This window comes from Homarus americanus, unplaced genomic scaffold (genome assembly GCF_018991925.1).
Source record: "Homarus americanus isolate GMGI-L3 unplaced genomic scaffold, GMGI_Hamer_2.0 scaffold20465, whole genome shotgun sequence".
In the NCBI taxonomy this organism is placed as follows: domain Eukaryota; kingdom Metazoa; phylum Arthropoda; class Malacostraca; order Decapoda; family Nephropidae; genus Homarus; species Homarus americanus.
The window spans coordinates 5,726,138-5,798,226 of NW_024756914.1; the positions used below are offsets into that span (position 1 = coordinate 5,726,138).

Consider the following 72,089-nt stretch of genomic DNA (forward strand, 5'->3'; position numbering starts at 1 on the left):
TGAACATGTAAAAAAGGTCCATAAGACACTTTACATTGGTGTTGCACAGCGACGTAAACTGAACCTTCCTGACACTGCTCCTCCCCCGCCTCCTGGTATCCTAACCAATGTTTTTGCCAAAACCAAACCAAAGACCAGAACCAAGAACATGAAGCAACAGTTCCCATCTTCCCAGAAAACAAAATGTATTAATAAAGCAAACATTGTTCCTGTAGTTAATATCTTGCCAAGTGAAGCAATGGTGCAGTCACATGTTCCAACTTACCAATCATCAGTAGAACCTGTTGCTGACCCCACAGGACCTTCACTCACTTCCAATGTCCATTCTACAATTCAGTCATTTACACCAGTTGTTGCTTCTTCACTTAAAAGTAACTCATTAATACCTAATTCAGTCCTTGGGACAACCTCCTGTATGCTCTCCAGTGACTTTTCTTTGCACAATAACACTGTCATTCAAAACAATTCACTTAATCAAGCTACTGGTGCCCCTCTGAGAAATGAAGGTGTCCATAGTGATCCAGCCCTTCAAAACACCTCTACCCTCCATGATAATGACCCTGCTGTTATATGTCATCAAGGAGTGACTGACATTAATTCTTTCATGAACTTACAATTTCCTCCTACAAACCAGACTGCTCCACAAACACCAGTGCCTATGATTATTCGACTCCTGCAAGAACGACGGTATCAGTGATTTAGGAAAAGACAGTTATTTTAGTGATGAGCAATGTGTCAGTACTGAAACTGTCAAATAGTGAACCCCAAATCCGTATCAGATTTGATAGCTATTGGACTACTGTACTGGATGCACATGAATGAGAAAGTGATGAAGCTAAATGCTTAGTGTATGTCTTAAATTTTATTCTGTAAAGATTTTTAAAAAGAAACTTATCTCATTTGGACATTGCTGTTCTTTATATATACGTACAGTATATATAATATTTTTTAAGCCTTCTGTGTTAATCTAGGCGAGACCCTAAGCCAGGCAGTTCTTATAATACTGTACTGAGGGACTTCCTGGTGGCCAACAAATTCTCGGAAAGGATCTTTTGATGTCAACCTGGTTAATCTATTGATCCTTTGGATAGATCAAATGCCCTTTCCTTCACCCTCTGCTGTCAGCCTCAAATGGGGGGTACACGACACAAGGGTTGAGTCAGATGTACTGGACAGGGATGGATGAGGAGACCATCATTGTTGGCAAAAGGTGGTCTGTCATCCTTTGACTGTTATTAATGCAGGGGGTCCCCGGGTTAAGAACGGGTTCCGTTTCTGAGGATGTTCTTAAGTCGGATTTGTACATAAATTAGAAACGTACATACCGTACTTACAGAACAAAGTTTAAAATCCCACTATATCATAGCCTAAGTCCTTATATACATCTAAAATCACTTAATTTAAGACAAAAGAAGAAATTGAATGACAAAATGCAGTAAATGATATTAAAAAATAAGCCATCAGCTAAATAAAATACTACACTGTTTGACAAACAAATGTCTTGTAAACAGCACCAAGTGTGGGCTACTGCTGATGATATTGGCATTGTTTAGAGTTACCGCATCTGAAAGTGCAGTGGTACTTTCAGATGATGGAAAAATTATCACATAGCAGATGGAGGTAAGAGTACCTGACTTAGTTTGGAATTACCCGATGGCTGTTGTCTTGAGTTCGTTAAACAGGGTCGAACTGTACCAGTTTTTAAATCTCAATAATTTTGGCATGAAGGTATCTTGGAGAATCTTTACATGAAAGTCCAGTCCTGTAGTAGTTTATTTGTTAATACAATAAGGAGGACATTAAAATACCTATTTTATACAGTATAAGTGAGAGTTATGAGAAAGGGTGTTCATGTTTGGAAATCTGAAGATTGTAGACATTTCTTCCTTTTCCATGAATACAAGAAAAGAAATACTTTCCTCCTAAAGACTTTATCTAAAGCCTCTGCCATTACCTTTCACTACTCAGGAACCCCATGTCTCATAATTTCACTTGGCTGCAGAGTGAGTGGGGGACCTCATTGGCTCCCTGTTCTGTTGCTGTCTCTTCTCATCCTACACAGCACAGTATGTGTCTGGTTTAATAAGTAAGGAGAAGATTTGCCAGAAAATTGTTTCTATAGAAGAGAGGCATCTTTCAGAATAAACACTAACATAAGACCTGCTATTTAGTAATTATTGGGGCTCTGCTTTTGATGGCAACTTGTTGTACAGTGCTATAACCATTTTGATAAAAGTAAAAGTGACTCCAAGTATGGTTGAAAAATTTGTTGCTTCAAGACTATCAAATCATGACACTGGGTAGCTCTGTTTTTAGGATTACCCGGTAGCAAGTCCAGTAAATCACAAGCCATCTGCTCACCTAAATGGGACTACATCACCCAATCCTCCATTTTTCTTTCATTCTCTTTTCAAAGATTATGCATTTAATATATTGTAGTTTTCTCCTCTGAAAAATTATACATTTCCTTAACGTTTTCCTGTTGTCAAAATGATGGCGCTTACAATATTGTTCCGTTTGGTCGATTGTTTGTCATAAATCTACAGTGGCAGAAAGTTTTTTAACAGACAGTACAAATTATTACTATTAATTCCTGTACCTGTAACTCATTTTGCATGAAAAAAAAAATGAGATTGAAAATGAAAATAAAATACTTTCTTTATTATGAGTTTCTATAACATTTTATCACATTATTTTGAGTTTATTATGACAGTTTGTTGTGTTGATAAACATGCTCATGAAGATTTCACTCCTGTAGAAGAACAGAGGAGCAAAAATAAACTCTTTTTACCCTTGAGCAGAGTTGTAAAGTCGCTAAATAAATATACTTGAGTACAGTACTTTACTCGAGTAACATTTTTTTTTGTAATCACTATTTAAAAAGTACCCGGTACTCAAATTCTTAGTACTTTTACTTTTTTTCCTGTTTCTTTTATTTACAGGGAATGGCCCACCAGGGCACAGGTCATCGACCCACAACGGGGTTGAAATTAGAAATAGAAAAGAAAAAGATTGAATTAATATACACCACGAAGATGCTGGAAAACCAGCTTTTTTAAGTGAGACAGATTGTAATACTGTAGTATGGAAACACAGAAGAAGGCAGAGCATTCCACAGTTTGGCTGTGTGACGAAAGGGGGGTGTATTACAACGGGTTATTCTAGTGTGACCGACATCTTCACAGAAACGGTGGGTACCGCATACAAGACGAGTGTTTCGTGCCCATGGCCTTGCCAGTGGTACACAGGATGGCAAATCCACTGAACATTTTCCGTTAAAGTACCAGTAAAAGAGAGAGAGTGGAGCAACATTGCAGTGAAGAGAAAGGGAAGAAGAAGAGCCACTCCAAATATGAGAGCAGTACAGGTACTCCAAGTTAGGATGGATGAATCCCTTATATAGCAACTGCTCAGGAGTGAAGTAGCTACGGCATCTGTACAGCATTCCCAGCTTTAGGGAGGCAGCTTTAGCAATGTTGAGGATGTGTGGCTTCCATGGTATATTATATTAGAGGAAATGGTGAGGCCTAGCCTATCTATTTTAGAATTTGCCAGAATGATTGCGTCCTGAAATGTGATTGGCGAGAGATCATCTAATTTGGAAAGTGTAATTGGTAAATACCGAGTTTTCTTACTATTGAATTTAACCAAGTTTCTATCTCCCCATTCGGAGATGCTGCACAGATCCGCATTGATAGATGAAATGATATCAGCTCTAGAAACAGATCTAGGTTGAGAATTAGGGGGAAGGGAAAATGTGAAGAAGAGTTAAGAATAGAATCATCAGCGTTAGAATGGACAGAATTTATAGTAGTGTGGAGTAAATTATTGATAAAAAGAAGGAAGAGATTAGGTGAAAGAACAGAACCCTGTGGAGCACCATTATTGTTCAAGAAAGGCAAGAGATTGATCCTTCGACAACACCTGCCATGGTTCGGCTCTCAAGGAAGCTAGAAATTAGAGAACAAAGTGGGGGAGATAAACCATAAGAGGGAAGTTTAGAAAGACAAGACTTGTGCCATACCCTGTCAAATGCTTTGGGCCACGACAAAAGTTTCCCCCATAATTCCTAAATGTGGTTTTCCAATGCTTTTACTCCAATACAGTAATATCTTTGTTAGCCAGAATGCCTCAAACCTGGAACTCTCCAATAGCCAGGCCAAGGTGCAAATATTACAGGGGAAATTACAATGTGATGAGGGAAGAGATGAGGGGTATCCACTGGCCTGATTCATTAAGGCACAAGAACGCAGACACTACGCTGAATATCATAACTAGTAAAGTGACCCATTTGATCGATAAATACATACACAAGAACAAACCCAGTGCCTCTAGGAATACGAGGGGATCCCTACGTGGGTTGAGTCAAATGATGAGCAGGACAGGAGGATGTATGCAAGAGCCAGAAACCAACAAAAGATAGAATGTAGAAGGGCTGAAAAGGAGTTCCAGAGGCTGGTTGCAAGCGAAGTCAAGTCAAACCCAAAGGCGTTTTACTGATATGCAAAGTTGAAATTAAAAATGCGAGTAGAAGTATCAGACCTGAGGCTTGAAGATGGTAGTTACGCAGATTCTGACCAGGATAAAGCTGAGGCATTGAACAGCTTCTTTTTCTCAGTGTTCACAAGAGAGGATGCGATTAACCTGCCTGCGTTTGAGGACAGATGGTTCGACACAGCACTGACCCACATTGTGTTCACAAAAGAGGGTATTAGAAATAATCTGTCAAAGCTAAAGGTCCATAAGAGTCCCGGCCCTGACATGGTGCATCCTAGAGTGCTAAGAGAGTTGAGCAACGAGCTTGCCGAGCCCCTGAAGATCCTGTTTTGTAAATACCTGGATGAACGAAAGGTCCCCAGTGAATGGAAAGTGGCTTATGTGAGTCCTATCTTCAAGAAGGGCGATCGTCACTCCATGAACAACTATAGACCGGTGAGCCTGACCAGCATAATATGTAAAGTACTTGAGAGTATTATCAGAGATGCCGCGATGGAACATCTACTACGAAACAACCTTGTAAAGGATTGCCAACACGGTTTATGCCGGGGCGCTCCTGCTTAACACAATTGCTCAAGGTATAGGATATTTGGACCCAAATTCTGGAACGGGGTGGTAATATCGACAATATTTACCTAGATTTTGCCAAGGCTTTCGACAGTGTACCCAACAAAAGGCTGAAAATCAAGCTGGAAGGGTACGGAATTCGGGGAAATGTCCTAGCGTGGATAGAGGACTTTCTACATGACCGCAAGCAGTGTGTGGTGATTAATGGCACGAAATCATCATCCGTACCTGTCACAAGTGGGGTACCACAGTGTGAGTATTGGGCCCGCTGTTGTTTGGTTGTTTCACAAATGACATGCCTGACGTTGTACAATCCTCCATACAAATGTTTGCCGATGACGCCAAGTAATTTCGGGAAATCAAGAGCCAAGCGGACTGTGAAGAGCTGCAGAAGGACCTCTGTGGGCTCCAAGAATAGTTGAAGAAATGGCTGCTGAGATTCAATGTCACGAAGTGTAGGATGCACCTGGGGTGTACTAACAGTAAGGAGGCGTATCATATGTCCCAACGGGATGAAGAAACTTCACTATTTGAGACTGAATGTGAGAAGGACCTAGGTGTGTATGTTGACAATGAGCTGAAGTTCTCGGGCCATAGCGAGAAGAAGGTAAATCAGGCAAATATATTATTGGGTCTCGTAATGATCTTTAAGAGTGAAGTGCTTCCCCCATCTGGAGTACTGTCACCCCGTCTGGTCCCCGAGATATGCTAGGGACTGTCAGTTGGTTGAAAATGTTCAAAGGAGGGCCACCAGACTGTTGCCTACACTTCGGCACCTCAGCTACCCTGAGAGATTGGAGCACCTGAACTTGCCTAGCTTATACTACAGACAGACAAGGGGTGACCTAATTGAGGTGTATAAGCATCTGAAGGGGCACTACTCAGTCGAGTGTCCTTACTTGGAGCTGGCAGACGCTCGCCCCACAAGGGGTCACAGCTCAAGATTGAAGAAGCCACAAGTTCAGAAAACTGTGAGGGCAACTTTTTCGGAGTGAGAGTTGTGAACTCTTGGAATAATCTGTCAGAAAGTGTTGTGATGGCACCAAGTGTGAGCTCTTTCAAGACAAGATTTGACCAACATTGGAGCGGGTTCAGGTACATTCAGGAGCCAGTGCATGCCCAGTACTTGCCAACAGTGCGTAACAGAGACCTGACCGATCGCCCAAGCAGCTAACAGGCCGATCAGTGGTGAAGAGGATAAAAGTAAGTAAAAAGTAACTATGAAACCCAATGCCATGGGTCAGGTGAATTTCTTATGCTTTTTTTTATAATCTAATCAGCGATTGAGCTTGCCAGGAAAAAGTGGAATTGACGTCAAATACACACGCTGTTAATACTAGTTTCACAAACTCAGCATGGCTGCGAACAAGGAACTATTCACAGGGAGACGTTAGATTTTGTTGATTATACAGGTTGACAGAATAGTTCAGGAGATTGATGACTTTCTTAAATAGACAACTGACACTAACTAAACTACAAATATCAGATTCTCTGATGTTTGGGCATCAAAATAATCTAACTTCAGTAGCAATTGGAATTATATATAAATAATTAACAAAAAATAAACTAAAAAAATAATAAATAAAATTAATAAATATTGAAGTGATAACCGTGGTAACATTATGAAATGTTCTTATTACCATCATGCTATTATACTATTCCAGATGATACTAAATGTTACATAATACTTCCTTGAGATAAAAGAGAGCTCAGGTTCTCAACTGGCTCCGCCATGTTAATATTGTTATTATTATCCACTCTGTATCTGTGTTTTTCTGGCTAAATAAACTGTTTAAATTCAATTCAATTCAATTCCCAGGGACAATACTGTGGGGTACGCGTGTTGTTTGGGTTCACACTCAGGATGGGATGGAGAAAGGAAACTCACAATGTGCTCTCTGTATACATGTTGTATTGGATATATAATACAGCTTGGTGCTGGGAAGTGGCAGCGTGGTTACAAGCGTGATGTAGAGAGAGCTGGTTGGTGAGGGTGCTCAGAGGAGGACCAGCCTGTGGGTCGCCATGCTCGCCGGCGGGAGCGAGGGCCGCCAGGCAGCGGCGGAGGTGGTGTAGCTTGCTGCGGCTGTAGCTAGAAGAAGAGAGAGATAGGTCACCACGAGGTCAGGTCTTAAATAGCGGAGGTAGGCGTGGCTTAATAGTTGACCTCCGTCATGTAAGGCGGCGCTGGTTGACCTAGACCACGAAGCATACACTGGGGAATTCGCGGGGTCGGCTACTCAGCGACAAACAGCGTTTGTAGGGGAGAAATCCTCTACAATACAATGGGATGCCATTCGTACTGGCAGACTCGACACTCACTTAACAAGTGTTACTAACAATAAAGACAGTTAAAGCTTTCAACATCACTCACAAATGATCTTGTACGCTTTAACTGTAATCAGACATCTTTAAGTTGACTCAAAACAATGCTGTTCTCTCTCACATTCAAATTCATTTTATTGAGAGGTTGGTTTCAGGAAGTCAGAGAAAATGGACGTCACCCAAGCTTGGGAGCGATGAGAAAACGGACGCCTTAGATGGGCAACTCAATAAAGAATGCATAGCTACATGTTTTGTGGGCTATTGGGCGTAATATGAATCCTATGATTTTAAATTTACTGACGTGCACGACCGTGGTCATTACAGCCGTAGAGCAGTCAACAGTCTGATGGCCATCCTTTGGACATTTTCAATCAATTGACAGTCTCTAGCATACCTCGCCCGACTATTGTCACCCCGACAATAGTCGGGCGAGGTTGGACTTAATTGAGGTGTACTCAGTCGAGTGTTCTTACTTGGAGCTGACGGACGCTCGCCCCACAAGGGATCACAGCTCAAGGTTGAAGAAACCAAAATTCCAGAAAACTGTGAGGGCTAACTTTTTCGGAGTGAGAGTTGTGAACTCTTGGAACAAACTGCCAGCGAGTGTTGTGAAGGCACCGAGTGTGAGCTGTTTCAAGGCCAGACTTCACCAACACTGGAAGCAGCAGGTTCAGTTACATTCAGGAGCCAGTGCATGCTCAGCACTTGCCAATAGTACGTAACAGAGACGTGACCGATCGGTGATCGCCCAAGCGGCAAGCGAGCCGACCAGTGGTGAAGAGGATAAAAAAGTAAAAATATTTTTTCAGTGTCCCTACAGAAGTAGCACTGTTTTTAGCTCTCTCTGCATATACAGTGATCCCCTCACATAATTTTCCAATCTTCTTCTGTATTTTACAGTTAAAGTCTTAATCACCCAACAACATGCACTGGGGCTCGACATTTAGCAAGAACATTTGCATTTTGTGATTTTTTTTACCTTCAAATTACTTTAATTCTTCCATCATTCTCTAATTCCGTTAGTGAGGGGCTAGTCCTTTCCTGTAATGAAAGACTCCACTGTTTACAAGGTTTACAAGGGTGTGCGTGTACTTAGGTGTCGGGGAGAGGGACTAGCGTCGTCTGGTCCCCAAGATATGCTAGGGACTGTCAGTTGGTTGGAAATGTTCAAAGGAGGGCCACCAGACTGGTGCCTGCACTTCAGCACCTCAGCTACCCGAGAGATTGGAGCCCCTGAAATTGCCTAGCTTATACTACAGACGGGCAAGGGGTGACCTAATTGAGGTGTATAAGCATCTCAAGGGGCACTACTCAGTTGAGTGTCCTTACTTGGAGCTGGCGGACGCTCGCCCCACAAGGGGTCACAGCTCAAGATTGAAGAAGCAGCAAGTCCAGAAAACTGTGAGGGCAACTTTTTCGGAGTGAGAGTTGTGAACTCTTGGAACAATTTACCAGGTTCAGGTACATTCAGGAGCCGGTGCATGCCCAGTACTTGCCAACAGTGCGTAACAGAGATGTGACCAATCGCCCAAGCGGCTAACGAGCCGATCAGTGGTAAAGAGGATAAAAGAAAAGAAAGAAGAAAATAGAAAATTTAGATTCAAGTAAATTACCTTCAGATTTTTAAGGGGTAGGTTTAATAATATGAATTATCATTCCAATTAACGTTCTTGTATGCAGATGTTGAGTACAGGAACCTCCTTACAATAAGAGCGAGGGCCTCAATTACAGCTACACAGTAGTGTCAATGACGTTCATCAACTTGACACAAAATAAATATCCGATATTTTACTACTTATTGGTATAGTCTTATGATTTATTATCAAACATTTGTCTTTGGAATATTACTTTCAAGATATTGAAAGTATCTTTAGCAATGTGTATTATATGTAATAATTCAAATGTATCATTATAAATCAGTAACCGGTTCAAATTATCTGGCACATCTAGCTAGAGCATGTTTAAGAACATTCCTATTAAGACAATTACATACCTATTCTTTGTCATACAAAATCTGTAAGAACATGAATATAAAATTACTTGGAATAAATTTTCATTTGAATAAATATTTTATGTATATTCATCTTTATATTTTTTTTAGATATAAGATAAAATTATCGAATCGGAATGCCTACCGTTCATCCTACTCAGAAGTGAAAAGACAGACGAGTGGTCCTCGACTGCCGGGTTCTGTGTAGCGTGTGTAATATTATTTGATAATACATACATGTTGTTAGGTGAATTGTCAAGAAAATATGGGAGCGTATCTATCAGAGCCAGTGACGGAGAAACTGAGTAGTGATGAAGATGGAGACTGGCTGAAATATGGCGCCAGTTCGATGCAAGGATGGCGGGTGTCGCAGGAGGTGAGTGGCGCTGGGCGGGTTGGCGCGCCTTTGTGTCACGCTTCCTCCCCCTACACCTTATACTCTCTCCTCTGTACCTAGTGTTAGCTGTACCTCGCTGTTTTGAGCATGAACCGTGTCTAGGAGTGTTAATTTAGTGGGAGTTTGATGTTAGTATTAGTTATTAAGGTGATAAGTGTAGTGTGGAGGAATGTCACGCAGGCGAATCAATTGTAAAGGTTTATCCCTCATCTCTTTATTCGACATTTCATTTAATTATCCAGAGTGAATAGTTAACTAAAATTAGTGATGAATCTTTTAAGACTTACTAGAGGTAATGTTTTAGGAGAGGGTAGTGGGTATTGTAAGAGCTTCAACACTGTAGAGCCAAGTGAACAAAGATTCATCAATATTGCTCTAAGGTCCAACTAAGTTCACCTGTTATTTACGGAAACCAGATGGATTAAATGTTATTAAAGTTGTAATAAATTGTTGATTATTATTGTAGATGTGTTAAATTTAAAGAAGGACTTCGTCTGGTCGGAATTTGATTTTTAGAAATTATTGAATAGATAGCTTGTATTATGGTTATGGCGGTCAGACTAATTACCCAAATATAGCCGCAATGAAGTCAAATAATGGTCCTAGATGAATAAATCGGACTGCTAATCACTTCTCGACTAGTATTTGGTGTCAGAAAGTCACAAAAAATTGGAAAACTTACTTTAATCTGAGTTAATAGATCGCGTGCATGTACCGACGGAGCGAGGAATTAGCCAAATGTAGCCGCAATGAAGTCAAATGATGGTCGTACAAGCGTAATTCGGGCTGTGAATCACTTCTCGATTATTATTTGGTGTCATAAAGTCAAAAAGAAAATTGGTAAACTTAATTTAATCTGAGTTGTGTTAGGTTAGATTAGATTAGATTAGGTTAGGTACATGCACTTGATCTATTAACTCAGATTAAATTAAGTTTACCAATGTTTTGTGACTTTGTGACACCAAATACTAGTCGAGAAGTGATTAGCAGTCCGATTTATTCATGTAGGACCATTATTTGACTTCATTGCGGCTACATTTGGGTACATTTGGGTAATTAGTCGGACCCGAAGGAAACTGCAGTGTTAAAAGGGTAACTATTTAACCCCTTTGTCAACATGTGACTTGCTAGGGAATTATACTCGAGTCACTGAATGAGAGGTGCTGTACACGTGCCACTACCTTATCACTTCATACTGATTCACGAGTTATATATATATTCTAAATGTGTTAGTAAAGTTAGCGGTCATTTGGTAAAACTCCAGAAAAGCTGCCAGTAAATATGGTCGTAAATTTATGAGAAACTTAACATAGGAGGAGGAGGGCGATAGTTTACTTAAACTCCAGCTGCTACCGGTACTGCTGTAGGTGAATTTTTTTTATTCGTACAAATAATAATTGGAAAATTTGATATATCCGGTACCCATTCTTTTACACCTAAACTACATAGTATTAGTACTGAATTTTTAACTTGTTTTGTAATGAAAACCACTATCACAAATTAGGTATAGGGATTGTAATTTGTATATGTTACAATTATGGCAGTGGATATTTTGCCGTTACCAACTAAGTTCCTACAAATGTTATTTTACTGTGAGGTGCGTTAGAAATATAATAGACTTGCTGAGAGCTGTTGTATGTACCAAGATGTAGACGTCATAGCAATCACCGAAACTTGGAGGAATCTGGCGAGCAAGAACTCTTTATCAGAATACCACATAGAAGGGTACAACCTTTTTCACAAGGACAGGGGAGGTAGGAAGGGGGGTTGGATCGCACTCTTTATCAGGGATACATTAATATGTATTAATAATTCAAAAAGGGTGAAATAGGAACCGAGTCTGTATGGGTAGAAATTGCGGAAGGAAGAGAAAAACTAATAATGGGAATGATTACAGGCCCCCAACTCTTGGGAAAGAAGCAGCTCAGCCCATATGGCAGGAAATGAGTGGGGCAGCAAAATACAACAACCTGTGAATTATGGGGGATTTCAACTTCAGAAATAGTGATTGGAACAACTTTGCAGGTGACTATGTATCTGAAGACTTCCTAGACACAGTACAGGACAATTTTTTAAAACAACTACAGTAATTACAGAGCCTACTTGAGGTGACAATATATTAGACCTAGTATTAACAAATAAAGAAAATATTATCAGAGATATCACAATAGGGGAAGAACTAGGGAACAGTAATCACAAAGAAGTCAGGTTCACCCTAAATTGGGAAATGAAAAACAATGACAATATGGTCAGAGTCCCAAACTTTCGATAGGTGGATTATGGGGGGGTTAAGAAGGTACCTGGGAACAGTCAGGTCAGTCCCCGGTAGGAACGGGTGAGGTCACAAGCGACACAACCATTGATCATAACTATAATATATTCACAAGTATATTACGTAAAGCACAAGAACAAAATATACCATACAGAAAAATTAGATCAAATAAGAATGAGCCAAGGTGGATGACCAAAAAACTTAAACATGACAGGAAGGGGAGGAGCAGCTCAGAAATAGGTATAATGAACTATCTAGGAATGTTAAGAAAAATGTAAGGAAGGCAAAGAGGGACTACGAAATCAGGATTGCAAGAGAATCCAAGGCGAATCCCAGAGGCTTTTTCCAGGTACAGTAGAAGTCCAAAAATCCGGACTGCTTGGGGATTAGGTCGGTCCGGATTTTCGGATTTTCCGGATTCTCAGGCAGTACTTTTAAAATTCAAATTTAAGGAAGAATAAAGAAGAGATGAACAGGTACATTTTGATAGTTTATTCATTAGCAAATATAGCATGCTTCATTTATCAAAACGAGCAGTTTTAAAGAAAAAGCTGTGAATTCAAATTTTATTCTTTGCCTTTTTTATATCATAAATTGTAGACTTTCCAATGTCGTATGTTTCCATTAGAACAGTATTGCTCACACCACGTTCTAGTTTCTTAATTATTTCAAGTTTGTCACTCAATTTCCACGTGTTCTTTCTCTTCACACAACGAAGTGGGACAAAGTGGGACCTTTAAAGTCAGAGAGAGGAGAAGTGATCGATGATACTGAGAAAATAAGCAAAGCATTAAACAGCTACTTCTTATCAGTTTTCACAGAAGAAACTCACGAGGAAATTCCAGAGGTGGAACTGATATTTAAGGGAAATGAAGAAGAGAAATTAAAGAATAATACTATCAGAAAAGAGGATGTTATTAAGAAGAGAGATAAATTAAAGAAAACAAAATCCCCATGGCTGTATTAAATTTTCCCTCGAGCGAACCCCTCGTAAATTTATTTATAAAATCATTAACCACTGGAGTTGTGCCTGATTTGTGTAAACAGGCAAATGTAGTACAGGTTGTACCTCTCTAGTCCGGCAACCTCGGGACCTGACCGGTGCCGGACCATGGAAATTCACCCTTTTCCTGGATAGATAGTGACTTGTGCTTATGCCTGGAAGCACTAGCACCACTTTCTCTGCGTTATGGTCTCTTTGAAGACATATTGAAGGGTTAAATGTCGTATAGTAGCTTCTCAAATTTCGCGAGTTTTTAATTCTTAACGTATTTTATTGGAACACAAAAAAATAAATAAATAACAATTTTGACGGCTGAAACTTGAATTTCGACGGGTTTGAACGGCCCGCCAACGTGCAGACGACGTGCATAATCGTGTAAACAGTGTCATTTCTCTTATGTACAAAAGATTCATTATTGTTTATTACTGGATGTCTTTTTTATTGAATTAATGTTTATGTGTGCAAAATGAGCAATACAATTCATTAATAATACGTCGAAAATTAAAACACATGAGGAAATGACACAGCATTGTTTTCGTTGATTACAAAACCAGTGACTGACTGGTTCTACATATAAAACTGAAGAAAATAAGACCTTGGTTGAAGGTGTAGTAAAATTAATATGGTTGTTTTAAGTAATGTTATTTAATGTTAATAAATGGAACAATAGAAGTAGCTTACGATAATGGTAAAGAAAAAGAGAGATCGCATATGTAAGTGCGCATGCGCACACGTGAAAACATATCGTCATTACTTTACATAAGAATATGAAAGCAACACTTATTTACTGTTCATATATATTTTAATTAATGTTTCTGAATGTGTTTTTATTGAATTAATGTACGTGTGTGCAAAATTAACAATACAATTTATTAATAATACGTGGAATATTAGAGGAGACGAGACGGCTGCCGGCATTGTTTATGTTAAAGCTTACGAAACCAGTGACTGATTGGTTCTACATATAAAACTGAAGAAAATAAGACCCTGAGTTTAGCTGTAGTAAAATTAATGTAAAAAATGAATATGGTTGCTTGAAGTACCTGTAATGTTATTTAATGTTAATAAATGGAACAATATAAGTAGCTAACCATTAATGGTAAAAAAAAAGTGAGACTGCTCGTATGTAAGTGCGCACATGTGAAAATATATCGTCATTACTCTACATAAGAATATGAAAGCAACACTTATTTACTGCTCATATATATTGAAGGGTTAAATGTTGTACTCTGTATAGACAAGCAGAGAGAGAGAGCAGCCGAACTGCCGGATGTAAACAAACCTTAATTTCCCGCGGCTTTTTTTTTTTTTTAAGGGGATTAGCCCACCCGGGCATAGGTCACTGACCCACATTGGGGCCTGAGGGGCAAAAATTTAATACTCCTGTAATAATAATAATAATTCAGAAAAAAAAAAAAAAAGCTGCCTATCTACCTATTGGACAAACTAAAATCGTTCCGGACCACAGAATGCCGGACTAGAGAGGTACAACCTGTACCCATATTCAAAAAGGGAGACAGAGCATCACCGTCAAATTACCGGCCGATTAGTTTGACGTCAGTAGTGGGGAAATTTCTTGAATCAATTATAGCAAATAGCATCCGACGCATTTAGAGAAAACAAATTAATCTATGACTCTCAACATGGGTTTACAAAGGGAAAATCTTGTCTAACAAATCTGCTGACGTTCTTTAGGAAAGTCTTTGAGGTAGTAGATAATGACGAAAATTATGATGTTATTTACTTACTTTAGCAAAGCGTTTGACAGAGTACCGCATCAGAGGCTTCTGAGAAAAGTTAAGGCTCATGGTATCGAGGGGAAAGTTTTAAATTGGATAAAATCATGGCTCACCGATAGCACACAGAGGGTCAGCATAGATGGTGTTAAATCTGAGTGGGGCTGTGTAACCAGTGGGGTTCCCCAGGGGTCAGTACTGGGCCCACTCTTTTCATAATCTACATAAACGATCTAGATACTGAGATAAGCAGTGACATAAGCAAGTTTGCGGATGACACCAAAATAGGGCGGCAGGTTAATTCAGGGCAGGATGCAAATGCACTACAGGAGGATCTAAATAAACTGCAGGGGTGGTCTGAAAAATGGCAAATGAAATTCTATGCCAGCAAGTGCAGTGTACTTAATATTGGAAGAACTAATACTGTCAATGTATACAGCCTTAACAACATCAACCTAGAGAAGTCGACTTGTGAAAGAGACTTAGGGGTACAGTATTTGTAAGCCCGGACCTACGGCCTAGAAAACAGTGCGTTAATGTTCGAAATAAGGCAAACAGAGTAATGTACAGTATTAGGTTTTATATCTAGAAGTGTAAGTAATAAGAGTGCAGAGGTCTTATTGCAACTGTATCTTGCGCTAGTCAGGCTGCACCTCGATTATGCAGTTCAGTTCTGGTAGAATGGATTTCAATTCACGAGTCGGTGCAGCGAAGAATGACGAAAATGATTCCGGGACTTAGAAACCTTCCGTATCAAGATAGGTTAAAGAAACTAAACTTGCATTCCCTAGAAATATGAAGAGTGCGGGGAGATATCATAAGAAGTATTTAAGTGGGTGAAAGGAATCAAGAAAGGAGATATAGATAAAGTTCTAAAATATCCTAGCAGGATAGTACTCGTAGCAACGGATTTAAGTTTGATAAGTTTAGGTTTAGGGGGGAGATAGGAAGGAACTGGTTCACAAATAGGGTGGTGGATGAGTGGAACATGCTTAGCAACTTTGTAGTAAGTGCTGGAACGCTGGAAAGTTTTAAAAGAAGGCTACATAGATTCATGGATGATAGAGTGGTAGTAACTCTCAACAGGAGCTGCCATGCACAGGCCAACCGGCCTATTGCAGACTCCTTTTTTTCTTATGTTCTTATGTAATCATCCATTACCGACAAACATTGCGAGAATAATATGTGACCATGACTGGCGGCGTTTGGCATTTATTTCACCATCAGTCGATTGTTGTGTAGCTATAAACATAAAGTACCTAATCAGGAGTTTTTAGTTTTGTTATTTTTTCCATAGATGTTCTCATTATAAAAGAGGGTGCCATTTACTAGAACCTGATCTAACCAACCAAAGAAACCTACCTAACTCCCAAGTCAGGGGCGGACCCCTTGGCATATTAAACAGAAAATATCCACTACATTTAATTATTCACTAATTTTTCTTTCCCAAAATGATACACATCCACCTGCCATGGTCCATGTGACACCATATTTACACTTGATGTGTTGACATACAAACTATTTCTGCATCCTTCCATACATATAAATGCTCATTGCTCATTATGACTACTGCATTTCATCAATTATATGAGATGAGAGGTACATTTGGCTTAGCTTCCACCTTTAACCCTGTAGAGCAGCGATTTTCAACCAATGTGCTGCGGCACATTAGTGTGCCGCGAAGAACCCATAGATGTGCCGCGGGAGTTTAAATATCATTTGGATAGCATTTAAAAAAATAGCATTTGGATACGTTTTGACGTTACTGGTACTTTTATGGAGCGCATTAAACTCCTTTTTTTTCAATGATGCAATAAATAAACATATGTGTTGTTCATTAAAAACCCAAATGGCAGTTTTAAATTCTCTCCTTAATTCCGTAGTGTAGATCCGCGATCTCCACTATGATCAAATCTGTCCTTAAATACTGATGGTGTGCCTCGACCATTTTAGTGCCTGGCTCACTGTGCCGTGAGATGAAAATCACTGCTGTAGAGGGCTAAGTCGCCATTAGGTAATTTATTCTGGCTAATGCCGGATGATTTTATTCAGCTGAGAGAAACCCTTGCACTCAAAAGGGTTAGAACTGATCTCAAATAACACCGAGGGAGAAAGAAAGAAAAACCTAAAAAAATTTAATTCTCTTGTGTTATTGCCGGAAATTTGTATTTATTTTTAGTATTTTAACCGATAAAATTACTCTAAATATTAGTTGTTCAAAGTGGCTGTGCTTTGAAGTAGAAGGAAAGATAGATGTGGGATAAAATACTAAAAATAACACCAAACAAACCTTTGAAAACCTTAAAACCTTTCCTAACTTGTAAAAGTTTTAAGAATTGCTTTTGAGTTTATGGATCCCTCCTCATATGAGTACAGTACTGAAAACAACACCATCACGTAAATTAAAGCCCGGTCCTCTTTGAACGAGAAATATTTTGGGTAATTTTATGGGAACAGAAACACTATAGATTAAATTATTTATATTTTTTCTCTTACTTTCTATATAAGACTTGATATACCTGTATAAGTACAGTAGGTGTTGGCAACCTCTAATTATTTACAATGATATATCCTAAAGTATATATTTTTTTTAATTTGCCATACGTTGGACCCAAAATGGCTGAGTACTTACTAAAATAATGCACTGTAATTTAAAATCTTGAAAGGCAGTCGTGGATCAGATGGCTAACACTGTAATGCTTTCGATTTTGTTAATTTTTTCCATTGATGTCCTTTGATGATAGTAATAAAAATGATATGACTGTACAGATCCTAATACAACATGACCTAACCAACCAACGAATTCTACCTAACTTCCTAGCCGGGGGGGGGGACTAGCACATCAAACAAAGTATCCTCATTTTGATATCTGGTACCTGCCCTCTGCAGGTGATTTATGATAGCAGATAGAGAAAATTTTAAAATAAATACTTACTATCATCCAAAGAACATCTGTGGAAAAAAAATGAACAAAATCGGACAACTCCTTCTGGTGGTAGCCATCAGCTCCAGTCTTACCTTATGAAATAAAACATGTTGGTATCTGCATTCACCTCTTCTAATGTTGGTCTGGAGACGGTTCATACGAGGAGTTGAGTCCACTTCTTGATATTGGTGTATTTAACAAGAGAAGTACATATTCTGAACTATATATCTCAAGTTACACACTTATCTATACATGTTCATTGCATAATATCTTCTAATCCAGTATAATTGTTGTATTAAAATAACCAGACTAGATTGAGGCTACTCATTGGAATAATTGAAATGGTGACTGCAACATTCATCATTTATTAATACAGTATACAGTATAGTCTGCATTTACTCGGTCAATTGAACCCGTGGAGGTACGCGTAAACGAAATAACAGAACAAATGGGATTAATTGAAATAGAGACTGGGCCGACTCCCAAACTCCACTTTTTCCGACACAATACGTACGTTGTAGTAAAAATAACATCTTAATTATATGATTGTATGCACACAATTAATATTTAAGAAAAATATCAATAATATTAGGTTTTTTAACACTTACGTTAGTAGAAAAGATGGCTGGGCAGAGGGCAGATTATTGGCCCTCACCTGTATCAATTGTATCACTATCCACCACAGAAGCTTGCAGGGCCTCTTCGTCAAACCCCTCAAAGTCCATATCCTCACTCACTGACTTGGGCCGGCTGTGGTGGGTGGCGGGTGAAGAACTCGGTAATGTTTTGATGACTGGGCGACCTCGTGCGCACCCTGCCCACGCCGCTTCCCGCATAAATGACCAAATTTACCGCGTAATTAAAGCATTTACATTCTGACAAGGCACCGCGTAAATGCAGACTATACTGTATAGTTATTGCTTTAAGTTATTACAGTATTATGAATTTCTCAGACATCACACACAACAGCCGTAATTATTACTTTTGTTGGTGATAAGGCAACACAACTCATTCGCTCTGACTCAAAGACTCGGATGCTTATATGTTCACAGACATACACCTGCCCTGTTGTCACATTTTTCATAGCCGCTACTCGGTGTTAAAGGTGGAAGCTTGGCCAACTGTACCTGCCTACATAAAATAACCTAGATAAAACATGCAGGGTGCTTTTGTAGCCTGGTGCCCTGACTGTTTTAATGTAAGAGCTTGTGGAACTGGGCACCCCTAACCCAAAAGTTTGGATTTAAGGAAAAAAAAAAAGATTTTACAGAACCTTTCCTCCTACATGTCTCAGTATAGGAAAATTCTGTCTTTAGAGACATGTTAGGGATATAAAGGTCTGTTAGGAAAAATTTTCCTTTAACTCAAACTTTTTGTTCGGGGTGTCCGGTTCCACAAGCTCTTACATTAAATAGCAAGCTCTGCCTCAAATATATTGCTGTACTTCTTCATTAATTACTCATGTCCTAGGTTGCTTGATAGTGTATTGTACTCTAATATGTAGAGTGAAGAAAAAATTTTTGGTGCTACTATAGTATGCTGTCTACCAAGCTGGAGTTGTGTCCACCGGGATATTTACACTGTAGCATCCATTAACCCAACCCAACCTAGGTTGGGTTAGAATATATTAAATAAAGATAGCTAAGGTTAATGGATGCTACAGTGTAAATATCCATGTGGACCACATACTGTAGGATCACCAAGTTATTTTTATAAATATCATACTACAATAAATACTATTACAGTGGTCCCTCGGTTAACGAGCACAATCCGTTCCAGCAGGTTGCTCGTTAACCGAAACCATCGTTTCAATGGGTTTTTGGGTAATTGGTTCCAGCTCATCGAAAATTGCCTAAATTCAACAAAAAAGGTAGAAAAGTACACTTACTTTGAGGTGTGTATGTAGAAGGCTCCTGGTTGATGATGATGATGATGATGGAAATTAGAATGGGGGTGGAGGAGAAGAGAAGGCATTGGGGTGGAAGAGAATTCATCCCATGGTGCCATTTCACCCATAAAATTTTAGTTCTCTTGGTGTAATTCAAGATTATTTTCTTTAAATCAACACTGCACTGCATTACATATTGACAATATGTACAATAAATTTCAAAATGACCAATAATTTGCTTGGAAACACAGAAAAAAAGCGTTTAGTTGAAGGGAGTCTCAAGCAAGATGTTACCTCCACTGAAAAGAGAGGGAGAGACTAACGCCTGTTTGTGTGTTAACAGGCCGGATGGCACGCCAGAAACTAGTTTCTTTACCTTCAATTATGTTCAATAATTGTTAAAATGACTAAAAAAGTTAATATTAAACTTTTAAAATTATTGAATAGTATAAACTTCTTTATATTTACTAAATTAGTAAGGAATTTAAGCCCTAAACCGATTACTGTATTGGCGGACTAATACTACAGCTGGTGGACCGCCAAATGTAAGCGAAAACATGTTGAGGCCGGCTCGTAAAAAACTTTTTCATCGAGGGATTGCTCGTGAACCGAAGTTAAGAATCTTATAGAAGGTAAATCGTTAACCGAGGGATCACTGTATATCATTACTTCTCTTACTCAATCGGTGGTCCCCAACCTGTAGTTCACACCCACGGAATCATTTTATGGAGCATCAGACATTATCAACATTTGGTAATGGTTTATACTTTTCTTGGCCTCTTGTTAGGTTAAATAATTTCTGATTGTGAATAATTTTGGATTCTTTGTAAGAGTGAAATTAATGCTTTATAATTTGGGGGGGGGGGGGGGGGGACACGTTTGTCCCGAGTCTTTGGTGTACAGGACGTGTGTATTTGCCCCAGACCGGGCCCAGAGAGAGAGCCAGCCTTCTCACTGGGTTAAATGCACACGTTTTGTCCAAGAGTAAATGTAAAAAGTATGTAACTGGTAACAGTTGGACATGTAAAACTGCAAATAACTGTACAGTACCGTATATATGAGATTTTTTTTCTTGAATGTAGATCCAAAGTTTTGGTGCCCTCCACTATATTTACAATGATAATGTGGCCCAGAGCCTACAAAAGGTTGAGGACCACTGGCTTAAACAATGAACTGGCAAATTAGCCCCAAAACAACCTGTCAGCTAATGCCGTGACCAGTACAGTAATTTAGCCTAACCATGTAACAAAACTATAAACTGTTCTTTGAAGAGCCTATCAGGTGCTGTGAGAGTATTGTATGGAAGTATTTAGTAAGACATTTTTGTGGTTGGGATGGAAAACGTTTGGATATCATGAAGAATCTCTCTAGGATGTAATGCTTGTTTACTCAGGGTGTTAGACTTCAAGGTTTTCTCCCCAGTTAGTTTGGAATAAAATAAGGTTAAAGAGTTTATTTTATGCTTACCTGGTACCCATTTGAGTGGCAGAGGATGCCTAAGGCTCTTAAATTTTTTATCCATATATCTGTTAGCATATGTGGTTCTGATCTCTATTTTTTGTATATAACTGATAGCTTGACTGACATTATAGACATTATAGAACTGGGAGACTGGTCTCATGGAGCATCAGACCTTATCAACATTTGGTAATGGTTTATACTTTTCTTGGCCTCTTGATAGGTTAAATAATTTCTGATCCCACAGGCCTGTTTAACATTGGTTGCGGTTTCTATTATTTATTTTTATTTTTATTTAATTTTTTGTTAAGTACTGGAGATATTAGCATATACTGTATGAGGAGCTCTGGCCCACAATCTGCTAAGTGCCATTATAGAAAATGAAGAAAATTGCTCAGGGAGGAATGTGTGACATACAATAGTCTTTTCAGAGGACTCACCGACAATCAACATGTACAAGTTCCCAGTTAGCTCTCTGACTTACCCAGGGGACAGAGGAGAGGTTGGGGAATACAATGCAATAGACAACACATTTCAGTAACATATGGTTCTTAGCAGGTTATGGTCCAGAGCTAAGTATATTATTGTTTTAAGCTAAGGAAGTATCATCACCTAACCTAACCTTATAGGTTTTATGTTAGTACGGTAAACCCTCGATAACTCGGCAAATTCCGACTTATTGAGGCACTTCCCCCTCCTACAAAATATAACAATAATTTTTTTTACCCATATATGTGTGCATGTAATTACTGAATGTAAAAAAGTAACACTTAGCAGCACTGCAGGCAAAGAATAAAGCATCAAAGTAAGTGGCACAGAGACATGGTAGGTGATGTGGCCAGATATGCCGAGATTTTCCCAGATAATTTTATATATCTATGCATTTCCCAAGTTATACTAATACATATCAAATTATTAAATGCTGAGTTATCAAGGGTTTACTGTAATATTAGAACAAATTACTTGTAATAATACATTTGCATTTTGTGGAGATAAAATTTTTATCATATTGTTTTCTTCCAGGATGCTCACAACTCAATCTTGGATTATGATAAAAAAACTCACCTCTTTGCTGTGTATGATGGCCATGGAGGGCATGAAGTGGCTGCCTATACAGCACTAAAGTTACCAGACTTTTTAAAGGAAACAGAGGCCTACAAGAATGGCCTAATATCTCAAGCACTTACAGATACTTTCCTCGGGTTTGATGCCACCCTCGTGAAACCTGAGGTGGTCAGCATACTCAAGCAAATTGCTGGTACAAAAGATGAGGATGAGGAGGAAGAAGAAGGTATTAGAAACATATTTTCTTGTAATGATAAATTTTTTAGTTAAAAGATTTTACGTTACACACTAGGGGTGATGTCCGTGGATGGAATTGGTAAGTGAAATGAAAATAAGAGTGAAGGACTGCAGATGAAACTAAAACTTGATGACACCATGATAGCTGTCAAATTTATTATCTGTGGGTAGTAGTACTGTTCCAGTAAAGAGGGGGAGAGTTGGAGAGAATTTTTAGAAGAGAGTTTGATAAATGTCAAGGGTGATGATGTTTTAAGGAGAGGACATGTCTTGGAGTAATGTCACTGAATGGAGAAAAGCTGGAGGTTGTGAATACATTTAAGTATTAGAAGTGTTGTTCATTGAAGTGGGAAATGGAAATATTGGAGTTAATAGAATTATGCAAGAAACCTGAAGGAACCTGAGAGCATAAATTAAGGGGAAGAGCCTTGAGTTTAAATTGTTCAAGGAGACTACACAAAAGAATGCTTGTACCAAATCATTTGGAGGTGAGGCTCAGGTGTTCCAGGCAAGTGACAGACTGGGTGCTAGATGAGTGGGGATGGTTAGTTTGATAGTATCATTAAGGAATAAAATTTATGCAGAACAAAATCAGAAATGAATGGATGAATATGCTTAGACGACATAGGTATCTGGAGTGTATTGGAATGAGAGTGAGGTAGGTACTGTACTTATGTTAGCACAGTTGGAGGCACATGGGCAGAAGGGGGAGTGAAAATGAGTTTGAAGAAATTATACTGAACGAGTACTGTACATTATATGAATTATGGATCTCTTGAAATGGTACCTGAAGAATGATTGCATTATGAACATTAGAGTACTGTAGTTTCATACGTAATAATATTTATTCAATGTGTAATCCACCGTGAATTCACATGAACCAATATGAATGTTAAGATTTACTTACCTGTATACTGTTACTATACTGTTAATGCAAGTTGCAGAGATGAACAATGTGTGCGACTATCAGTTACATGTTTTCTTGCTTCTTTTGTTTCTACAATTTATTAACTGCCGTATGATTTCCCATACTAAAGTGAGAGAGGAGGAATAGATTGATAATGTTATGGAGACAGTAATGTTGTATGATTAAGGTTTTTATTTGGTATTTATTTTTTTATTTTCTTGTCAATAACTTCCCTCATGTTGCAGATAACTCTGAGTCTGAGAGTGAAGAAATGGACAACTTGTATCGAGAGGCAACAATGCCCCTTGATGAAGTCATTGCCAAATATGCCGAAAACCCACAAATTAGTAGATGTAAAAAAGAAAAGGTATGTTGATATATATATAAAGAGAGTATTAATGCTTCCTGTTCTTAATCTAATCACTGTAATATATGTAAGTTTGTGCAATTGTCTGCTCCACAAGAGGGGTATATATGGAGGCATGAAAATATTAGTAACATATTTTGTTACAAATTGTAGCTGTCAGCTCAATTTTCAGTATTGCCTCCTAGATAAATACAGTATTGAGGAATTCTGTGTCAGCAGGTATCTTATGATGACTGACTTCGTTCCCCCTCAGACAAACCAATAAAGTTTTAAGAAAATGTTGTGTGTATGTTTGTAATGTAACAGTTCTTTTCTTGGGTTGTTATTTAAAAGAAAGGGGTGTTGAGTAGTTTTATATACAGTAGAGTCTCAGAGTATGCGAGGGTTATGTTTCTGGGATCCCTGCGTTAGTTCAGAGTTCGATGCACCACTCCTAATTATGTCCAATTTCTTGACTTTTTCTTTAAGAGCTCTCACACACTGTGTATTTTTTCTTTTTCTCACTGACCATGACGAGCACACTGCCACTAATTTTTCTCTTTTGAGCCACAATTGTGGTAAAATTCACCAGAAAAGAAAAACCGTTCACGGAACCAGTACCACAGAGAAGGACGCCTTAGCAATAATTATACCAATAGTACCATATAAACACCCAAAAAGTACAAATGAACACAAATATTAAACCTATGGTACCATATGAACACTTTAAATGTACATACACACTGAAACCATCCTCTGGGTGACAATGGATTTCAGCATGGCTGTTACTCATCTGACAAAGACAGGTGATATACCATGATATCACACTGGGGGGTGGGGGCGTGGCAAGATGGCGACACAGTTACAGCCCACTGCCTCCACGCGTTTGTTCACTCCACACATATATGCACCCATGCTCTTCATTTTTCTTATTTTATAGTTTTATATTTTCTTAAAATTATTTGTAAGCCACAATAAGTATTGTAATATATATATATATATATATATATATATATATATATATATATATATATATATATATATATATATATATATATATATATATATATATATATATATATATATATATATATATATATATATATATATATATATATATATATATATATATATATATATATATATATATACCCGACTTACACTTACATCGGACTTCGACCGCCTTATCAGATATAAATGACACGCATTTTCTATACCGAAACGTTTCCAGTTAATGTAGTCTCCATGTATAATTAGAAAATTATGGGGGCCCCATGTGCATTCAGCTGACTACATTAAAGGTTAAGTGCTCAGTCACACTGTATCCATTCCTTATTATTTATTACTTTCACTGTACTGTATCCATTCATCATTATTCATTACTTTTACTGTACTGTATTTCATTGTAGATTTTTTATTAAAATTTTTTTTTTTTGTCGGACTTACGACCATGTCGGACTTACGACCTGGATTTGGGTCCCTAACCCCGTCGTAAGTCGGGGTCTAGGTGTATATATATATATATATATATATATATATATATATATATATATATATATATATATATATATATATACAGTATATATAAAATATAATATAATATAATATATATTTATATACACACACATACATACAGTGGTCCCTCGGTTATTTAACAGTTCGGTTAACGAATTACCGTCCATAAGAATCTTGAATTCAGTTAACGAACAAAAATTCAATTTATGAAATCCTAAGGAACATCATGTTTTGTTGTGAGCATCAGCTGATGGGCTAGTCTGCCAATTCAGTAATCTGTTCTATGTTTACATTTGTTTCCAGTGGAGTAAATATCAAGAAACTTTTGCTTATTAATATTTTTGCATTTTTTATATTAAAATTATTAATCATTTTACAATGTAGTTAACATATTGACAATACTGTATATGGAGTACAGGGAACTAGTTTTTTGTGCGCCCATCAGCCGCTTGACTCAGCCACCAGGCGTCAGTTTGGCTTTGTTGACAGTGGAGTGAACATCGAGTTTGTTGGCGTCTTGAATATTTTTGCATTTTTACATTAAAATTATTGGTCATTCTGAAATTTAGTTAACATATTATAATATATAGTGCAGTGCAGTGTTGATTTAAATAAAATAATCTTGAATTACACCTAGTGAACTTAAAATTTTATTGGTGAAATTACTGCATCAAGCATGGGTCCCCTGAAAGGTGATTTCTCCTCCATCCCCACTTCCTTCTCTTCTCCCTTCTCCTCCACCCCCACTTCTAATTCCCATCATCATCATCATCAACCAGGAACCTTCTACATACACACCTCAAAGTAACTGTACTTTACTGCATTTTTTTTTTTACTTTGTATGTACAAGTACAGTACTTTTCTGTGAGCTAGAATCAATTACTTGTACCCAATATCCCATTGAAACAATGGATTCGGTTAACGAACGATATATATATATATATATATATATATATATTCATTTATTTTTATTTTTATTTTTTTCTCTCTCCAAATGAGCACGGGCAAGAGATGCTGGGTGGGTTGGCCCATGCGAGAGCGATACCAGAGTATAAAGGTGGTTCAGGGGGTGAACCACTGTATACAGTATTTAGACTTGATATACAGGGCAGGGGGCAAAATTGTTGGGGGGTTAAGTTCTCAAAATGGCTAGAGTTGTGATGGGAAAGTTATACTAAGTGCTGAGAATCCCTTTTAGGGGTTGCCCTGGGTTGCAGATTTTATACTTGATGGGTAAATTACATCATTCTTCATAGACTAGTGACAGGCTCTAAATGAAGGATTAGGCTTGAATTACTGTTATATAGCTGAAACTGGACCAATTGACTCATCTTCTCTACTCTCAGAGATATGTTGTGAGGTGGCTCGCACTGGGGATTGGGCTATTACTGGGTTCCTGAGTTTTATCTGAATTAAATACAAGTGATTTGCACTGGTGGTGTTTTGATATTGTTTACCACGTGCTGTGGATGGCAGTTCTGAGAGAATGCTCTTAGGGCTCTGGGGGAAACGGGTCTGGTTGCAGGGGAAAGGTGAAACTATCATTAAATTTTTAAAATGGCTATTTCAGGGTTTTTTATGAGTTAAATTCATTGCTTTATATCTGATTGTCTAAAACTAGTCACAAAGTTTAGTCTTGGTAATAAAATTGGAGATCAGGTTCAAGCTTCAATCTTTTTATGTACAAATCCAGAGCTTTGTACATGTGTGAAGGTTAACCCACAGAGGCATGGAAAACAGCCATAAAACATTTGATGATGGTGTAAAGTATTTTTCATGATACAACTCTGCTTTTTATGGCTGTCTTGTGTAACACTGAGTTTTTCTTTCTTTCTTGCGGTTTCTTTTTCCCTTGATAACCTCAAACATGAGTGGAAGGGAAGTAAACACAGGGTAGTCCATAAGTTGAAAATGGTTAATTAGGATTAAAGTACAATAATATAAAATACTTGTACAGTGTATATTTCTTATCGATCTTAGGTCTAAGATTGAATGTGAGCATCATCAGTGTATCTGCCAATCAAGGCCAGGTTGTCTTGATATGCTTCTGCTGTTTCTAGAACCTCAACTTCATTCAGATGGCATTCTCAACACCATTATCTTCCAACGAGGTAGAGGGAGCTTCATATCGTGTGTACCCTGATGACCTCTTACCTTCGCTGGATTGGACATGTTGGAAACAGATCCTGGGCAGCACAATATCTTGATTTAACGCTATTAGACTTCTTTCTTGGGTGTTTTTGTGAGGCTTACAAGCCTAGGTATTACAGACATACAAAATTGGCAGAATGGTATTGTTGTGGCCCCAAGTTGCTGAAATAACTCCGGAAATGTGTGTGTTCCACGATGCAGTGGTGCTCATGACGAATTTTAGACCGAAGCTTAATAATAAATACTTATGCTGTACTGTATTTTATTATATTATAACAGTTTTACCCTGAATGACCATTGTTTCAACAAAATAGGTAGACTTTTGTACCACAATTTATAAATCAGATTGATAGGAATTCAAATTGATGTTTTGTAATTTTCTTCTATTCTGTGCAACTAAAGATTGTTTTTGTCACCATAATCTCACATTGGGTTGTTTTCTACCATATAATGACTTAATTGTGCTTCAGTGATAATTTTTGTGTATTGATGAAGTGAATTTGTGCCTCTTGCAGGGAGTCTCTCCATTTCTGAAGGCTAAGAGCAGTAAGAGTAATAAATCATCAGACTCAGAGAGCCCAGTGAAATTTGCTCTTGAAGAGGAAGATGCAGAAAAGTCGCCAGTTGTACCACAATCTTCATCATCGGGTGTTACAGAAGAATCAAACACAGAGAACGTTAAAGTAAATAGTGAAGGTAACCAAAATGGTACCAAAGTAGAGACAGATGTTGAGGTGAATGGAGACGAAACAAAACATATGGTAAATGGTGAAGGGGGTGAAGAAATTGAAGATTCAAAGAAAATTGAGAAAACCGATACAGACGAAGGTAAATTGGAGGAGTGCAAAGTTGAGAATGGTGACACAATTGTGAATGGTGGTGAAGGGCAAGAGACTGGAAAAGGAAAGGGCAAAGGTGGTAAGGGCGGGAAAGGAAAGGCTGTGTTAAAAAATTCTGAAGTGCAGGCAATGAAGGCAGCAAAAGCAAAAGAAAAGAGAAGGGAAGCAGCAATTAAAGCAGCTGAAATTTATAGAAAGATTCAGGAAGGAGGAGCTGAGGAAGACTTAAGTGATGAAGAGGAGGATGATGAAGATGACAATTTTGAGGATGAGGGAGGGTGAGTAGAAATAGTATTTCTTATAAATAACATTTTATTCCCCCATAATACTGTATATAGAAATAAGCTTGTGCATCCAGTGACTGACATCTGTAAATGGGTAATTGTGTAATGTTATTGACATTTGACTAAAAAAATTTAATTACTGTATTTAACTACAGTACTGTACTGTACTTCAGTAGTCTTTATGCTTGCAGTGATTTTTTACCTGTTTTTAACTTTTCGTAGTGATTCACCCGACATGTTACTTTTCAATAGAATTTACAATATGATAATTTATTTTCATTATGGAATGATGCTGACATGCCAGTTTTGGCCAGCAATTGCATCAAATAGATAGTTCAGATAAGACTCTTTCCTTACTCATGGATCATTTCATGTCATGTCTGGCACTATTTACAAACACTTGGAAAATGAAAAAAAAAATAATAAAATTTCAGACCAATACAGGTATTACCTCTGGGAACTCTACTCATAGGTCATGAAGATGGCTTTTTTCCGTTTTTATGGTTGTGTACAGTAGTTTTCACTTTATTGCAATTATTTGATAGAACTATATTTCTTAAGAAAAAGGCTAAGAGAATAAAATAAAGAATTTACATTAGTTTTTGGCCTTAGCCATAAAATACTGTGATATGATTCTTGACTTGGTACCTGTACTGTACATATCAAAAGTGTTTAATTAATATTTATAAAATGTAATATTCAAGATGTGCTCTTAAATAGTCAAGGAGCAGGACAGTTTGACAAGACTATCGTGGATGATAATTTACAATAATGCTGCGTACAATACTGCATTAATTTTGTAAGTAAAAGGCAAGATAAGTGGATGTAAGATGGTAATATCAACACAGTCCTCTTGATTATTTTGTCAAGATATCAAGTCAGTATTATAAGGTTCATTAATGTACATTTTCTGCATCAACATCTGTCATTTCAACTTCTTTGGCCAGGGCAGCAATGTTATTGTTAATCTCGGTAATTACCTCCTGGCTGAATCCTTCAAAATCATAGACAAGTTCAAGCCAAACATTTTTCAAACAACTGATTGTCAAATATTCTCCAGCCCCTTTAATGTTGTCTGTGGCTGACTTAATGTTGTGAGACTCCCAAAATGAACTTACCAATTCTCTATCCTTCCCATCAAAAGCTTCAAAAAGTTGATTAAAGATTCAATTACTGTAGTTATGTTCCTTAAACATAGTAATCAACCAGTGTTCATGGGCTGAAGGAGGAGGGTTGTAGTGTTTGGGGGGAGGTTCATTAAGGTCTGTGGGTGATCCAGGGCATTATGCACAAGTAATAAAACTTTTGGTTCAAGACCTTTAAAATCATAGCAAGATAAAATGCTTGGACAAAAACGATTTATGAGATATTCCCTGAGGACTTCCTCATTAAATGTGACTTAGAGTCCCTTCATTGCTCGTGGTATTGGTCTAATCAGTTTTTCGCTGTTTTGAATCCAGGCATTAACTTTTCCTCTCTGGTAATGAAGGTATTTATTGGCATTTTGTTATGTGAGTTAGTCTTTCAGAATTGTTCTAACTGTCAACCGGTTGATATTGTTTACTTTTTGTTTCAACTTCAGGGTCCTACACTATTTCTTGGCAACATCGCTAGGTTCACTCTTACGTGTATCAGTCTCTGGGTTTTCATCAATATACAGTACTGTATAAATCTTGGAATGGCCTAAATTTCTAACAGACATTATCTAGCACTGGCCTTATTTTCTGCAGTTTATCATCACCTGAAGGTTGGGTATTATTATCGGTGAAAAGTAGCAGGCATAACAGTTGCAAAAATCGATCTCAATTTAAGTTTTTGAATGAACCTCATTTCATCAGTGGTCCAATAATAATTTATTCTGTGTTTCTTATTATGAGATGTTAGAATGACTATTATACCCAGCAATTTATACCAATACAGTACATTTCATCCACTTTATTGGTATCCTGGAATTCCAACGCTTTAGGAGAAGTTTCTTCGGGTGTTGCCTACAAATAAGGTTAATATCGATTTGTTTTCTTCACAATCAAGTCCAACAATTTAATTTCAAAAGATTCTTAAATCTTTACCTTTCATTCTTCTGTGCCCAGCAGTCCGATGGTCAGTCAGTCAATTAACTCTTTACCATACTGTGGACGTGTCAATATTTTTCCATCCATTTCCGTGCATCAGACACCAAAACGGGTCTTCTTTTTGTGTGTGTGTGTGTGTGTGAAAATGACATTCAAAAGGCAGGGTTGAATCTTGGAAGTATACCATAGTCACCCCCAGAAAGTTCACCAATATTGAAAATGGTATGTTCCTTATTCTTAAACCAGTACTTGTTATGCTTGTCACCTCTGAGCAGAAGCCGTGCCAGTCGATACTCTTAGTAGAAATGTTGAGATATTTGATGATGTTATGGTGGTCCCACTTCGTTTGCAGCCAATGGTTAACAAATAAAAGCAGTTTCCAAGGCTCATAAGTGAGAACCTTCAAGAAAAGTTCCTCGGTTGTCCAAAACAATAAAGAAGCACCTCTTTCTTTTCTTGGTTTTTGTTTTGATTTGAGAACGTCCACAGTACCACTGATGCTTATTTTCCCTTAACGTGCAAGGTTCTTGACAATGTGAACACTGAGCTTCGGTGGGTAGGGCACCAAGTGATCTTAAGAACTGTACAGCTTCATCATGAACTCCATAGTACTTCCTGTGGAACTTTGCATAGGCTTGCCATCTTGGAACTACAGGTATCCCCCATGTTACGGAAACTCAGGTTGTGGAAATTCACCCATGCAGAATTTGTAATTATGACTACTAAGTTTGGGATACTGCCCATAAATTTGACCTTATGGAAATATTGTTAGTTTTTAACACAAAAATTGGTATATATTTTATTTAAAAATAAATCATAGGCATATTTTATTTGATGTGGACTTCTTGATGTTTGCTACCACCAAACGTGGGTATATAGCACACCCATTCTGCTGGACTGTTTGTTTATATCTCCCAGCATGTACACTTGGTCTCTCGACCCCAGCTCTTTGATTTAACACTTACAGTATACATATCTTATTCAAGACTGTCCAGTGTATTACCCTTATTCAAGATTAGTGGAAAGAGGCCACCAAGTGCAATTGAATCCAGTGGTGCTAAAAGAGCCTGTAAAGGAATTGCGTTTGATTAAAACGATGTTTTATGGAGTTTGACGTGGAAGAAAAACTTAGCCAGATTGCAAAAACATTAGGGCTTGCTACGTCTCCCAATAACTCCCACTGCACCACCTCACCTCACGCAGCACTCAACATTGTTTGTGGCGAGTTAAATTCAAGTGTTTTGTATATTTATCATCACATAAAAAAAAATTATGTATGTGTTTAAAAGTTTGTACAGTATTTTCATTCATAAGTGTGCTTGTATTACAGGTACTTCTTTTTGCCGAAATTTTTTTAAAGAGTGCATCTCCAATTGTGTACTGCTAAGTCAATAGGAAGATGGGGTTCACGTTATGGTCAACTTTCCAAGGACACAGCCCTTCTGTAACCCGGGGGATTATTGTACAGTACAGGTAATTCAAATTCACCCAAAGGTCACACCCACGCACTATGCCGAACTGTGGTTGGTTCAAACAAAAACAAAACCACCAATAGAATCATTTTAACCTTGTGCACGAGATAAGTTTTAAGTTTTCCAGTTCCAAGATCACATCTGTGAGGACCTGGGGCAGGCAAGACCACATGGTGATTTTTTTTCTTTCTTTATCAATTTCCCCAAAACTTTTTTATTGGCATAAACCATAGTATCTTTGGCTTCGTAACCGATTGCTCTGCAACATATTAAAGAAAATAATAATAAAAATTTATAGCTATTTTTTGGCACTTATAATAAACATGGGAGAAATAAAACCTGTACACACCAATATGTTCACAACCTCCTAGCTCAAAATTGTCTGAGCCAACTTTTTAAGTACAGTAGGGTCGGATTATATCGCGAGATAGGGCCCAAGATGTTCGCCATATACTAAATGGCGATATATAATTACAGGGCTCTCTCGGTGTTTGGGGGGATACACTGAACAAGCCTACACTGGCAATGTACTAAACCATTGTGGCTTTATGCTCTTGCTGGCATCCACTCATTACCCACACACCAACCTGACAACAGTTGAAAATATCTTATCCCCATGGCTCCCCCAGCAAAAAGTATGAAATATGACGCAAGTTTCAAGCTGAAAGTTGTTGCGTTTGCAAATTCTTCAAACAACCGTGCCGCAGCGGATGACAGATTAAGTCTAAGCCATGCTGCTGTGCTGCCGACAGTGTAACTGACCCATAGTTTTGCAGCTGGCCGCTTGGTGTTGGTGGCGCCACTGGCAGTTTGTTTACAACAGCTGATGCAAATGGCGGATCGTAAGCCAGGTGTACCATAATGTTCTACTATCATACCGTTTATAGATTGTACTATCAAGGTGCTTTACTGGTATGCTGTGTAAACAATTATTATTTTATTGGAGATGCTGATTTTGGCTTGGTGTTTACCAGAGTTCTTATGAAGATAACTTACTGAAGATTTTTAGTGGTTGCTTGCTGTCCTATGTAGATCCTGTTGCCCACTTCCCTTTTTGTATGAACTATATATATATATATATATATATATATATATATACACATATATATATATATCAAATATTGAAAGGTATTACAGTAAGTGTCTTGATGAAAGTGGCGTGGCCTTATTACACACTATCACCTTTGTTTGGGCCTTGGGGGGTCGACTTATATGGCAAGTATAGAACTAAACCTGAATTTTGAACTAAAAATCTTGAGGTCGACTTATAGGCCTCAATTTATGGTAGGTATAGCCTACACCCTGTACTATGGTGTTGTAAAGTGCAACTGGTGAGGGATTACTCATAATGGATTTATCTGTGTGTGTGTGTGTGGTTTTTTTTTTTTTTTGTTTGTTTGTTAATATAAGATGAAAAATCACCATGTATCCCCAAAATTCCTGGCCATTAATGCATTACCCCTTTAACACAGTCTTTTATGGGAAAATTAAATGTTGCACATTGTAAGGGTTTACAGGAACAGAACCTTTGTGATAAATGAGGGAGAGGATCAACCAGACCTCTCCCTGCATAAAGTGACTAGATGCAGAGATTACAGTACGTATTTCTCATTCACAGCATATAGCAATTTTCTTCCATGGTGTTCAAAATAATTTCCCTCCTCTATCAAGCAACAGCTGATTGTGGAGTGGGAACAGTAAACACTCGAGGTAAATAAACAGTTGACCCTGACATGGCCAATCACCAGTTATCAAGAAAGACATATCCTGTACATTTGAATTTGTGGTGTTCAGACTTGAAACACACACACAACACCTATCATGGTCTCCTCTTGCTTGGCAGCTTACCGAGGCATCAGAAATATTGTAATATGTCCTTTATGATTGTAAAATATTAATGTACTTGTATGATGAATTACATAATTTTTCTCTCCAAATTTATGAGCTTCGGCTTATGGGATGCGTTGGGAGTAGCAAGAGCGAGCTCACGAGAACAATGTTTTGAGAACAATGCATTTGATATTTTTTCTTCCTATTTTGGTCCATAAGTCATGCAAATTTTTATCGAATTTCATTTTTGTTTTGTTTTGTAAGTTTGGGATAATACATCATGCATATGTCTGAAAAATGTATAATATTCCATAACATGCCTGATTGCTAATGGTAAAAACTACCTGTGCAGTAGTAATACAAAATAATACAATATTTTATGAGATGAATTTGCAATTTGCTGAATTTTAAACAAGATGACATCAAAAGCACAGTCAGAATAGGTAATAATGAAAACTGTCACACTCATCTTAACCAGTCAGGACCCTCTATTTGCCTAAAGAGTGGGGGAGGCGGAGATTATTAATCCAGCAGGTCGTCGTCCGGTGAAGTCTCATCGTCGATGACTGCTGCAGCATCCTGTGCCTCCTGTTCAGTCACCAGGTCCACATAGAACTGCTTGTATTCAGTTGGTATATACGACATTAGATCCTTAATGTCTTTCAAGTTAATTTGACGGTGGAAAAGGGCAAGAATCCAGTGTTCCTGGGTTGCACATGAAAGAGCACGGTTTGAGCTACCAGGAACCACAGAAAACAGATTTTCCCACATTCGGTCTGCTCGCCTTTGCTACTCACAATGCCTCATATAATACTGTACTGTAACAATGAATTTCCCCAATCCCCAGTACAGTGGTCCCTCGGTTAACGAACACAATTCGTTCCACAGAGTTGTTCGTTAACCAAATCCATTGTTTCAATGGGATATTGGGTAATTGGTTCCAGCTCACAGAAAAGTACATACAAAGTTAAAAAGAAATATGTAGTAAAGTACACTTACTTTGAGGTGTGTATGTAGAAGGTTCCTGGTTGATGATGATGGGAATTAGAAGTGGGGGTGGAGGAGAAGGGAGAAGAGAAGGAAGTGGGGGTGGAGGAGAAATCACCTTTTAGGGGACCCATGCTTGATGCAGTAATTTCACCAATAAAATTTTAAGTTCACTAGGTGTAATTCAAGATTATTTTATTTAAATCAACACTGCACTGCGCTATATATTATCAATATGTTAACTAAATTTCAGAATGACCAATAATTTTAATGTAAAAATGCAAAAATATTCAAGACGTCAACAAACTTGATGTTCACTCCACTGTAAACAAAGCCAAACTGACGCCTGGTAGGTGAGTCAAGCGGCTCATGGGTGCACAAAAACTAGTTCCCTTTACTGCATATATTATCAATATGTTAACTAAATTTTAAAATGACTAATAATTTTAATATAAAAAATGCAAAAATATTAAAGAGCACAACTTTCTTGATATTTACTCCACTGGAAATGAATGTAAATATAGAACAGATTACTGAATTGGCAGACAAGCCCATCAGCCGATACTCACAACAAAACGTGTTTGTCGTGAGGATTTCGTTAATCGAAGTTTTGTTCGTTACCGAATTGATGATCCTTATGGGAGGTAATTCGTAAACCGAAATTTTGTTAATCGAACCTTTCGTTAACCGAGGGACCACTGTACATTGATATGTTTATAAGACCACAACTTAGAGCCTTGCAAAATGTGAAGGATTTAGAATAATCTTGTACACCGTCTGCACTTTCTCTTGCAGTCATTGTTGTTTAACAATTAAGGAAGAAGACCAAATAGGGGAAGCATGGATGAGTTTAGGAGGTATGAAGATTGTGTAAACATTCTTGATCTCAGATGCAGGAAGTCCAAGAGTCTTGGGATGATAAAGGATGTGTGTAATAATAATAATTAAAGGTTTATTGAAAGAGCATGGCAGCCGGAAGGTTGAAAATATACAGTTACATAATTGGGGAATGGGTCTCTTGATTGACGAATAATATACAAGTAACATATGTGATAGAAATATGATATACAATGACTAGGTGGGGAGAAGGTCATACTACAGGGCATTTCAACATAGTGACAGTGTTTTAGCTGTGGTATGATATTAAACTATCTCACTTGTTAACACTTGCCTGAATGAGTGTAGATTAGTCAGTGGTACCCTTGATGCAGGTGAGTGAGATTTCAGGTAATCTCACAGCATGTCACCTTTGTTACAGTTGATAGGTGAAATTGTCACAGCTGTCCTGGGCTGTACTTGTAATTATCTTAGCTTGCAAGTCAAACAAGACACACAGGTACTATTCTCTTCACTCGTTGTTCCTTGGTTTAAAGTAAACACACGTGGTGATTTTCTAGTTATATTGGGTAGTCATGTCTGTACAATTATTTGGTATTGACAGACTAATGAGCATTAGCTATTAGCTTGTAATTAGCTAATATAATTAGAGAGAGGTACAGCCTGGAGAGCTGGTCTCACGACACGACTTTAGGGTATCATGTTGGGCTGTGAACTGGTGAGAACTGGGCTGTACGGTACTCTCCTGAGCCTGGTGGTTGGAGAATAACCCACCCTTCAACATGGACATTATCTAAACAGCCTACCACTCACTGAGGGTTGAGTCTGTAGTTTTATGGGCTGTACACCCGAGAAGGTGTGACAGAACAAATGCTTATGTAGCTGTATGCTCAATAGTTTGGGTGATAGAATGTATATAATGAATACAATGGTTGGGACTGGGTTGTTCTTATAGCGATCTTGGGTGGTAGTAGGAGCCTGTTTGTGTGCATGCATGTGTGTGTGTGCATGCATGCTTGCTTGCTTGCATATCTGACAATAGACGAGTTGTCGGTCTGAATTTTTTCGTATAATGGCAGGTCAATGGGTAAAGAAAATGCTTATATTCACTGTGGTAATGATATTCTTCAATAAATTGGGCCAAAAGGTGTAAAATATAAGGGTTAAAGTGACTAAAAAGTCACAAGGTAGCAAAAAGCTGTGATTGGTTGTGACGTCATCGGTTGTTGCGAGCCGCAGAGCAGGAGCCTGGAGGCAGCCAGCTGTGGTGTATGTGTTGTTACCAGCAGAAATACAGGACTTGTGGCCATATACAATGTTGATATACACAGGCATACCTTATTTTTAGGTTAAAATAAATTACTGCTCAAGTATCATCGTGTGTATTTACTTGCTGGGTGCCAAGGTGATGCAAAAGACCGATACTGTAACTCCAACATGGAAATTTTCATTACTGTTCTTTATTTCTTGTAGGGAAAATGTAAGTTTTTGTCACTGATATATGTTGAGTTATATTATAAGTTATAAGGTTAGCTCAGCATACACCGGAAAGGGGGGGGGTGTAGTAAGTCAAAACTAGTGATTTACGTTAGAAATGAAGGTGTAAATCGTTCATATCACTTTGCAAACCATCAGAAAAAAAACAGTTTACACGTCTAAGTACAGGGATGCCCAAAACTTAAAATTTACCCAATGTAGTCTATCTCGAATCTAAGCATCCAAATACTTAGGGTAGTTAAAGTATAATTTTACCCATTAATTAATATAAATGATGATATATCCCAATGTATTCTCAAAACAAATTCAATACAATGTCATTACTTCTAAATTAATTCGTATCTTCATCTAGTACTGATATACCCAGTACTCTGTAAATGCACTGGAAAAAAAATTACCAGGTAAGAATACATGACAGCTGAGCTGGTGTGAATATGGGAGTTTTTTATGTCCATTAGCTGCTCTTCAAGGCACATTTCTTCACTTCACTTAACGTGGCATTTGGGGTCTGAAGAGGCCATCCTTAAGAGTGAGTTTGTTGGAGAACGTCGTCTGCGGGGAAATTGGTGACGTCATTGCAAATGGCAGCCCTGTTTCTTGAGAAATAAACTTATCTCGACTATTAAAGCAGGACTTTAAACTTTTATTACAATTATATATATCGTATCACTCTGCGAACGTGGCAGTGTGTATTTCTTGTGTTTGCTCTGAACAGACAACTCGTCCATTTGAAATTTTCACTTGAAAAGTGCAACATAATTTTGGTGACATACCTTTTGTTACACAGGGTCACTGACAATGTCTTTCAAGTTGCATCTTAACATTTAACTTATCTCGTACATTCACATCAACAATACAGCACTCAGATTCTCTTTCAACTGGTGTGATGTGATTGAAAGAGTTGATTATAATTTATCTGAAAGCTATTAAATGCGTTAAAATTCAGCTCATACCTTTTAAATGCACATCCTATGTCAGTACAGTAAACCCTTGCCATTCGTGAGGGTTCGGTTCCAAGAAATGGCATTAATTGACAAAACTGCGAATAGCAACTTATATAATACCTTAGTGCACTAACATATACCTATATTGTACTGTATATGAGAAACTTGAGTCACCATTACTTACATTAGTACAGTATGTGGAAGTTGGAGCTTGATGAAGTGGTGCACTGTACATAGGGAGACCTCTGGTTACTGAAGCATAGGTGGATCATCAGGATCACTGTTGGAAGAGGGTGATGCAGTGTTGGCTAGTGGTGAGGTGGCGGGTGGCTGGGAGAAGGAGAGTGGAGTGGCGGCGGCAGTAGCTGGTTATTTCTTTAAAAACATCGTGATTGGTAGTTGTTTCTTCTTTGCTCTGAGGTCTTTAAACTTTTTTTTTTTAGCAGGGGAATAGCCCACCCAGGCACAGGTCATCGACCCACAATGGGGCCTAGGGGGCAAAAAAAGAATATAAAGAAATTAAAAATAGAAAAGGAAAAGGTTATATTAATGTACAATTCGAAGATGCCGGAAAACCAGCTTTTTTAAATTTAGATTGTATGAGTATGGAAACAATGAAGAAGGCAGAGCATTCCACAGTTTGGTTGTGTGAGGAAAGAAAGATGCTATTCTAGTGTGACCGACATTTACAGAGAAACGGTGGGCACTGCGGGCAAGACATGTGTTATGAGCCCACAGCCTCGTTGGCGGTACGTAGGATGCCAAATCCACTGAACATTGCCTGTTAAAGTACCTGTAAAAGAGAGTAAAGCAACATTGTGGCAAAGGGAAGAAAGATTGTCAACTAAAGGAGGGGAGTTAATAAGGTGTAATGACTATGATTCCATCCTAATTAACAGTTGGACAGAAGAAGAGTCACCCCAGATATGAGAGCAGTACTCAAGTTAGGACGAATGAATCCCATAAATAACTGCTCAGGAGTGAAGTAGCTACAGCATCTGAATTGAATTGAAACAGTTTATTTAGCCAGAAAAACACAGATACAGAGTGGATAATAATAACTATTAACATGGCTGAGCCAGTTGAGAACCTGAGCTCACTTTTAGGCACCTGATCTATACAGTACTATACATTTATCTCGAGGAAGTATTATATGACATTTTAGTAACACCTGGAACAGTACAATAGCATGGTGGTAATAAGAACATCTCATAATGTTACCACGGTTATCACTTCAATATTTATTTTTGTTTTTTTTTATTAGTTTTGCTTTTTTTTAAATTATATTATAAGCATATACGTAAATTACAGTGGAATTGAAGAACATAAGTATAATGGGGGAGCAGTACAACCTGGGTTGTACAGTGTTAACGTTGAACAAGAGGACAGAGCTGTCAGGATTATGTCTAGTTGGCAAATATGTTTATTGCAATGGTAATTTCTTATCTACTTGCATGATAATTTCCGATATAACGGTTTTGATGGTACAATAAAAGCAGGTACTGTAAATATAGTAGGTACAGTATTACAAGAAATATTAATACTTAGACAATAGATATTTTTTAAGAGATGATTTAAAGGAAGGGAGCGTAGTCTGCTCGGATGAGTGGGGGCAAGTTGTTTCACACCTCCACACCGTGATATTTTATGGAGGTCTGGGACTGAGAGGAGTGCATGGGGGGGTGGTGGTCTTAGTAGCTCTGGGTGCCTCAAGTTGTATCTCTGATTATTCCAGAACTGGAATTAATTTTTGTCAAGCAAGTGATTGATAGATTTGTAAACAAAGAGGGCACAGCAGTAGGTGTTAATATCTTCGAATTTTAACATTTTCAATTTAGCAAATTTTTCGTTTGTGCGATCTTTTTTTTTTTCAAGGAGGTCATTGTCCGTACAACTCTCTTTTGTGCATCTGTACAGCATTCCCAGCTTTTGGGAGGCAGCTTTAGCAATGTTGAGGATGTGTGGCTTCTATGACATAGAGGAAGTGGTGAGACCTAGCATATCTATTTAAGAATTTGGCAGAATGATAGCATCCTGAAATGTGATTGGTTTCCTGGTAAGGAAACACTTCCTGGATGATTCCTCGGACCATCTTTTAAGGCTCTGTTCCATGGAAGGGTCGTGGTCAGCAGTGAAATTAGTTACCATCTTTACCTGTCAAAATAGTAAACCAAAATTGTCCAAGCCCAACCTTCTTGTTGTAATTACGTACAGTACTGTACTTAATTTCTTCTCCTTCATCTTCCTCGGCACTTTTTACCAACTTTTCCAAATCCTCTTCTGTCAGTTCCTCTCCATGCCCATTAATCAGCTTTTCTACATCTTTAGCAGCCATGTCCACAAACCCCTCACCACCCAACTGATGTGCAACACTCACTATATCATTCACATCCTTTACTATGGATGGAAATCCCTAGAAGTTATTCACACACTCAGGCCAACAAGCATTCACTGTCTCTTGTTTGAGTTCATTGAATGCTTCACTGATGTTGGAATGCAGTCCGCAATGCTGTACTTCCAACACTTGCTAACACCAGGGTCAGGGTCTGCATGACCAAAAGAGTGTTGGGTGTAATATGCCATGAAGGTGTGTATTACACCCCGGTCGAGAGGCTGAATAATAGCAGTGGTGTTAGGGGTAGGAACACCACCTCTACACCTGGATGGCTAAACCACAAACATTCTAGGTGCCTGGTGCATTGTTTATCTATAATAACACCTTAAATTCCATCTTCTTGGAAGCAAGGTATTTTTTCACTTCCGGGACAAAGCATTTATGGAACCAATCCAGGAATGCTTGCATAGTTACCCATGCTTTTTTTGGACTGGCAAAAGGTAAAACAAGCCAGGTTTGATCATGTGGCCAGCCGCATTGCCATAGAAGATGAGCGTCACTGTGCTTGGCTGCCTTGAACTCGGAGGCACGCCTCTCCTGCTTGCTTATGTACATTTTGCCAGACATTTTTTCCAATGTAGACTAGATTCATCAGCATTTAACACTTGCTCTGGTTTATCGCCTTTCTCTTCTATATTTTCTTTAACTTGGCTGGAAATGTATTGGCGGCCTCCCCAGTCAGCTTCACATTATGGAGAGAGAATCTTTTCTTAAAATTCTCGAATCGCCCTTTACTGGCACTAAAAGTTGGTTTAGTAGCTATGTTCTTGTCACAAACAATCTGCACCACTTTAACACTTGCAGGAGCACTCGCTTGACAGCGCCACCAATTGCTTGTTAATTTTTCTTGCTATACCGCACTGTGGATTTGTTCACACCAAACAACCGACCAACCGCAGCAGCACTCATCCCTTCCTTTAACTTGTATAATAATTCAACATTCTTTGTCAGGGTCATCACTGACTTTTGCCTATTATGTTTCACTCCACTAGCATTGCCAGCACTGACACTAGGCAGTCTTTTAGGGGCCATTTCACAAAGAAACATGAAAGTTTTGAGAATACAGCACGAGATACTGGGTCATGGGTACTGGGTGAGCTCGAACAGGAGGAGATGATATGCCACGGGCGCGTGGGGCGACTCGTTGAGCTGCGGGAAAAAGCTTGCAAGCTAGCCACCAGTTGCTTACCACGAATCGTTGAAATCGTGAATCGCAAGGGTCTACTGTATAAAACTATTCTTTCCATAAATGTGATAGATAAGGAATGTTTTGAATTATATTTTGTTGTTTTTTACTAGTAGTGCAGTACTTATTTGGATGATTTTTCTCTGCAGTGAAGAAGAAGAGGGTGAAGAAGATGCTGATGGTGAAGAAAGTGAAGATGAAGATGATGATGAGGAGGAGGAGGATGTTGAAACTGAAGATGACGAAGACCCTTACACTGAATTTGCCATGAATATGAAAGAGGAGGTACTGTAGCACACATTTAACCCATCACTGATACTGTACAAGAACTCAGTTTTTTCCCTTTGGTCAGTTGATGATTTTGAAAGGATATTAAACTTGAATGGAAGAAAGATAAGACATTTGTGCTCATATGAAGGATTAGTTAGAATGTGATGTATTTGATCGACTGAAAATGGTATGGTCACAGTTTATATATACAGAACAAGCGGTTCCCGACTTAAAATGCCTGCCGATACGAAAGAGGTTAAAATTTAAATTTAGAGCATTTTATTTACTTGATTATTTTTACTTTCATTTACTGTATTTTGTCATTCTATTTCTTCTTTTCTCTTAAATTAAGTGATTTTAGATGTATATAAGGACTTAGGCTATGATATAGTGGGATTTTAAACATTGTCCTGTTCATACAGTATGCATATAGCATGTGTTCCGACTTAAGAACGTCCTCAGGAATAGAACCCATTCATAACACGGGGGACCCCTTGTATTGGATATGTTTAATAATTTTTTTCTGTATAAGAGTTAGGGTGGCAAAATGCATATTAGGGCTTACAGGAAGTTTGTCTGAGTATAGTTTGAGTGGTGTAATTCTGTATTGAGATGGAAGATTGTGGAGATACGTTTTTTCTCCTCTCTATCTTCCTCCTCCTCCTTTCTTCCGCTTTAACCAGCTGTTTTGATGATTCTGAATCATTTCATCCTGAAGCAGAAAATCCTTACTCTAATGTGGTTGTAAAGATTTTTTTTTTTTTTTTAGTTTGCCGATAACAGGAATGCTGGACCCAAAACACAGCCCATTTTCTCATACGTTGTCAACATCCATAATTTTAAGGTTCCATGTCCACGACATTATCCAGCCTTCGGTTATATTATCAGAGTATTTTATTTGTTTTTTTATGTACTGTGTTAGAGTATAGGATCTATACCAGTGGAGGCATTTTGTATTTCAATTTCTTTTTTACTGCTGTGTTTTCACATGAGCAAACTGTGTGGTTGTACTGGTATGCATGAGGGAGTCTCACAGACTCACAATCATGGTTGACTGGAGATGATGCTTCAAATTGAACACCTTGGTGAGCATTCTACGCATGATAATCTTTTACTGTACAGGGTTTCATATTGGCAGTGAGCCTTTCATTTTAATAGACATATCAGGTGATGGGATTGCATTTTCAGTGTTGCTAATGTTTATATGATATTCCAGCCCGGTTTTGACAGTGGTTGTACAGCATGTGTGGCACTCATTCAAGAAAAAATGTTGTACGTAGCCAATGTTGGTGATTCCCGTTGTGTTGTGTCAAGAAATGGGAAAGCTGTCGAGATGAGCCTTGACCACAAGCCAGAAGATGATCCAGAGGCTGCCAGAATTATTAAAGCTGGAGGCAGAGTAACTGCTGATGGACGTGTAAATGGAGGACTTAATCTCTCAAGAGCAATTGGTAAGTGGATTATTTTATTTATTTTTCCCCCTTCTGGGCACATTAAACCCTTGACATATAGTTGGATGAAGAATTACCATGAAAAGGCAAATCATGACATATCAGTATGTGCATTTCAATGGGAGGTGTAGGATTTGGAACTGGAGCTTTCAAAATACAGCAAAACAAAATTCTCTGGTTACCACTAGTGTCTATATTTGTTCTTAATTACTTTGTTTAAAATGTTAATATATTTTATTATGATTTTATTTCATTAAATCATTATTGTTTGAATGTCATGAAATAGTGGTAGCCAGGGATGTGGGGCTATGAATGCTTTATTTTTTATTTATTTATTGTATTTATTTTTTATTATTTTTTGTTGTTTAAATAGTTGCTTATGTAATTTTGCTGTATGCATCAAATATTGGTGTACGTACAGTTGAAGTATAAGAACCTGTCCATTGATGGAATGATGAAGGTGTTGGACAGGTTTGAGTCTCGAGAGAGAGAGAGAGTTACTTGGGGCGAAAAACTACCACGACAAAATATACACTAGATAATTTGGACACTTTTGGTAATTTGACAAGGGTGGAGTCTGAAGTTATTGAATAAAAAATGTTTGAGGTTGAGTAATTTAGGGCTGTGAACTAAAGAAAAAGGTTCATGGAACTGTGAAACAATGTGGGTATCCTTTAATAGATTCCATCCAGATTTGTTATGCAGACGTTCAACAGGAAGATTATGGAGAGTTCCGTCATGAATATTTTCCATCGTCTGTGGAGAATTGTGGAACAAAAAACTTAACTGCTGTTTGGTCGAGGTTTTGGTAAAATTTTATATTCTGTTCACCTTTATGTAACTGGGAATGAATGTAACACTATTGATCTTTAATGGGTTGACTTTCCTTCTGAAGTTTGATGCACATCCTTCACCTCACTGTGCATGATAAATGGTAAGGTTGGTGAATATACTGTATAGATGGAATTAGAAGTTATTGACTTGTATTTTATTGAATCGTCCTTTCTAGGTGACCATGGCTACAAACAAAATAAAAATTTGAGCCCTGAGGAACAGATGATCAGCCCCTTACCTGATGTACGTTCCATGGCTCTGGAACCTGAAGATAATTTTATGATTGTTGCATGTGATGGAATCTGGAACTCCCTCTCCTCTCAGGAAGCTTGTGATTTTGTCTCAGAAAGACTTAACGATGGCACGAAGATTACAAAGATTTGTGAAGAAGTAAGTAACATGAGTACAGTTATATATATATATATATATATATATATATATTGTTTTACATGATATTTGTTTTATACCCTCGTTTATTCATTAATCAGGTGTCTAAGTGTAAAAGTAGCCAAATTGATCCATCGTGTATCACTCTTAAGGTAATAAATAACATTGTTAGGAAGGTATCTTCACATCAAATACTATACAGTACAGTATGTTATAGTGACCCTGTTGTAAGCTGGTTTGCTGAAAGCTCTCACATGAATCATTCTTAGTGAGTACCTTCTGTTACAGTTTATCCTTTAATTTTCATGTCAAATTGCATATTATATTTTTTCTATTATGAAGGTGCTATATTAATTATAATGAACCATACACCATAAGAGGCTGATCATACAAGAATATAATACCAAATCAATAAATAAAGCTGATGAATGTGGCAGCACCTAATCAGCCACCAGCCTGCTTACATACGCAGTGTCTTAGCTCTCGTTAGGCTTGCAGCAAATCTGATTAGACCACTGTACGGTATTCAGTGAGCAAGTGTTCTTTTCTTTCTTTTTTCTCCTTCTTTTTAACACATACAGTGCTCAACATTATTTTAACCCATGTCTTTAATAACACCTTTACGTGAACATGTGGTGTCTACACTTGATTCTACTTTTTATAAAATAGTCATTATTATCCATTGCCTTATATGCCTGGTTTCATATCTTGAAATTTAACATTTTCAAGCAGTTACTGGGTGTTCTTAACAGTTATGTGTGGATCTATTTGCGATATATCATTGTTAATCAAACATTAAATATGAGCTGGAGGGGTGGGGCTTCTTAGCCTATCACCATCAGCCAAAAAGAAAAAAACTATAGTTCAGTTTTGTTAGTGGTGAAACAGTCAGGATTTTGAGTTGGAAAGATAAATAAATCATATTCAAATTTAACATCCAGAAGTTATTAGCCTCTGTTATGTCAGAATACAGTATACAGGTGGAAGTTATTTTGTAAAAGAATTGTAAGTTTATAGTATGTATAATATAATTTAAAAAAAATCTTATCTCCATAAACATTGGAAAAGTACCACTTGAAAATTTAAAAGCTAAAAATACCATTAATGAATTAAATGCAGTAAATTAGGCTTGGTTTGGTGTTATGGTAAGCAGCTTTAGCTTATATAATATGTATTACAATGCTATAGATTGACATAGTACAGTTTACTCTGGTGAAGATGAATCATTGTGTGTACTGTATATAGTTGGCCTCCTTCCATTTGCCATATTGAATGGAACATCATGGGAGAATTTACAGAACAAGAATTTTAACCTTGAATGAAATTGGGAAATGAATTGCATTTTTTTTCTGTTCTAATGAGCAGTTAATTAGTGAAGCATGACATCTCATCAAAAATCAGTTTGCTAAAATTGTGTAACACATTTTCCTTCCCTAAGGAGAGTGAAGCTAGTTTATAGGACAGTACTACTTTTTTTAACTACAATGTATTTACATTTTTTCATGTAAGAGCTAATTTTCTACAGTGACTTAGAATGTAACAATATTTTTTTCCTTTCAACAGCTATTTGATCATTGCCTTGCGCCGGACACCCATGGGGATGGTACGGGCTGCGACAACATGACTTGTATCATCATAAGTTTCAAAGATAAAGAAGTGCAATCTTGTGGTAATAAGAGAACCTCAAAACAGGCAGATAATGATGATTCCACACAGGATGCAAAGAAAGTCAAAAGTGATGGTGAATAATGACCATTTTGGCATAGGAGATTTTTTATTTTCTATTTTATTTTGAGGGGTGGGAACTTAGGGGGTGGGAGGGTATGTATTCATGACATTTACCTGAGTGATCTTGTAAGACAAACCTCTTCAGACCAGGAATCTGCTGGTGTCTTATAATCCTTAAATGGCCTGAGAAGTAAATGTCATTTTGAACTCGAGTGTTTCACTGCTTTTGAATGATGTGAAATGTGGCTTAAAAACCTACTCTTAAATTATCAGTTTTAGGGTGTTTCAAAGTGAAACCTTAGGGTGAAGAAGGTTGAGAAGGACCCAAGGTATTTCTGTTAGTGCTGAAACATGCTTAGAGCTTGCTAATTAGTGAAACTTAAAACGACAAAAAAGGGATTACCAAAACTTAATGTGTACTGTAATTATATTCTTTCATTCATGTTTAGAATGTGAGGTGAAGGAACAAATATTTTGTACCCATTTGATTTTCATGGAATGTTGAAAGGTGCTATGGAAGTTGTTGTATTGGTCAGGCAAATAATTTTTTTTCCCTTTTCCTCTTAAAAAATAGTTATTGAATTTGATACAAAGAAAACATTTAAAAATAAAAAATGTTGTGGATTGTGATTTCTACACAACAGTAATAACAGATCATCATATCATGTACTATTATGTACAAATTATGATGCAGCTTTCATTTTCACATTAATGAAATCTGTTGACATTATTTATGGAATACATGTTCATAAAGCTGAGTTTGTTTTGCTATTTGTAGATTTAAATCCAAGGTAGTACTTTTAAAGAATGCTCCATTACTTCTTGTATTTGATACCTATGTTGAAACTTCAGTACTAGCTTGAATTGCCTCGTGGTTATAAGTTATTGTAGTGTTACAGTGAGGATGTCTTCAGCACAAGTGTGTTTGTCTCACAGCATCTCTGTGTTAACAGTGAGAGATGAATCAGTGCACCTGCAGTCTTTATAACTGTGCCACTGGTTTGGCAAGATATGTAGTCCTATACAGACATTGAGTACAAGTGCATAAGGATAACACTATAAGCTCGTTAAACTTGTCACAGGTTTTGCCTAGTGCAAAACTTGTGTATTTATGGTGAGAACAATATAGTTTCATTCTAGCTATAATTTAACAACTGTAAACTTGACTATGCATTTAATGTGTACCAAGTGTGAAAGTAATTAATTCATGCCCTTTTGTTAAAACAACACTGCCCAGTGAAATGGTTAGAAAGTGAGTGCATATGTGAGATTTCCTGGAACCACATCTGCATCTGCTCCATCACAGGAACAAGTTAATGTGTGTGATGAGTAGGTATAGTGTTCTCACTCTGTTACAAAATGTTGTTGAAAACCTTAACAAAATTTCATTGTGTAAGATGGCTGTGGTTTATTGGTTTTAATTTTGCATATAATAATAACCTATTTGTTTTATCACTACTATGCTATTGAGAGTTCACAAGTTTAGTTTATTTGTTTTTAAAATCAAACTTGCCATCGTATCATGAATACAATAATAATTTTCATCCTAAGGTTCCACATTGAGGGTGTACCAAAAGGATAGATTGCTGCTACAATACGTGCTGCTGTTGGCTATAGTTAGTTCACACACAAGTACAAATTACCTAAGCATTACACATTGGAAATCTGTTTTATGTTGAAATTACAGTTTTCCAAAAGGTTTGTGCATGGACCAGGTATCATGCATATTTTTTTTCTACCAAGAATAAACAAACTGGGGAAATGATTTTAAAATAAAACTGTTCCTAAGTTTGTGATGCTCGTATTTCATTTCATTGTAAGAACTGAGTATCACAAAGTTCTTGCTTTTCCAGTTGAATATACAATGCGTAAGAAAAGAAATATAGGAGGTAGAACATTGCCTATTTGTAATAAATTCTTTCATTCACATCGTTTCTTTTTTTTACACAGTTACGTATTTAAGGATTTATCTACTTACAGTATACTTTTTTATATGTTAAAGAATTAGTTTTTCTGGAAATTAAATTTTTTAACTTATATTATGAAGGTTTATCATAAAATTTAGTGGCAAATGGGTAACCATATACTGTACAGTACAGTATAGTATATGATTTGATCATAGAAAAAAATATTTGTCCCTGATACCCAGTACTTTTTCCATTCCAGGTGTTCCACCATAGAACTGCACTTTATCTTCATTCAAAAACACAATTGTGGTCTCTACAACTTATGTGAATCTCATCTTGGGGCCTCTTTGATTCTTGGATATCCATCCCTGTCAAACACCCCCATGTGTGTGGACAGTTCACTTCACTACTTTCCTGTAAATGCTAAAATACCTCCAGGCTCACATCTTGTTCACTACCTATACTAGTTCTATATCAATAACCTCCTCTTTATTTCTTCCAGAAATATTTTAACCTACACAGCAGTTTATCCTACCACTTTAACCCTTAAAGTCTGGGCGATGTTCCTCTACGTCCACTATAGCAACCCCGGGTGACGTTGCTCTATGTTCTTAATTTTCGTGGCATAGTTTGAATGTCCAGGTGGGATGAAGTACGTTGTATTGGATATTTATTTACTTGGCAACTCAACTTTCATGTAATCTTCATCTCGAGTCTAGTGGCCCATTTACACACCAGCTATCATGGTGGATGCACATCCTTCGATGTCTTGTGACTCGCCTCGTCCTCCACACTCTCAACAGTAGTGCTATTCATCAAGATTTACTTGATTAGAATGGCATTGATAAAGTATTGGGTGACAAAGATAGTGAAGGGGCAGAAACAAACCCAGATGATGTGGAGGTTGAGGCAGCCAGTGAAGACATTGATACAGACACTCCCCTTTCCCTACCTCACCAGCCACCCCTGTCCTGTTGGGTGAATAATTTCCTCTAGAGGGAAATCTAGGATGAGGCACAGCCACAATTAAGACTGGAGCACAAATCACACAGTTTTCCTGCCAGTTCTGTTCCACCTGAAAAATTATCTCCTGGGAGGCCCAGAAAGACCTCCAAGGCCACTTGACATGTTTATGAGATGAGAAGTGATGAAGAATATGACTGAAGTCAGAACAAATGATTCATCGCACTACAGGCAGAGCTGTGCATATTTATATCAAGTTTTATCAGTTACATAAATGATTTGGGATATATACAGCTATACAAACTGTAGTTCATTACCTATTGTGCTATATGTTCAGTGTCCTTTGTTTCTGCTTGCTTTATGTTTGGTACAAAAAGAAATATGAAGACTTCATTTGAAAGCGAATTTCATTTTTGACTTCGACCTTTTTATGATAAATATTAAAAAATTTCTAACTTCCTCTCTGAAGTGGTAATGCCTTGAAATCATTTGCATTTTGATAGTCCAGTTATTTAACATTACTTTACAGAATAACAGATCTGGTTACTAAATGAGAACATAAAGTATTTAGTTTGAATAAATGGACAGCTACACGAACATTTTCTATGAACCAATTACGGTAGCTATTTTTATAAAAGGGCGTGGCTTACGGGCCAGGTTAGCATGGAAAGGGTATAGATTAAGGGACACCATGACATAATATTAATAGTTTACAAGGGTTTTTGTCTTGTAAAAATGTTAGTGACCGATATTGTTTACAGCCACTGTAAGGTTGAATGTTTTTCTTCTTTTACATCGTGTTGAAAGTATGTATGTACAGTCAAAAAAAATATATATATCGTGAGCCATGGGGTTGATGTGATTCGAAGCTTTCCAAGCAGTGATACTCTACCTGTTTCTGAACGGTAGGTAGTTCAGCATCTGCAACCTTTCGAATGATGTTAATCCTCCTAGGCTTCAGATAAATTACATGAATAAGAGTGGATGTTGTAAATGGACATTAATGCCCTGCCAGCCATCAATGGGATGTTAATCCAATGGAGTGAGGAATTATCGGGGAGATGTCGCAAGATGTGAAGGGTGTTATTTATTGCCCTTCACAATGAGGGTATACAAATGCTGAGATAGCACAGTGAACTGGGGTGAACGAACTCACAGCTTCATGATGGGTTAGGCACAATGAAACTACTGCTGACACTGAAACTTACAACCACAAATGTCTTACTATAGGTGGACAGGGGATTAATTTCCTGCAAGTCTCTTGATTTGAAACGTTAACCTTATTTCGGTGTTAAACCAATGCAATTTACATGTCAGTAACATGGCACATCCCATGTAGACCGATATATTGTATATTACTGAAGCTGTTCACTCAAATATCAAATACTGTACAACTTGCTTAGTCTCTCTCCTTATATCAGACATATTGTGAACAACATGCATAGGCGTATTGTGAAACTCGGTGTAAATGAAACTCCGCTAGTACTAGAAGGGACTAGTGAAATGTCTGTTTTGACATCTCGGTCTCAGTTACGTTGTTACAAAAAATGGATATTTCAATGTTATTGTAGTTTGTTTATAAATGCCTTGCTTCTACTCAGCACAATACATACATTAATATAGCTTAATGGATTTCATGTTATATTGAAGTATTTAGTACAGTATGCCATTAAAAGACGACTCCTCCAATCCTACCCCCCATCTCTAGCTGTTGTTAATGGCAGTAGGCACTGGGGATCGTATCAAAGCATTTTGTCGAGTGTTTCAAATTATAGCGACGGAAAATCTAATGATACTTTTTTGGGGGAATACATAAAACCTGTGGGAGCAATCATACCCAGTGTTGTGGGTACCAATTATGCACAGATTTGTTCAGTCCATTGTTTTTAACAATTGTTCCCTAGTGAAGTGGGGGGCCAGCCTTAAGTTTGTAAGAAGTTTATTAAAAAAGTTCTGGGTACCAATGGGTGTACAGTATTCCTACAGTGATGTTGGTCTTAACAGACACACAATACATCATTTATGATGAGGCTTAAAAAGTCTCAGTAATTCATACCTCAGGGTTGATTAGGCCTGTACAGTACATAAGATTCTCTTTCACACAATTATTGTATATGCTTACATCTGAATAGTAAATCCAAAAGAACCCTGCTGGGGGCCTCTAACATAGTGTATTGTGTTGGGTTGTTAGTGAGAGCAATTGGCAGTTTCCGGTTTTTCTTAATCTGGTCTTTGCTCTACGTGTGTGTCCATTTATTCTGCACTTAATCTTGGCAACAATGTTCTCAGATAACACTTAAAATACAACCCACACCACTATTCTTCTGGTACACAACTCACACCACTATTCCTCTGGTACACAACCCACACCATTATTCCTCTGGTACACAACCCACACCACTATTCCTCTGGTACACAACCCACACCACTATTCCTCTGGTACACAACCCACACCACTATTCCTCTGGTACACAACCCACACCACTATTCCTCTGGTACACAACCCACACCACTATTCCTCTGGTACACAACCCACACCACTATTCCTCTGGTACACAACCCACACCACTATTCCTCTGGTATTCCTCAGGTTTACACAACCCACACCACTATTCCTCAGGTTCACACAACCCACACAACCCACTATTCCTCTGATTTTAACCCACACCACCCCTATTCCTCTGGTACACAACCCACACCACTATTCCTCACACAACCCACACCACTATTCCTCTGTACACAACCCACCACTATTCCTCAGGTTCACAACCACACCACTATTCTTCTGGTACAACCACACCCACCTCACTATTCTGGTACACAACCCACACACCACTATTCCTCAGTTCCTCAGGTTCTAGCCACACACCACTAGTCTTCACTCCTAGTACACAACCCACACCACTATTCCTCTGGTACACAACCACTATTCACACAGCCACCACTATTCCCTGGTACACAACCCACACCACTATTCCTCTGGTACACAACCCACACCACTATTCTCTGGTACACAACCCACACACCACTATTCTCTCTGGTACACAACCCACACCACATTCTCCACAATTGCACAACCCACACCACTATTCCTCTGGTGCACAACAACCCACACCACTATTCCTCAGGTTCACAACCCACACTATTCTTCTGGTACTATTCCTCTATTCCTCTAGTGCACACCACTATTCTTCTGCCACACCACTATTCCTCAGGTTCAGGTTCACAACCCACACCACTATTCCTCCCACACCACTATTCCTCCTGAGGTTCACACAACCCACCACTATTCTTCACCACCACCACTATTCCTCTGGTACACAACCCACACCACTATTCCCCTGGTATACAACCCACACCACTATTCCTCTAGTACACAACTCACCACTATTCGTCTGGTACACAACCCACACCACTATTCCTCTGGTACACAACCCACACCACTATTCCTCTGGTACACAACCCACACCACTATTCCTCTGGTACACAACCCACACCACTATTCCTCTGGTACACAACCCACACCACTATTCCCCTGGTATACAACCCACACCACTATTCCTCTAGTACACAACTCACCACTATTCGTCTGGTACACATTCCATCACTCCCTGGTGTGAGTGACGAGTCTACTGGGTTTTATATAAACATGTATTTTTTTTTTAAGTTGAGCAAAATCCCGGACATATTTTTATATTAATAAAATTTCCGGTCGGAAAGAGGTTTAGGTTAATAATGTTCCGGAAAAATCGAACGCATGGTAACCTGTTACCCTGGCGGTGAACGGTAATAAAGTCACAGGAAAAAAGTCACATTTAAGGTAATAAAACTAAAAATATTTTAAAACAGTTATTAACTGACAATACATGACTTTTACATATTGACAACACGATTTATATATGTTGCACGTAGGTTAAGTTAGGTTGGGTTGGGTGACTTTTCTGTGACTTTTCCTGTGACTTTTTTACCTGGATTCTACCCTGGCATTGTGGGCAACATTTGTTTTTATACAGCTTGAGCTTCAAGGGCTGTGGAACAGTAATTTTCCGCTAAAATGCCAAAATTAAACACGTGTGACGAATTTTTTTATCGACAAGGTTAACTAACGCCTTTGAGTTTCTATTAGCTGCCAGGCGTTGATAAGAGAAAACTGAAAAAAAAGATCAAGCCTGTAACCGTGACAGACGAATCTAAATGGACCGTTGTTTGTTGCTATGATTCGAAGGTGAGATGAATGGCCATCAGTGAACGATGAATATACAGTACAAGAAAATACAGCTTCAATCCTCAGAATAGTGAACTCTTGGAACAATCTGCCAGAGCGTTGTGACGGCACCGAATGTGAGTGAGCTCATTCAAGCTGAGCTGCCAGACTTGACCAAATGACCAACACTGGAGCAGGTTTCGATATATTGAGGAGCCAGTATCAGAGACACCGACCGCCCGAGCGGATCAGTGGCGAAGAGGATTTAAAAAAAAAATTCCAATGACGCCAAGACGAAGAGGAATCCTGAAGCCATTGCCTCATTCCTGAACTTGAACCAGGAAATTTGAAGAAAGACGAATATTGTTTCAGGTATGTACATATAAATGACGTGCAAATAAAAATTAGGTGTTGGGTCTTCTCGGATCGATGAACTGTTAAATGTTAATATGAATACTAGTAGTCGTTTATGCACTAATTTCAAAAATTTGTATTTAAAAGTTAGATTAGGTTAGTGTTGGTCTTCTAACTAGGTACCGGATGTTTTCAGTTTGATGAATGGAATTTTTTTTAGTAGGAATTCAGCATTTTTTCGTAGTTTTAGGCGGAGTAATAGGAGCGTCCAGCGGCATCTCAGCTAATTTGTTTACATCGCGGGGTGTGGTGTGGGGAGGACTGACGATGGCGCCACGTGCCTAATCGTTTGAACAATAAATGAAGTACTTTTGCACTGGTGCTTGTAAGAACATTTGATTTCAATTACACTCTTTCTACAGCAGTTACATTTATCAATGCCATGAGCAGATGAGCCCTGGTAGCAATCTTTCTCATCACTTATACACCCGCTCTCTCCATGACAACCTATTCTGCCGACTAACAACATGGCTTATAATTCCCTAACCTTTGGCTCATTATTCCATTTATATGCGTCAGTCTGTGTAACTGCCATATAACATGATGAGTTGATGACTTTGGGTAACTTGCTCCAGGTATGTTCTGTAACCTATCTATCATAATACGGTACTTTGTTATGTTAAGATTGGCATGTACAATACAGACCCCAAAAAAAGCATCGCTGGCTATGGGGTCGATGTGATTCGAGGCTCTCCGAGCTGGAACTGGTCACTGTTTCTGAGAGGTTGAGTTACAACTTGGCGTGGGGGTGGAGGGGCTCCCAAACGTAGACAAGGGCAAATTTTTCAGGCAGCAATCTCAAATCGAGCAAAGGTCTAGAAAACAATTAATTATAAATTAGTACCTATTATATTTACTTCTGTTAATAATTACGTTTTCATTTCATGAGTTTCAATTTTTCAAACAAGTAAAAAAATCGAATTTTAAACATTTAATAACTAACAAAAAATGTACATTTTTTAAAAAATATAATACAAAAATAGAAGTAAAAAATAATATATTTTTCATTTAAATTGACAATATTTTTTTTAAAGAAGCCAATGTACTTGGTGTCATACAATATACCTGTAGCCAAGTTTCCCCTGCACCGGAGCAAGAGAAAACATTTGAGACTGCTATCAGCTGGCAAGTGGCAAATGACGTGGTCACAATTGGTAAGCAAACCTGTTATTATCTAAAATAATATTAAATATTTGCGCTGTCAATATGCAAATTATTTCAATGCATTAGCACTTCAGAGAGGATGTTAGAAAATTTTAAATATCATAAAAGGTCGATATAAATACGCACTTAATTGTTACCAAGTCTCAGGTTGCTGATCTGACTTCCTGCCTCATTTACACACAATTGCAGAGTCTCAGTTGTTTCTCTTACTATTGACAACACAACATACATACAGGTATATCGTTTCTCACTCTTGATCTTTTTTTTTTAATTTTTGTGTTTATGGTTCTTTAATAATAATATTTTATTATTTTTGTTGTATATTTTTATAAAATTTATTTTGATTTTTTTAAATTATTTATTTATTTTATTTTTTTTTATTATTATTATTATTTTTTTTTTCGCCCCAGGCCCTGATGTGGATCAGTGACCTGTGCCCGGGTGGGCTAGTCCCTGAAAAAAAAACAAATACTGTTAAACGCGCAGTCAGGGAAGGGGGGCTAAAACGCTCAGAGGAACCAATCGGCAATTTGTAGCTGCAGAGGAGGGGTGGAGCTTATGGGCTATCAACAGCAAAGGAACTTGTGATGAGCCTCGTTTTTGCCATCTAGACCACTAGCTTAATTTAAGCCGCGGTTCTTGATCTTGATCGGAAGGGATCACAAAAAATTTCCAAACCATTATCAGAAGCATTTCCATCTAAATTTCAGTATCAGATAACGGCTACTAGTGCACAAAAACAGGTGGCCTACCCGTATATATATATATATATATATATATATATATATATATATATATATATATATATATATATATATATATATATATATATATATATATATATATATATATATATATATGTGTGTGTGTGCAAGTAAATCACTGTAGGTGCGCGTGATCTAGTGTATATGCTGATAACCACAAGGAAAGAAGAAAACACGAAGTTCCCAAGCGCTTTTGTGTAATTCACATCTTCAGGGGTGAGTACAGACTAAAGAGAAATACAAACCAAGGTGTATATATACAGAGGAGGGTGAGACCAGGCCCACAATGGTCAGGTATTAGGTAATGACCCTACTAATCTTTAAATAGCACACAACGGTTGGTGGTCAAGTCAGATGGTAAGGTGACCCGACTTTCTCACCTGGTTACAAATCATCTTAATTACAAAATTGTCCAGTTTGTACATACCATTACTCAAATTCATGTTGAATGCTTCGGTATGTTTAATAAGACTAGATTCTATGATGTTCCTACTATCAATTGAATTACAAGGTAATATTGAGGAGGCATTATCCCAGTCAATGCAATGCTTGTTATCCCTCAAATGAACAAACAGAGCATTGGATTCCTGGCCTGTCCTAACACTGTATTTGTGTTGTTTAATTCTAGTTGCAAGATCTTTACCTGTCTGGCCTAAGTAAAACATATTACATTCCTTGCAAGGAACTTTATAAATGCAACCAATTGTGTTGTTGGGGGAGTTCTTGATTAACATTTGTTTAACAGTGCATGAGTTTTTAAATGCCACATTGACGTTCCAGGTTTTTAGTTGTGAAGGAATGTGTGAGAAATTTTTGTGAAATGGTAATATTAAGATATTCTTATGGTCATGGGTGGGCTTGGGATCAGTTCTATAAAAAGTTTTCTTAGTAATGTTTAGGCATTTGTCTATGAAAGATCTAGGGTATTTAAGGTTTGAGCCAATATTATATATATATTTGTATTCCTCATCAATGAATTCCGGACTGCAAATTCTCAAAGCACGTAAAAACATTGTTGAAAATACTGACTGTTTGACTTTATTATGGTGGGCAGAATAATAATGAATGTATGAACACACATTAGTTGGTTTTCTATAAATACTGAACTTAAAAGTGTTACCTATTCTGTGTATCAGACACTCTAGGAATGGCAATTTACAGTCTTGCTCTAATTCCACAGTGAATTTGATCGAGGGGGCTAAGTTGTCAAATTCACTGTGGAATTAGGTGAGAAGGTCGGGTCACCTTACCATCTGACCTGACCACAAACCGTTGTGTGCTATTTAAAGATTAGTAGGGTCATTACCTAATACCTGACCATTGTGGACCTGGTCTCACCCTCCTCTGTATATATACACCTTGGTTTGTATTTCTCTTTAGTCTGTACTCACCCCTGAAGATGTAAGTGCAAGCAGGAATATTACGAACCCTGCCACCAATTGTCATGATCTACCTACCCAGCACTACGAACCACGCCATCTATTGTCCTGATCTACCTACCCAGCACCACGAGCAACGCCATCTAGGGACGAAACCCGAGTATGACTCGTCTTAGTTACCACTCCGGGGTTTCCCTTCTCCATATCCTGGTTGTTGCATCACCTCCTCCAAGTCTTCTTCATCAGCTCCAGTTCAATGAGAGTTCAGTTCACTCTGGGAAGTGACCACAGGATCACCTATCCTGGAAACCTACGGCACAGTGACTACCTACCGTCTTCTATAATACTCAGCCTTACTCGTCAGCCATCTCAGCTCCGCACTTAAGTATTTGTAATCTTATATTGCCTCCCTCAACTCCACCTTGCTTCAAATTATTGTATGTTGTATAAATATGTATATACTGTTAATGTTTAGGTTAAGTATGGTTAAGGGTAAATTATAGAAGGCTGAATATTTTGTTAAGGAATTTATGGTACTTTATTATACACAACAAAAACTCGCATCCTTTGTCTACCCTTTTATAGTCCGATTGTCTTTGTTGTTTTTTATTGTTGTTGCCTGTTGGGATCTGGGTAGACTTTTAACTATATTCTAAATCCCCAACTCGTAACTATATATATATATATATATATATATATATATATATATATATATATATATATATATATATATATATATATATATATATATATATATATATATATATATATATATATATTCCGTTATAAAAAAAATCTTAACTATTATAGCAACCATTGAACATAAATGAGTATACTGTATACATTTTCGAATGATGTGAATCCTCCGAGGCGTCAGATTATATATTGCATGACTCCGTGGAAGAGTGGATGTCGTACGTGAACACCGACGCCATGCCTATCATCAAAGGGATCTTGCATCGAATGGAGCGAGTAATTATCGAGGGGGCATCGCGTCACAGCTCAAGGTTGAATAAGCTAAGTCCAGAAAACTTAAGAGCCTTAATAGACAACGCAACGATGCTCAGCCCTAGCCACCTCCTTATCGTGGGGGATTTTAACAATGGCGAAATCGACTGGAGAAATGAGTCTCTCCACTCTTTTTGTAGAAACTCTGAGCGATAATTTTCTGTTCCAACATGTTTAGGAGGGAGATAGGAAGAAACTGGTTCACAAATAGGGTGGTGGACGAGTGGAACAAGCTTAGCAACTTTGTAGTAAGTGCGGGAACTCTGGAAAGTTTCAAAAGGAGGCTAGATAGATTCATGGATGATAGAGAGTGGTAGTAACTCTCGACAGGAGCTGCCATGCACAGGCCAACCGGCCTATTGCAGACTCCTTATTTTCTTATGTTCTTATGTTAAAGACAGAGGGGAGCAAACACCCAAGCCACTGAACCTCATCATAACAAACGAGGAGGGTATGGTGGCCAAACTGGAACATCTAGCCCCGTTGGCACCAGCCACCATGTACTGTCCTTCAGATTTAACAGTTACTTGGTTCACGACAAAACCAGGCCAAGGTGTAAATATTACAATGGGAATTACGACGGGATGAGGGGTATCCACTGGCCTGACTCACTAAGGCATAAGGACGCAGACACTACGCTGAATATCATTGCCAATAAAGTGAATCATTTGATCCAGAAATATATACCCAAGACCAAACCCAGTGCCTCAAGGAATACAAGGAGACCACTATATATGAACCATGCAGCGGTCGACAAAATTAAGAAGAAAACCCAGAAATTCAAGACGTGGGTTGGGTCAAACGATGAGCAGGACAGGAGGAGGTATGCAAGAGCCAGGAACCAAGCAAAGTCAGAGAGTAGAAGGGCTGAAAAGGAGTTCCAGAGGCTGGTTGCAAGCGAGGTCAAGTCAAACAAAAGGCGTTTTACCGCTATGCAAAGTCGAAATTAAAAACGCGAGTAGGAGTATCAGACCTGAGGCTTGAAGATGGTAGTTACGCAGATTCTGACCAGGACAAAGTGAAGGCATTGAGCAGTTTCTTTTCTTAGGTGTTCACAAGAGAGGATGCGAACAATCCTCTAGCGTTTGAGGACAGACGGCTCTACACAGTGCTGACCCACACTGTGTGCTCAGAAGAGGGTCTAAGAAACAAATTATCAAAGCTAAAGATTCACAAGAGTCCCGGCCCTGACATGGGGCATCCCAGAGTGCTAAGAGAGTTGTGCCTGGATGAGCAAAAGGTCCCAAGTGATTGGAAAATGACAGTGTGAGCCGTATCTTCAAGAAAGGCGACCGTCACTCCACGAACAACTGTAGACCAGTGAGCCTGACTAGCATAGTATGTAAAGTACTTGAGAGCGTTATAAGGGATGCCATGATGGAACCTACTACGAAACAACCTTGTAAAGGATTACCAACACGGTTTTATGCCGAGACGCTCCTGCTTAACACAACTACTCAAGGTACTGGATGTTTGGACCAAATTCTGGAACAGGGTGATAATATCGACAATTATACCTAGATTTTGCCAAGATTTTCGGCAACGTTCCCCATGAAAGGCTGAAAATTAAACTAGAAGGGCATGGGATTCGGGGAAGTGAAACTGACCCAGGGTGTTGCAAGGGTGAACGGAAATAAAGTCACAGGAAACAAAAATCACAAAAAATCACAATTTTGGATAGGAAAAAAGACCCAATTTATTTAAATATCGTTAACAGTTAAAGCAATAAAACAAAAAATATTTTTATTCACTTATTAACTGACAACACATGACTTGTACACACTGACAACACAATTTATGTTTTGTTTTTGTTTCAGGGATTAGCCCACCCGGGCACAGGTCACTGACCCACATCAAGGCCTGGCCTAGCCTAACCTAACCTAGCCACAGCTCGTGACTCACTACAGCAAACCTCAGCTCATGACTCACTACAGCCAGCCACACCTCGTGACTCACTACAGCCAGCCACAGCTCATGACTCACTACAGCCAACCACAGCTCATGACTCACTACAGCAAACCACAGCGCATGACTCACTACAGCCAGCCACAGTGCGTGACTCCTTGCAGCCAGCCACAGCTCATGACTCACTACAGCAAACCACAGCTCATGACTCCCTACAGCCAGCCACAGTGCGTGACTCCTTGCAGCCAGCCACAGCTCATGACTCACTACAGCAAACCACAGCTCATGACTCACTACAGCCAGCCACACCTCGTGACTCACTACAGCAAACTTCAGCTCATGACTCAATACAGCCAGCCACACCTCGTGACTCACTACAGCAAACCTCAGCTCATGACTCACTACAGCCAGCCACAGCTCATGACTCACTTCAACATCGCCGCTAGTCAACGTCTCGTTCGGTAACCCTCACAGTATCTATGTTAGGAAGCTTTCATCGTGTGTTGACCTTGTCCCTGTCAAAGGTTTGGGTGGGTGGGTGCTCTTTTACTGTCTTGACGTGAACTTTGTCAAGTATTGGGGAGGACCATCATTGGTGTGGTGAGTGTGGCCGTAACAATGCATTTGGTATGGGAGGGGACGACCTTGACAATTAGCTCTATAGCAATATTTTATTTCTCTGACATTAACCTTTTTACATTGTGCATGAGAGGTGTCGTCCAATCGCCAGAAAAAATCAAGAGTGATAAGTGAAGAGGGGCGTTGGCATGACGCTACACAAGATGTTAGTAGCTTCTTGGTTAAAGTTTCATGGGGATAATGGTGGCAGGAACGGGGAGTTTGGTTAATTCTCGACATAAAAGTAACCGCCGCTCGGGGTGGTCCTCAGTGTGTCAGGAGGCTACTACACTCGTCCACCCACCTACGTGTTATAGTTCTCCTTTACCCGTAAAACTGCCATGCCCAAAGTAAGTGTGTTATAAGTAAGCCGAGGTCATTTGTAATTATGCCATAAAACAGAACCTTTAACGGGCTTTGTATTCTTCATCATTCACATACGGAGAATTTATCGTTATAATATCCGCATATATTTTTCAGCAAGAATATCGACCAATAGGATGACACACCCTACTAATTAAAAATATCAACTAACTTCACAATGTGTTTTGGATCCAGGGATAAAATGTTTTTATGTGTAATGCAAAAAAATAAATAAAAAAATAAAAAAATACCAATTAACAACGGTTTGTTCTGACGAACTTTTAAAGTAATTAATATAAGGCTGCTAAAGGCGGTGTTGTCTAAGCGAAAACAACGAGAAAGTACTGGCAAGGGCTTGCTTGGAAATACAGGAAAATAATTAAACATCTTCAAAAGCCACACGTCTTACCATCATATCATAGATTAAAATTACGAACGGAAAGATCACGCGAGGCTGAGCTGGATGTCTTTTCACTCTCTCTCTAATTGCGGACGAATCCACCTCGGACGAATATACAGTTTGGTTAAATATTAAATAACCAAGCTTACAGTATGTATGATGAATATTGTGAACACATAAACATACATTAATACGCAATTAGAGTATAAAATAACTTGTCACAATACTTAGCATTCATTTTATTAAGACTTAGACACTATTTACTATACTTTACTATATGAGTTTACATCCATTATCTCTTCTAAGTAAATCTCCGTCGTATTGTTGTTGGAAGCTCTTAGTTTTCCTAGGAAATGACCGACAAAGGGCAACCGTACACTGTCATGACTTTCTCGTAAGCGATACACACAGCTGAGCACTCGCGCTCAATTAAATTTCTTACCCTGATGTTTGGATAATAAATAACCAAATAAGGTGGCCAGGGGATGTATATTATAGTTCAGCGACACGTAAGCTTACCACACCGCCTCCATGCATCTTCACGCGTACAGTAACACACAGCCTTCTGTTTTTATTTATTCAATGTTGGTTTTTAGCTACTATATTAACGAATACTTAAACGAAATCTTGTATATTATTATGAACGCAGCTAAACCAAGTACATGACGTTATCAGTATCGAATGTGAAATTTGCTGTATTTTATCTCAATAATGTGACGCTGGATGTTACCAACATCTACTGTATTAAATGTAAAACATTGAGGGGGAAAAAACAATATTATGAGTTCTACCTAAATATCTTAACTTAATCCTCTTCGCCACTTATTAGTCTGTTATGCCGCTTGGTCGGTCGGCCACGTCTCTTTTATGCACTGTTGGCAAGTACTGGGTAAGTAGTAAGTACTCGCTCCAGATTGCATCAGCACCTGAGCCAGTTTTAGTCAAGTCTGGTCTTAAATGAGTTCACCCTTGGTGCCGTCACAACATTCTGTGCAATACATTATCTAATAAAGAGTTTTCGTGTGTATTAATAATGTGTATTTTTTTTAAAGCTGGTAAGTGTACTCGTATTCTAACAGTGTTTCTGTCTTTCTTCTTACAAGTTAAGACCACCAGTGTGGAGGTGGACCTGGAGTGGAATGATCTGTGTGGCCGCCTCCTTTTCCTTGACAACTATAACACTGGACTTTTCTCCTCTGGCTGATGCCTCGTTAGTTACAGTGACCTCCTGGTCTCTCACTGCCATGAACTCCTCCATAACACCCCTCCAGGACCTGACCTCAGACCAGTACCCTCTTTATTATCCAGCATCAAACCTCACGGACCCGGGCACAGGTTCTCCTGGCGGGTGGGTGGCGGGCATTGACAGAAACCTCCGCCAGGCCAAGCTGCGGGTTCCACTTGGGATGCCTCAGCGAACACCCACACTACAGGTGGTCCATCTGCTGCGCCAAGCCGTCCACCTCCACCTGCCTGGGTGCCAAAAGGTGAGACTTGAGTTTTCAGTGTAAAATTAAAGCAAACTCTTGTTAAAATTACCTGATAAGAGCTATATATATTACTGCTATATTAATTTGACTCAAATTATTTTTATGTTGATAGTAGCACTAATAATACACTATTTCCCTGCACCTCAGAATAAAATGAACTTAATGTTAAAGCGTAAGGGTATGAAAGTTTAAAGAATGGCCGTTTAAGCTATTAATCAAAAACTGAATCATTGATACTTACTGTACAAAAGTATATTCTGAGAATTTTATAATTACTGTACTTAATATATCTTATAACAAGTAAAAGAAATGTGGTGGCCGAGTGGTTGCAACACTTGCCGTCCTTCCGAAGGGTCACTTGTTCAATCCCGTGGAACACCCAGTTTACCCAGCGGTAAGTGGGTACCTAACTTTATATTGTGTAAGTCAAGGCGGACGAGTACAGTGTCGGCCACATTTCCTTCTAGTGTAGTGAGGAGTTCAAGTGCTGATCCATGTCCCTAATGGGCCTTCAGGCCGGTGGAACCCATTTTCACTTTTTACATTCGGCCATAAATTTGTTCAGTACAAAGATCACAGTCAACGAGAATACTAAACTGATACAGTAATGCTCTCAGCTCTACATTATAACACTTTTGAAAATATTGGCTGTGGATATTCCTTCCATTATGAAAGGTATGACAGTGTGAATACATCACAATGCACACTAAGCCTTCGGTACACCAGGAGGCAGCGGACACTGCACTCGACCACTTTCACCTCCCCAACTGTAAAGTTAGTTACCCATTTAAAACTGAGTGGAATGGGAGTGCACCGGGATCGAACTAGCTACCTACTGAACATGAAGCGAATACTATACCACTCGGCCACCGCACTCCTTATATCAACAATTAAATAATCATTAATCTTGAAAGCCGTCCTACACTTGGGTACTTTCAGGCTGTGCTTTACAAGGCTGGGAGCAACTGTACCAAACAGGGCGGGAAGGACGACCTGTTTTATGACCTAGTGAGTGAGCTAATGGCGCAGTGGGAAGAAGACAGCTTGTTGTGGGAGCTGGACACCTTCTTGGCGACGCCTCCACCACACTACTACATCTACCAGAGACGTCACCGGAACATCCAAAGCAACCACTGCATCGCCTTCATCACTCTAGCTGATTTGAATGTGAGTCACGTTACCTAGAGAGAGAGAGAGAGAGTATACATGTGGTACTTAATAACGCTACTTCTACGATGCGAATATAAAATTAAGAGCTACAAGAATTACGATAACTATAGTACCTGGACCATTACAAGAGTATAATAAAGAACAATTTAGATATGAACAAATTCTTGACCCATAAAGATCCCATTTTGGAGGTAATATTTTGACCCATAACCTCGGCACTACAGAAGGTGGGAGACGCCTTCATCACCATACAGCGTGGGTCATGGTTCGTCGGTTCCACTAAGTACATTTTGGCTTTTACTGGTAACCCTGTGAGCGCCACCCAACTGTCTTCTCACCCCGTCCTTGGTGAGTTGTACCTCCTACCCGTCCTTGGTGAGTTGTTCCTCCTCCCCGTCCTTGGTGAGTTGTTCCTCCTCCCCGTCATTGGTGAGTTGTACCTCCTCCCCGTCCTTGGTGAGTTGTTCCTCCTCCCCGTCCCTGGTGAGTTGTACCTCCTCCCCGTCCTTGGTGAGTTGTACCTCCTCCCCGTCCCTGGTGAGTTGTACCTCCTCCCCGTCCCTGGTGAGTTGTACCTCCTCCCCCGCCTTGGTGAGCTGTACCTCCTCCCGTCCTTGGTGAGTTGTACCTCCTCCCCTGTCCTTGGTGAGTTGCACTCCCCCGTCCCAGAGTTGTACCTCCCCCGTCCCTGGTGAGTTGTATCTCCTCCCGTCCCTGGTGAGTTGTATCCTCCTCCCCGTCCCAGCAGAGTTGTACCCTCCCCGTCCCGGTGAGCTGGTACCTCCCGTCCTGGGTGAGCTGGCATCCCAGAGTCTCCTGTCCCTGGTGAGTTGCACTCCTCCCGTCCCTGGTGAGTTGTACCCCCGTCCTGGTGAGTTGTACCTCCTCCCCGTCCCTGGTGAGTTGTACCTCCTCCCCGTCCTTGGTGAGTTGTACCTCCTCCCCGTCCTTGGTGAGTTGTACCTCCTCCCCGTCCTTGAGTAACACTGTACCTCCTCGTCCTTAGTAAATGAACATTACCTCCACCTCGTGCTTAGTGAGGATGTATCAGTCTGTCCTTATAATTTAGATATATCCAATGCCTACAACACACACACACACACACACACACACCTACGTTAACAAGATTATTCCCAGCTTATGCTATTATCCAGACACATATTCATTGTAACAGCCACCAGTGTCAATATCTTTGGTGTAACTCAATAATAAACTGACCTGGAAACAACTAGGCTTCTTATCTTCCAGGTCGTCCAGTGTTCATATCTACAAGGATTAGATAACATTTAACCGATAGTTTAGTCCTCTGATTAATTGCTGCTAGTTAAGTTCCTCCCAACTTCCTCATGATGGTCGTTTTCTTCAACTGTTTTAGGACTTCAATGTCAAGGCAACAGTCGACGGTCTTCTGCCCTCTGAAATTCCCTGCAGATTCAATTTAGTCGAACTTTATCATCCCTTTCACTTCTTCCGTTTTTCGCAAATGATGTTCATGGAATTCCTTTTCGTCTCACTTTTTTCCATCCGTCAACGACTTATACAACTAAACTCTATAACATTACTTTGGATATCTTCAGGAGCAAGTTATAACCTGGTGGTGGTGTCGCCTTGTTGTTGCAGGATGTTCTCGAGTTCTTCTTTCAACTAGGCTAAGACTGTGTGATCTTCATTCAGGATGATAATTATTAGGGTTGTTCGTTAGGGCGCGGGTGTCTAAGGTGACAAACATATAACACTGGTTGAGTGATTTCAACCATAAAAGAGGTGATCCCGCCAAACACTGCTTTCCATTCAGGACGGACTCGAGACAGCCATGGTTTAGGGCAGCTTTTCTAGTTACCTCCCTGTTTTGTGAGAGCATTAGTGATCCTCAATAGTTCAGTCGTGGTCTTTGTTGCCAAATTGAACTCATCTCCCGTTTCTAAACAAGTGGACGAAGCCTCCACACAAGCTTGGCATGGCTGGCTTGAACACACAGTACTGCTATACTGTAGGTTACCGTGACAGTAAAATTATCCTCTAAAGTAGACACCGTCATGTGCACCTACTTAGTGCATCGTAAAGTTAGAATAGGGTTAATGATATTATGCACTTAAATTTATCATGGCTCTTACCTATGCCCCTCTTACCTGGAAGACATGCTGGCCTTACAGTATTTTCCACAATTCTATACATAAAATATGAAAGGGTAATATTCATATTTTGTTATCGCAGTAGTGCTCCGAAGGAAATATGGACTGCATTCCAATGCCTCAGAAACATGTATATTGTACCAATAATTCGTTGGTGCTCTTGTCATCGTATCATAATTAATTCAACACGTGTGATGTTTTCTTTCATTCCAGAACTTCCAAGGTCACCAGTTCCAGGTAGTGACGCTTGTGTACGAACCCTTCAGCTGCTATCATAAGGAGGGTGACATCATCATTCCGGCTGATGACTGCGTTGACAATAACATGCTTAGGGAAATGTCCAAAACACTCAACTTCACTTATGAGTTTGTGGAGCCCAGCGATGGTCAGTGGGGACACAGGCTCCAGAATGGCAGCTATACTGGTAAAGAGTTACACTTCTTTGTGGGTACAGTACATGGTGTAACAATACGTATAAATCGGGCAGTGTACTCTTCACAAACTCTGTATTGTAGTTATTCTCTTTGTGCTAGTCCCAAGCCCTCAAGTACTGCGTCACTCATTTCTTTACGACAGATGCGTGCATTTTGAGCCTTTTATTATTATATTTAATTTTCATTGTAAATTCCAATAGTCTGTTTTCCTGCCTTGTTCCAGTATACAGTATGTATGCCCCCGTGTGTGCTTCTTTCTGGTGTTTGCAAAGTCACAAGAAAAAAGTAACAAAAAAAAAGGCACGGAAAAAACCTAGCCTAACTTAACCTAACCTACACCTACGTGCAATGCCATCGTATATATTTTGTGTTGTTGATGTGTACACGTCATGTGACTTTTTTCCTGTGACTTTATTTCCGTTCACCGAAATGTCTTCGGCTAGTGTCATGCTGTTTGTCAGATCCCCGGTGTTATGGTCTTTCATGGTTTGTTATTTTCCTCGGATGATATAAATTTCTGTGTAGCAATATCACACTATGGCTTAATCTCACCTGGCCTGGATGTATGCTCAGCTCTTCTGTCCAGTATAAATGACCCTTATCCTTAAAAAAAATGTAATCCTCTCTACCGCAGAAGAACTTATTGTGCCGTTTTCTCCTCAGTAGCCACGCTTGCCCACTTACAGTACCATTCTCATAGGCGGCTACAGTCCATTACGCCAAACGGTTTTGTGATGTCTTTCCAGTTTTCTTATCTCTCGCGTCTGGTGACCTTAGCTTATAATTTCATTCATCCATTTCAGTCTCAACTTCTCCCTAGCTCCATCTAGTCCTTCAGTTTTGCTCATTAACAGCTGTACCATTATTATCATTCCGTCTTTAATTATGGCCAATGTATCCCATTTTCTTTAGTCTATTAGTTTCCAGTATTTCTCTTGTTACTCCAATCAATCTTAGCCTTACTTTTTTTTTGTCAGAATAACATCAGACCACCTGAAGATTAGTTTTCAGTTTATTTTATGTTGATTTAGCACCCTAACATAACCTAGGTGGGTTTGGTTAGGTTAGGTCAGGTCAGGTCGTCAAAATCCTTCGTCCGTTGTGTTATATTGTCTCACAATATCGTAAAGATACTTTCTGGAGCGAGTACCACCCCCGCTACTTTATAGCTAAAGTCGTGTTTGTATTGACTTAAACCTGACGAATAATTATTGGTGCAGGTGTAATTGGCTCAGTGGAGAGGGTGGAGGCAGACTTCTCCCTCAACATTGCCATCACTCAGGACCGAGAGGAAAAGGTCGACTGTACTATAGGCTACCATGTTGAGCCCATTACCTTCGCCACTTCCAAACCTCGTCTCCTCAACCAGGCTTTGGCGCTTCTTAGACCTTTCACCCCCGAGGTAAGACTTGGTAAGGATGAAACTGCCAGTGAGGGAAACATAACTCAAGAAAGTTGTTGATGAACTCTACCTGAATTCTGACAGTGTTTTTTGGTTTACGAAAAATATAATGTTTTTCTCTGCTTGTTTAGATATTAAGGTTTGTTATTTTTTTGAGGAAGACGCTCTTTCTCTACACGAATAAAAAATCGAGTATATAAGGTATTACCTTCAGAAACACAACTTATACCTGTAATCAATATATATTTCATGTAGATCCACAATGAAAACGTGGATAAGATAAATCTTGATAAAATCACACGGGAAAAGGGAAACAACGGAGCACCTTAGCTTTCGTCTTTATTCAAGACATCTTCAGAGGCCTCTGAAGATGTCTTGAATAAAGACGAAAGCTAAGGTGCTCCGTTGTTTCCCTTTTCCCGTGTGATTTTATCAATATATATATATATATATATATATATATATATATATATATATATATATATATATATATATATTTATTTATTTATTTATTTATTTATTATGGATCGCCTTAGGATTAGACAACCCAGTTTATTTCACCTAGATGTTAATCGCCTTAATGCCAAATTCATCAGCACAAAGCCCTGCCTGTGGAGCCCGAACATTTACTACACAAGCCATACTAATTAGAAATCAAAAGACAAAAGGTATGTGAGGACAGGGATGGCCGGTACTATCCAATCATACAGTGCATACACTACTGTAAGGACTACAAAGTACGTCATTTGCTAACTTGCGCGGATCAAAGGCTTTCTTCTTGACCGCTAGCAGTGTGTGGTGACTAACGGCACATCTATACTCTTCTCCATACAAATGTGTGCGGATGATACTAGGTTATTCAGGGAATTTAAGAACAAAACGGACTGTGAAGTGCTATAGAAAGATCTCTGTCAGCTTCAGGACAAAGCAATTTTTACCGTAATGAACAATGGTTGATTGAGAAAATTCAAGAGACGTCTCTTGTATTGAGATCAGTCAAAATTCGTGTTTATCTTGTGGGGTTATGAGATATTGGTTCACACTCAGGATGGGTTGGAGAAAGGAAACTCACAATGTGCTCTCTGTATACATATTGTATTGGGTGTACAATGCAGCTTGGTGCTGGGGAGTGGCAGTGTGTGTCCAAGCGTGGTGTAGAGAGAGTTGGTTGGTGAGGGTGCTCAGAGGAGGACAGGCAGCTTGTAGGGCGCCATGGTCGCCGGCGGGAGCGAGGGCCACCAGGCAGTAGCAGCGGAGGAGGTGTTGCTTGCTTGTGACTGTAGGTAGAAAAAGGGAGGTCACGGCGGGGTGAGGTCTTATATAGCAGGGGTAGGCGTGGGTTGACAGTTGACCTCCGTCTTGTTAGGCGGCGCTGGTTGCCGACCTAGACCACGTACGCTGGGGAATTCGAAGAGGGTCGGCTGGTCAGCGACACGGCGGTTGTAGGGGAGGAATCCATTACAATCTCACCGTTATGATTACACATGAAGTAAAATAAAAGGGAAATATTTTCATAGTGAACGAGTGTAATGTAACGTGGAGGCCCAGTACTGTACTGTACTGAATCCAGGGGAAAAAAAAGTCCGAAAAAAGGCACGGTAAAAACCTAACCTAACCTACGTGCTATGCCATCATATATATATATTGTGTTGTCAATGTCTTCAAGTCATGTGACTTTATTCCCGTTCACCACTGTACTGTACTGTACTGTACTTTCACATCAACACCTTCCTGCTCTCTATTGCCACATTAACAACAACTTGGGTAATAAAATGCTTCCAAGGGTGGTGTTGTCTTAGCGAAAATAACGAGAGAGTACTGACAAGTGTTTATTTGGATAATACAAGAAAATAAACAAACATATTCAAACGCCACAGAAAGAAAGATAATGCGAGGCTTTCAACACTTCCCGCGGGAGCTGCATGACTTACTGTATCTCTCGGCGTATTTCCTGTCTAGTTTTTTATTATTAGTAATATGAATCATATATGATTCCTATGTGACCACTAGACTCCATGGTGCTTCTAGTTCTTCCATAATACAATACTTTCAACCTATACATAACTATGAATTGTTAGACTTTGGTAGCTTAGCATTATGAGATTTTGGCTAAGAATTGCTCGGCGTACAGAACTGTAACCGATGTTGCGCTGTTAATTTGGGATCACATGAAGATTAGTCCCATAGCTTATTTCACCAAAAGATTTAAACATCCTAATATACGTTTACCCATTTTAAAATCGACCAAAAATGTTGAAATTGTATTTTAATACATTAGGTACCGTAATACTTGTTACAGAAAGAGGACACGAGTGAAAATTAGAACATGAGGCATATATGAGCAAGATAGATGTGTGTTTTGTTGCAGGTATGGCCACAGGGTTAACAAGACAGGTGTGTGTGTGTGTGAGGTTGTAAGTGTACTCATGGGGTTAATTAACAAGACAGGTGAAACACGAAGAGTTCAAGCTCAGGTGTTGTGTTGTTGCTTGCAGGTATGGGCAGCCTTCGTCGCTACCTTGGTCATGGTGGGACCTTTCTACTACTTGGTGTGTCGCTGGTCCTGCTACCACCTCACGCCCTCCCCTCCCTCAGCCATTAAGGCATCCCTCCTGGTCTTCGGCGCCTGTTTCAAGTTGGTTCTGATCGTTACATTAATCCTTGTGCTTTAATTGCATGCTCCACTTAATGCTGTGCACTTTACCTTGATGCTTCACTTATTGCTGTGCACTTTACCTTAATGCTCCACTTATTTTGGTGCACTTTACCTTGATGCTCCACTTATTGCTGTGCACTTTACCTTAATGCTCCACTTATTTTGGTGCACTTTACCTTGATGCTCCACTTATTGCTCTGCACTTTACCTTAATGCTCCACTTATTTTGGTGCACTTTGCTCCTATGGTCTTCTGTTCACGGCTGCTCATTCCTGGATGTTGCTGTGCTAATCCCTCTGTTAGTTGAGGATCACCTAAGCTTACTCCCTAGCTGATAAGACCTGATGATTAGATATTCCGATGCTGCCTGGGGCGTTAGGTTAGGTTAGGTTAGGTTTGGCTAGACTGTGTCACATATTAGATTAGATTAGGATATATTAGATTAGATTAGGTTAGAGTGGGTTAGATTAGGTTAGAGTGGGTTAGATTAGGTTAGAGTGGGTTAGATTATATTAAGGCAAGTTAGATTAGTTTAGGTTATACAAGGAAGTATTATGGTCAGTACTGCAGTCAAATTCCTTTAGTTTACCATATCTATCCCGACTGTGTAAGGGCGGATCCAGGAGGGGGGTTTGGAGGTCCGAACCCCCCTTTTCACCAGAAAATTCCAATACTTTTTTTTAATGCAGTATTGTACTCGGGCATTTTTGTGAAGTAAAAAGTAATTACTATTGACTTCAGAATATCACCTAATATCAAGTGCACCTGGCTTCAAAATGGCTGCGCTCGCCATGCCCCCCCCCCTCCTGTAGTAGGAAAATATGGCACAGAAAAAAATGGCACAGAAAAAAATGGCACAATTTTCTTACTCGGAAAAAATGGCACAGCATATTTCACTTCACAGCGTATTAGAGTTAATGTTGGTAACTTGTTAAGTCCCCTTTGTTTCGCCCTGACTTCCATTTATACACCTCGATCATATCGCCCCTCACTCTACGTCTCTCGGAGGATTCTATATCCATTCTGTAGCACGGTGACCAGAACTGAACTGCGTAATCCAAGTGAGGTCTCACAAGCGCAAGATGTAGTTTTAGGATGACCTCGCTACTCTTGTAACTAACACTCATTCCTTTCAAAGCTTTCTTTACTTCCTCTACTACCAGGTCGGTTGGGCACAGCCACCCAACTATCTGGCGTTCCATCCAGTGGATCCAAGCTGACCATGCTGTTGTATCATCTCACAGCATGAAAGAATCTCGTGGTGAGCCACCCAGGAAGAGCCAAAAACGAGTTTACAAGAACCTCCAGACAAGGCTTAAGACTCTCTGCCATGACCCTCCAAGCTGGTCGCAAGTCAGTCCAAGAGTTTTTGCAAGGCGCTGGCTATAACATTCGTTGGAAATCTTCAACAATAATATGCAAT

General features: G+C 38.8%; 3 protein-coding genes across 7 annotated transcripts in view; all 3 read left to right on the forward strand.

Annotated features, from left to right (window-relative positions):
- The window catches only part of LOC121857319 (zinc finger and BTB domain-containing protein 41-like), a 34,928-nt gene extending 32,266 nt beyond the window's left edge, over nt 1-2,662 (forward strand). For all 5 annotated transcript variants that reach the window (XM_042353331.1, XM_042353334.1, XM_042353335.1 and 2 more), the window contains exon 6: nt 1-2,662. This exon is cut by the window's left edge and continues 812 nt beyond it. In XM_042353331.1, the coding sequence (XP_042209265.1) occupies nt 1-697 (697 nt within the window). In that variant the 3' untranslated portion in view covers nt 698-2,662.
- A 6,874-nt stretch (nt 2,663-9,536) lies between these two features.
- LOC121857072 (probable protein phosphatase CG10417) lies at nt 9,537-48,222 on the forward strand. Its single transcript, XM_042352923.1, has 8 exons — nt 9,537-9,755; nt 22,083-22,350; nt 23,514-23,635; nt 27,796-28,397; nt 41,773-41,908; nt 43,110-43,344; nt 44,354-44,568; nt 46,129-48,222. The coding sequence occupies exons 1-8, from the start codon at nt 9,645-9,647 to the stop codon at nt 46,312-46,314; spliced, it is 1,875 nt and encodes a 624-aa protein (XP_042208857.1). The 5' UTR covers nt 9,537-9,644; the 3' UTR covers nt 46,315-48,222.
- A 15,670-nt stretch (nt 48,223-63,892) lies between these two features.
- The window catches only part of LOC121857281 (probable glutamate receptor), a 10,633-nt gene continuing 2,436 nt past the window's right edge, over nt 63,893-72,089 (forward strand). Inside the window, exons 1-5 of the mRNA XM_042353271.1 lie at nt 63,893-64,039; nt 64,267-64,353; nt 66,388-66,598; nt 67,829-68,010; nt 70,506-70,645. Coding sequence (XP_042209205.1) covers nt 63,893-64,039; nt 64,267-64,353; nt 66,388-66,598; nt 67,829-68,010; nt 70,506-70,645 — 767 coding nt within the window. The remainder of the gene's footprint in view (nt 64,040-64,266; nt 64,354-66,387; nt 66,599-67,828; nt 68,011-70,505; nt 70,646-72,089) is intronic.

Excerpts from the sequence above, each read along its gene's own strand:
- LOC121857072 (XM_042352923.1), top strand. The coding sequence starts at position 9,645 with ATGGGAGCGTATCTATCAGAGCCAGTGACGGAGAAACTGAGTAGTGAT. Across the intron at positions 23,636-27,795 it reads GTAGATGTAAAAAAGAAAAG|GGAGTCTCTCCATTTCTGAA; the intron begins GTATGTTGATAT and ends TGCCTCTTGCAG. Across the intron at positions 41,909-43,109 it reads CCATGAATATGAAAGAGGAG|CCCGGTTTTGACAGTGGTTG; the intron begins GTACTGTAGCAC and ends ATGATATTCCAG.